General features: G+C 38.3%; 1 protein-coding gene and 4 pseudogenes across 1 annotated transcript; 2 read left to right on the forward strand and 3 right to left on the reverse strand.

Annotated features, from left to right (window-relative positions):
• Positions 1-24,217: 24,217 nt before the first annotated feature.
• LOC110216201 (taste receptor type 2 member 41-like) lies at positions 24,218-25,146 on the reverse strand (annotated as a pseudogene).
• A 1,751-nt stretch (positions 25,147-26,897) lies between these two features.
• Positions 26,898-28,511, forward strand: LOC110216200 (perilipin-3-like; annotated as a pseudogene).
• Positions 28,512-29,821: 1,310 nt separating this feature from the next.
• LOC110216199 (olfactory receptor-like protein OLF3) lies at positions 29,822-32,246 on the forward strand (annotated as a pseudogene).
• An 8,462-nt stretch (positions 32,247-40,708) lies between these two features.
• On the reverse strand, positions 40,709-41,709 carry LOC110216198 (taste receptor type 2 member 41-like; annotated as a pseudogene).
• Positions 41,710-69,864: 28,155 nt separating this feature from the next.
• LOC110216287 (taste receptor type 2 member 134-like) lies at positions 69,865-70,773 on the reverse strand. Its single transcript, XM_020998099.1, has one exon. The coding sequence runs from the start codon at positions 70,771-70,773 to the stop codon at positions 69,865-69,867; it is 909 nt and encodes a 302-aa protein (XP_020853758.1).
• Between the last annotated feature and the right edge of the window lie 1,316 nt (positions 70,774-72,089).

The raw sequence follows: 72,089 nt of genomic DNA on the forward strand, positions 1-72,089 counted from the left end.
ACTTCCAAAACTTTTGGTTTTTGTGTTGTTCAGTCATGTCCAACTCTTCCTGACCCCATGGACCATACCATGCCAGTGCTGTCAGTGAAGTTTTCTTGGCAAAGAGAGTGGAGTAGTTTGCCATTTCCTTCTCCAGGGGAGTAAAACAAACAGAGGTTAAATAACTTGCCGAGTCACACAGACGGTAAGTGTATGAAACCAGATTTGAACTTAGGTCTTTCTGACTCCAGGCCTAGCACTTTATCCACTGAGCCACCTAGTTGCCTCCTCCTAACATTTAGAGCTGTCCAAAAGTGGAACAGACCACCAGATGAGGTGGCAAGATCCCCTTCACTGGAAGTATACAAACTCTAGATGACCATTTGTCAGTTAAGTTGTAGGAGGGTTTCTTGTGGAAGGATAGATTGGACTAGATTGCCTCTGAGGTCTCTTCCAACTCTCAGATTCTGGGATTCTAGGCCAGTCTTCCAGAGGAACCCCTGGCTAGATAAGCAATAGAAACAGCTTTGTCTGTTCTCCTGGTTTTCCACTGGGATATACCCATGCTTACATGTAAAATACCTGCAGACCAATTGGTTAGAGTTAAGTGTTATGAATTGAAAGGGCTCTATAAATGTTATCATTGTTGTTATTATAGCATTCAGAGCCCCAAGAGTTAAGTATTATAAATATGTTCCCTCCCTTTTCCCACAACCACCAGCAGTTCTATGGTTATTGTACATGAGTATGACCATAAGAACTTCCTTCAAGGCCTTGTCTTACAGAGGACAACCCAGCCATAGAGATACAGTCTTCATTTTTGCTCCACCAAGAGCTGCCATCACCCACTCCCAGGTGGAGTAATAGGGATAACAAGTTTCTGTTTCTCTAATGCTCAAAGGGCTTCTAGAGGAGTAGGGGGAAGGCAGACACGGAGAAGTGTTTGTTGGGCCAAGAAGCTGGAGCACAATTAAAAGTTTAGATAAAATGTTTTCAAACTGTTTATTCCAAAGGGAATTTAGAGGAGGGGAAGCTGTGGGTGGAGAGAAGTAACTGTTTGAGAAAAATGGGGGAAGAAAAAAGGAAGAAGACAGTAGAATAGAATAATTGCCCTCAAGGGATTCTTAACCCTGGAGAAGTTACCTGCCATGAAAACACACATACACACACACCCTCACACACACACACACACACACACACACACACACACACACACACACGCTTCAGGAGCTGAAGGAGAAGACATTTGTGTAAAATCTGCTTTGGATAAAGTGCTGCCCCTCCTTTGAGAGCCTGTCTGCTGCACAAGGTGAGTCACTGAGATCAGGTGAGTTACTGAGTGAAAGGGAAAAGTGGGTGGAAGTAAGGAGAGGATGGGATACCAATCTACCTAGGAGCAGCAGGAGCTGCCATTTCTCACTGCCCATAAGGGACATAAATATATGACATAAATCACTGCTTGGGTACAATTTCTCTTCAGGTTTCTCCTTTGAACCAGATTAGACCAATCAGTCAACAGTACATAAGGTGTGCAGAGTACTCTAGAAAATACCAGGAAAGACCATTACAGAAAATAAGAGCCCTGTCCCGAAGACACTTAGAGTCTAACAAAGATACCTGGTAAGGATGGGGCCTGGCTAAAGTGTGCCACTTCTCCCTGTCAGCTACAGAATGAAGAGGACCCCACAATTCAATTCAACTCAATTCAATTCAACAAGCATTCAGTAGGCATTTCAGTACCTCAACCTCAACCTTGGGCATCTAGGTGGCACAGTAGAGTAATTGGCCTGGAGTCACAGAGACTCCTCTTCCTGAATTCAAATCCAGCCTCAGACACTTACTAATTATGTGACCCTGGGCAAGTCACTTAACTCTATTTGTCTCAGTTTCCTCATCAGGAACATGAGCTGAAGAAGGAAATGGCAAACCACTCCAGGTCCTTGCCAAGAAAATCCCAAGAGGACTTAAGAAGAGTCAGGCATGACTGAAAAATGACTAAACAACAATAAAAATAACACCTCAAAGTCAATTCCACCAGCTTTGAGCCAAAGAGAAGAACCTCAGGATCCAGGCACTTTGAACAGAGAACCCCAAAGAGCTTTATTTCTATGGATATGATGTCTTCTAACCCAACATATTGCTGATGTGATTAAATTCAATTCTAAAACATGGGCACATGTAGCAAAAATCCATTGCTTGGCACCAAACTCCACAACTTCATGTTTCAGGAATGAGCTCTTCAATGAGCAGAGACCAAAGGAATATTTGTCTCTTTTTCTATCTTTTTCACAACTATGAAATATCTGGAACAAAATATGTGGGTATGTCCTAGGATCATAGAGCTGAAACATCACTAGTCCAAATCCTTTATTTTTCAAATGAGGCATAGTAAGGCAATGTGCCTTGCCCAAGACCACACAGGTAAGTGATAAAAGTTACTTCCTCTGCCCACAAATTCAGTGTTCTTTCCACTATAAAATGTTGCTTCTTATCACTGACTACTACATTGCTATAATTATAAACCTAGAATGGTCTTTAGATGTCATCTAATCCAAACCTTTCATTTTATAAATGTAGAAACTGAAATGCAAAGAGATAATATGATTCTTTATAAGCAACACAATTGATTACTATAATTTTCATATAATATACTTATAATAATAGCTAGCATTTATATAGCACCTACCATGTTCCAGGTACTGTGCTAAGTGTTTTTAGAAATATGACCACATTTGGTCCTAGGAGGTAAGTACTATTATTCCCATTTTACCGATGAGGATAATGAGGCAGACAGAGCTTAAGTGACTTGTCCAAGATCCAACAGCTAGTAAATGTCTGAAGCTAGATTTGAATTCATCTTCCTGAATCCAGGCCCAGCACTCACTCTATTCACTGGATTACCTGACTTCCTAACCTTAACTCATGTTTGTTGAATTTAATAGAATAATTACAGAAACAGCAATACAACCCAGATCTTTTCACTCCAAATCAAAAGCGCATTCTCCCCTACTACACCAGTTTTTTAAGGGTAAGCTTATTCCAGATTAAGAGAAGTCATTTGCCATCTTTGAATCCATCTTGGTTCTTATTATTCTCCCAAGTTCCAAACTTTTTTCTGAAACCTTCCATTTCCCATAAAAACTCATCCATTCTTTGTCCTGTTCATTCAGGACTTTTCTTTTTATTTGGTGATGCTAGCAAAATTGTGTAAGCATGCTGATTGGTCTTGATGGGTAAAATGTTTGCATTTATCTATGGGCTGCTGAATACAGATTTAATAGGAAAGAATTAATCCAGTGATACAAACTTCACTTGCTATGGCTGAATTTTCAAGTGATCAATAAGGTGTTTGGGGACAAGGCAGATTTTGGTAACCTCAAAATCATACCCCATAAATAACTAACTACTCTACTGATGGATAATGTAGACTCTTCTAACAAGGAAAGAGATGTTAAAATCCCAACCACCAGGGACTTAACTTTGGCTCTTACAAACAGTGCCTCTTTCCCAGTCACTAAAAGTAAACTTCTATTCTCAGACATTTTCACATATCATGGACACTTCAAGGATGAAATGTTTAAGACATAAATGTTATCTTGGGCTATATTAATAGTATCATGAAATTTAGAACTAGAATGTGCTTACAAGATAGACCATCTGGTCCAACTCTTTTATATTCTAGATAAGAAAATTTAGACAGAAAAGTGAGCTTTCACTTTGGTGAGTGGGAAAGCTGTAATTTGACTTCAAGTTTTCCATTTTCAGGTCTTACTTAAATCTCTATACTATACAGCCTAGAGAAAATATAGCATTCACAGTGGGATGGTGATCATTCTTTGAATTCCTCCTGCTTGTAGCACAACCTAGAGTATCTTGTTCAGTTCTAGGACTCACATTCTAGAAAGAACATTGGCCAGATGTATCACATTCAAAAGAGGACAGTCAAGGTATTGAGTGAACCTGAAACCATTACACATGAATGAAGATTTTTTTTGAAGTAACTTGAGATAGGAAGCCTTAAGAATACATACAAGAGCATGAGAGCAGGCTTCAAGTTTCAAGCAGGGAGACAGTTGGAGTTTGCTAAAAGGAAGAGCTTCCTCACAATTAGAATTATCAATAAGTTACCTGTCAGTTGAGGTGCTGAATCAGGAGGCTGGATAACCACTTGAATATATTGGGATCGATTGGTCAACAGGCATTTATTAAGACCTTACTATGTACCAAATACTATGTGCTAAGCATTGGGAGGGGGGCAAGGGAAGAAAGGTAAATACACAATTTCTACTCTTAAAAAGCTCATGAGTGAGGCATGTAAATATCTAGGTACTTACAAGGTTTACATAGTGTAAATGGAAGGCAGTCTGAGAGGAGAAAGCATTAACAGTTGTGAGAACCAGAAAATTCTTCCTACAGAAGATAAGATATGAGTTGACTCTTGAAGGAAACAAGAAAAGCCAAGAGGCGAAGATGAGGAGGCAGAGCATTTGAGGAATAAGAAATAGCTAGTACAAAGGCATGTAGATGGGAGATGGAATATTATGTTTGACTAGCTGTAAGTAGGCCTTTGTAACTGGATCATAGAGTACGTGGAAGGGAATAAGATGTCAAAAAGCTAGAAAAGTAGAATGGAGCCAGGTTATGAAGAACTATGAACTACTGTATCTGGTAAGACATCCAACTCAAAGATTCTATGATTCCATAGCTCTAGTCAGACAAAAGCAATCAGTCACCTTGGAGAGAGAATAACATTGGAAGAGGAATACAGAAATGCAGGCTGAACCACTTCTTCATTCGGATGAGTAATATAATCTTCAGCTCACTTTTGTTTGCTTTCAGAGAGTTTCATCAGTCAAAGCTGGATATGAAATGGCAGGAAATAGGTAGTGTTGTATAGTGAGGAAAGTAGAAGATTTAAGTTCAAAAATTAACTCCGTAATGTGTTTGACTCTGAATACCAATTCACCTCTCCAACCCTCAGTTTGCTCACTGGAAAAGAAAAATGAGAGGATTGGACTAAATTACCCCCAAGGTACCTTTCAGTTCTAAATCTGTGACCCTATGCCATATGACTAGACAATCTCACAAATCTCTTTCAACTACTGAATTTACACTAGGAAGAAAATGTGTCTAGTGAGTACTACTAGATATGCAAGATAATTTGCTATATGTTGGGAAAAACCACAAAGTTCTTGTGCTCAAAGTGTTCTAATCTATAAGAGGGGGAAAGACATGCTCAAAGATATGTATAACACAGGGTACAATGTGATAGGGGTAAAGGAGAAAGGAAAATTTGAGGAGGGAGAGGACATTTCAAATGAAGGAATTAGGCAGAGGTGATACCTATCCTAATCCTTGAAAAAGAAACAAGGACTTTTAGAGATGAGGAATTTCATTTTAGCCATGGAGAATAGTCACATGTGAATGTAGAGAGGTATAAAAATACAAGACAAGTTAGAGGAAGCATTAGTAAGGCAATTTAACTGAAACATGGTGTACATAAAGGGGAATAATGTAGAATAAGGTTAAAAATGTGAGTTGTGGATATGCCCCAAGAATATTGTGGAAAGTAAATGGAAAGCTAAGGGGGTCATATTTTTGTCCTTCATATAATTGGGAGCCTGATGATATTATGATGCTAATTCTTGCTTATCAACAAAATGTGGGTCTTAGATTAGGTCATTTCTCAGATCCTTTCTATTTCTAGCACTCTATTCTCTGTAATGTCTATAACAACTACCCTTCTCTCTAGGACTGTTTGTTGACTGTCAGGTTCTCTCTCTTTTCTTCCTAGTAGAATTTTAGTATACTTTTTTTATTTAATTAAATGAAATAAAAGAAGCAGAAAAAGGAAAGAAAAAGGAGGATATGACATGTAAATTTTATTTTCTCAAAAAGTCAGAAATTCATTCCTTCATAGAACTCCCTCCTTTCTTCCTCAGAATCCCTAGGTTCCTTTAAGGCATAGCTTAAACTCTACCTCTTACATACCTTATCACTACAGTTTTTAGGATCTTCCCCTCTCTATGATATTGCCTTGTATTTATGTTTCTGGGTATATATTGCTTCCCTCCACTAGACTGTAGACTCCTTGAGAGCAGGGACTGTATTTGTTTTTTGTTTTCTATAATCCAATGCCTATTAACATCTTAGGGTCATAGCAAGCAATTAATAAATACTAATTGAATTTAATAGTAATGTATATGTACAGCCTATATCAGATTGCACACCCTCTTGGGAAGGTAGGCAGGGAGTGAATGGGAGAAAATTTAAAACTGAAAAGCTTATGGAAGCGAATGTTGAAAACTAAAAATAAATTAAGTAAAATAAACAGATATTTATTGAATGAAAAAATAAATGAACTAGCCATTTAACCATTGAAAGAATGAATCATGAATGAATGAGCCTGGCTACTCTCAGGGATTTTTTAGCAGCCAGAGTCTATGAATAAGTTGCTCAGTTCTTGTATGCCTCCTCTCCACCACTACCTTTCTCCTCTGTCTCTGTCTCTCTCTATCTCTGTCTCTTTGTCTCTTTCTCTCTGTCTGTCTCTCTCTCACACACATACACTACACACACCACGCATACATACACACACAATATTATTCAAATTGATTTCTGTTGAATTATTTTTTTATTTCAGTTTGCTTTGATTCTGTGACTTCTATAAATCAGCCATTTTTTCTATTTTCTTTCATACGGTTTCAAAATATGTCCAAAAATATCTCTGATTCAAACTTAAGAAAGCTAGGAGAATACAAAAAGCCAAAATATGAGAGAGCAACTCTCATTCAGTGTATCAGACTGGACAAGATCACTCTGTGACTCTGATTATCTCTACAATTCAATAATCATTGACTAAGCAATTTCTAAGCACAAGTCATTGTACTAGGCCTTAAAATGCTAGGCATATATTTTTTTTAAATGAAACTTAGGCCTGTGATTACATGATTGTGGAAAATTCCTAGTGTGGAAATTCCCTTCAAGGATGCAAATAGGCAATTGGCCTAAAACTTAGAATCTTAGAAAATTAATTACGTGGAGCAATGAAATAATACAAGACTTACCCATAGGCATATATCTAGTGTATATCAGAAGGATTTGAATCTAAGTTTTCCTGACTGAAGGACTGCCCCCTTGTCCATTACACCATAATGCCTCTCAAACATACAAGAAATAATAGTTGGCATTACAATAGTGCTTTAAATTTTATACATGGCTTTCCATGAATTATCTCATTTGATAGCCTCAGCAAACTGGTGAGGTAGGCATAGTGGATAGGTGAGGGAAATGGAATATACAAAAAGTGCCCATAGTCACACAGCTAAAAGGGGTCAAAGATTGGGAAAGAAAGACAAAACAAAATGCAGACCTTGCTTTCAAGGACAATCTGATGGAAGTGAGGATGGGAATGGAAGGATAAGTGCACAAATCACAAATCAAGTCCAAGGATAATGTGAGAAAAGTATTCAAGAAGTATCTGTGCAAAGTGTTATAAAAATTATGAGAAATTATTAATTCCTTTTATCTGAAGGCAAAACAAGATGTCAAGAGAGGCTTCTCTCTGTATGTCTCAGTTTCTTTATAAAATAAGGAGATTTTGACTAATTGATCACTAAGGTCTCATCTAGATGAAAAATTCAGTTATTCTAGTAACTCAATTTACACCAGCTGTTTACACTAAAATACATTTGGGGGAAGGACTACCCTTCTGTAGTGGTCAAGAATAAATGGTCAAGTAAGCTCTGCAATTTGTTTCATTTAAGTCAAGAGATGAATGTTCTCTCTGTATTACACACACACACACACACACACACACACACACACACACACACACCCCTAAAATTAGTAGATTATCCCCAAATGTCCCCTCCTAAATGACAGTGCCAGACTAAATGGTTTCTGATGTCACTTACAGCTCATGATCTCATAAAAGTCCCACCCTTCATTTCCCATCCATCCTCTAAGAATAGAGGCCATTTTCTAACAGTTGCCTCCCTTCCACCCCACCACTAGCTACAAACAAATCCTGTCCAGGTCTTTTGAAACCACAGGTTCCCAAAGTGGGTGATATCACCCCCTGGGGGCACTGTATTGATCCAGGAGGGGCAGTAGTACCACCGGGTGCAATTGAGGGGTGTTGAATAAAAATAAGAGGGCAGTGGAAGCATAAGGAAAGAAGAGAAGAAATTTTTGAAAAACCATTTGTACATGTTTCATCTGTTGTGTAACAGAGTTAAAGTCATAGTGATTACATTATTTTCTAAGTAAACACACAAAATGCAAGTTATAACTTAGTTGACAGGCTCACCTGTCAAGCATTGTCCAGAAGTCCAGCATGAATCAGCAGGAATATTTGCATGTGATGATGTGTTTACAATTATGATACTATACAGTTACATAATGCAATATTATGTCACCAAAATTTTAGTGCAGGAAAAAAAACCCATAAATTTAGAATAAATTATTAAATTTAAGATGCATCATTTTTTAAAAAAAATCATATATATTTTTGAAATAGCAAAAAGAAAAAAAAACTAATAAAGGGTTAAAGAAAGTAGATTTCCAGGTAAAATTAAGCAATTTTTTAAAAAGGCGGTGGTGGCCAAATAAATTTGGGAACTCTGTTCTAGACTATCTTCTTTTTTCTTTTTTGATGTGGTTATAGATAATTTGCTTAAATGTTAGCAAAGCATTTGACAAAGTGTCTCATGCTATTCCTGAGCAAAGGACAGAGATGTGAGCTAGAAAATATCCAGTTAGGTGATCTAGAGCTGATAAAATGGATGGATCCAATGAGTAGTTTTTCACGGTTCAATGTCAGCTTCAAAGGTAATCCTACGTATCCGTTCCACCCAGGGACGTCACAAAGCCTTTAGGACATGCACCTCCCACCTCACTGTGGTTTCCATGTCTTATGGGATGGCCCTACTCACCTATATGCAGCACCGTGCCAGTGCCTCAGCTGAGCAGGACAAAATGATAGTGCTATTCTATACTATGGTAACCCCTATGCTCAACCCCCTAATTTACAGCCTCAGAAACAAGGATACGAAAGCTGCACTGAAAAAAGTGATAGGAAAGAGCTCAGCCTGAAGAAGAGAGAAAGATTATTGCTGTATAAAGGATGGAGGAATTTCCCATGGACAGTAATAGGGCATGGACTCAAGGTGACCTATGGAAGAATGGGAAAGTACTGGGCATCCTCACAGTAGGTACTTAGAGATGGAGGATGGCAATAATGACCTGAGACCCTTTGCTAAGTGGCCTGGCATCAAGGCAAAGAGCCTTCCTTGCCTTGGGGAAATGGTTTACCTGTGTGATCTTGAACAAGCTGCTTTACTTCCCCATGCTTCGGACTCCTCAGCTACAAAGTGAGGGAGTTGGACCAAATGATGTCTGAGGTCCTTCCCAGCTCTGTATCTATGCTCCTATGTCCTGTGATCTGAAGCTATTTTCAGGTCAGTAATAACACATTTATTTACATGCATTATCCTTTTTCTGTGCCCACATAACAGCTATCCTTCACAACCATTTCACCCAGATGATGATGATGCAGTGCCTTGAGACTCATACCTCCCATCTCACTATGGTCTCCATGTCCTATAGGCAGCCTTATGCTATGTAATTATATATATATACACACACACATACACATATGTATATAGAATAGACAAAGCCCATTCTGAAAGGATTCCATGTTCATTTCCTAAAACTATGATTGTTCTCTAAGTTTTCCTAAGACCAGTTTTCCTAGGTCCTTGTCTTGTCTCAGTTGTTTTTTTTTTAATGCTTTATCTGTGTATTTAATTTTATAGTACACTATGGGCTTTCACACATATTATGTTATTTGATCCACATAGCACTTGGAGCCAACTAAAAAAACTGAGATTTAGAGAAATGATGTGAATTGTTCTAGGTCACATAGCTATCATGTGTTAGAATCAATACTTCAACTCTTCTATTTACAAGTCTGATAATAAAACCTAGCATTTTAAGGTTTGAAAACTGCTTTACATATGACACCTCATTTGATACTTAGAACAATCCTGTAAGGTAAGTGCTATTATTATTCCCATTTGACAGAAGAGGAAACTGAGCTGAGACAGGTGAAGTAACCCACCGTGTTGGTAGATATGTGAGTAATGACTTAAATTCCATTTTCCTGACTCTGTCCATTAGGACCCCTAGCTAACAACATATGCTATGTGTGTGTATATTACAGGTATGTAAAAAAGCAGAAAACTAGAGAAAATATAATCGTAAAGAATGAGAGATCTAGAAAATATTTCTTAGATCATCTTCAAGAGAGATGGGAGAAGAGGTGGAAGAGCAGATCAATACCTTGAGGTTCCTTTGAACATTTTTCATAATCTTCAGGACCCAAGTGGTATTGTTCTTATGCTTCTAGAAGGATCACAAATAGATTATTTCATCTCAAAGATATCTTCCTCTACACTCTGAAATTTTACCACTGAAATATTCCACTTGGTTAATGAGCTTTTCTTTTAAAACCTGATAACCCCTGTGGGGGTTTTTTTGGGAGGGAGGTTAATTTTCACTAATTTATACCTCAATATAAATTTGTTTCATTGGATGGCTTCCTTCTTTGATACTTCTCAAATAACCCCTAACATCTGAGGAATCAGGTGTTTTGATAACTGGGCAGAGAGAAAAACAATGTGAGAAAGATTGAAAAGGAGAGGAAATTTTGGAGAGTTGGCACATCAGGAAAAGGATGGGTTTGGGGTCTAATGGTACCATAGTGTGAATGTTGGAGACGACTGAATGTGGGCACTGAATGCCTAGAGAACAAAAGAGGTTAAAAAAAAGAGCCTTGGGGATAAAAGAAATGTGCAGGAAGGATGGCACTAAATCAATTTTGTCTAGTTGGAAATTGTATCCATGACCAATTCAGTCCCATAACACTTCCCTAGAGACAATATGGCAAGTGGCAACTGAGAAAATGTCATTAACCAAGAAATCAAATAACTATATGAAAAAATGTTCTAAATTGTTATTAGAGAAAACAAAACAACTCTGAGGTTCCACCTCACACCCATCAAAATGGCAAAGATAACATAAAAGGAAAATGATAATTGTTGGAGGAACTGTGAAATAAAAAAAATGGTGGATTTTTAGAGGAGCTAGGAAATGGTCAAACTTTGCTGGAAAGCAATTTAGAAATATGCTCAAAAGGTTGTTAAACTATGCATATATTTTGCAATCTATACATTTTACTATATCTATACCCCAAAGAAACCAAAAAGGAAAAAAACTCATTTATATATACATGTATAAGTATATAATTAGATAGATATTTATATACACACATACATTTATGTGTGTATACACATATATACATACACATATATGCATATATGTGCCTGTGTATATAAACATGCAGATCTTTTTGTTGTAGACACATATATACATACACATATATGCATATATGTGCCTGTGTATATAAACATGCAGATCTTTTTGTTGTAGTGAAGAACTGGAATCAAAAGGAGTATCCATCAACTGAGGATGCCCAAACATATATTATTTGAATAGAAAATAATATTATTTCACTGTAAGGAATGATGAAAGAAACAGCTTTAGAGACACATAAGCAGACTTCTATGAACTGTTGTACTACATACACACACACACATATACATAATATTGACAGTGCAGTAAAGAAAAAGGAAAAAAAAAACTTTGACCAACTTAAGCACTCCAAACAGTGAGATAACTAACCACAATTCCAGAGCACTGATGATAAAGCATGACACATCTGAACAGAGGTTACAGACACAAGGTAAGCAATGAAATGGAATTGTGTGGCTTTATTTTGATTGAACACATCTATCTAGAACAAAGCGGGCTTTTTTAAATTTGGGGAAGGAGGATTTGGGGGCTTAGCAATAGTGTCCCCCACCACAAATAAGAAAGGAAACAAAATAGGATCTTAAAAATATGCAGAAGGAAGTTCAGAAACAAAAACAGGACATCTTTTAAAGCATCATGTTAAATTCATTATATATACAGAAACACATGCATATGTATATATGCAATGTTTGTGTTTTTCTCTGAACTTGTGTGCCTTTTTAAGATCCTGACATATATAAGAACGTATTTCTATCTTCGCATATGTAAGTTATGTGTAATATAGAATTACGGTTTCACATGTAATCATTTTTATGTTCTGCTTTGTACACAAAAATTTTCCTTTTGGTATTCATTAAATTCAGAATAAAAAAATAAAAGTTAAAAAAAACTGGATCCAGAGAAAAACAAACCCCTAGTCCCACATAAAGCATCTGATTACTTTGAGAGCCTGATGAGCCTGATTAAGAGAGGGGAGGGGAGCTGATTTGTTTAGCCAGTCAGTCATTTAGATCCAGATGTAATTTCTGAGCTACTGGCACTAATATTAAAGATCATGGAAAATGAAAAAGTAACCACAAGATTGGACCCTTACTTAAAAAAAAGAGAAAAGAATAGAATCTGCAAAACCATGGGTCAGTGAACTTGACCTGGATTCCTCAGAAAATACTTGTTTTATGCTCTGAAACATTTATTGGAATTTTGCAAAAGACAAGAGTGAACATAAACACTAAGCAAACGTACATACAGACATGTCTACACAAATGTCCTAAGGGAGAGGAGCCTATGAGAGAGGAAACGTCTATGCAACTTTCCTAGGAGAGACAAGCCTACAAGAGAGAATGTGTCTACACAACTCTCCTAAGAGAGGGAAACAGTCTAAAACCAGGCCTATCAATACCACACTTTCTCAAGGCCACACACTGGAGTAAAAGGAATTCTGGTTCTGTTTATATATAGTTATATATGATTCTTAAACAGATAATTAAAGAGATGGTTAATGAACACCTAAAAAGGAAAGTGACAGTTGCCATATGATCATAGAATTTAGAGCTAAAAGGAATTTCAATGATCGTCTGGTTCAGAGGTGTCAAACATGCAACCCCATGCAGCCTACAATACTCCTGAGTGCCAACCAAATAGAGTAAAATACAATTTGTAAATGTTTAACAAAACAAATAAAAACACAATAAAATATAGATAATATTAATATGCGATTCTTGCAGTGATCCCTATCTATAGTTTAGTGGCCCCTATTTCTATTTGAGTTTGACACCACTGATCTAATCTAACCAAGAGCCAGCAAAACTTCAAGAGCAAACATTTCCAAACTAAGCTATTTCCTTTTTTGACAGATTTCCAAACTGGTAGATGATAGTGATACTATATATATCTACCTAGATTCTAGAAAAGAATGTGATAAAGTATCTTTACTGTGCTAATGGAAAGCATGGAGAAATTTGGACTAGATAATAGTACAGTTAGATGGATTCAGAAATGATTGATACCCTCATGATGGCTCAATGTCAATGTAACTAGAGATGTTCAGTAGAGCACCCCATGGGCCCATGCTTGGCCCTATTTGTCTGAAATTTTAATCAGTATTGGCATGCTCAGAAAATTTGCAGATAATACCACGTTGGGAGAGATAGCTAACAGGATGGATAAGGGAGTTCATTAGCAAGTCAGTCATTAAATGAACTTTTACTAAACATTTATTTCATGTCAGGCACCCATTAAGCTCTGGGGATACAAATAACATCATATATATATATATATATATATATATATATATATATATATATATATATATATATATATATAATATATATATATATATATATATATATATATGTAAATTCTGCTCCCAAGGAGCTCACTTTCTAATAATTCTAACATGATAAAAACTAGATAAATACAAGATCTATACATATATCCTCAATAAATCTGACTATTCCCTCTAGATATCATCACATTTTTCTCCTCCCTTTTGTGGCTAAACTGCTTGAGAAGACCATCTGCAATAGATGCTTTCATTTGCCTTCTCACTCTCTTCTTAGTTCTCTACCATCTGGCTAGCAGCCTCATCATTCAAACAAAACTACTCTCTCCAAATTTACTAATGATAATTGCCAAATTTAATGGCTTTTTCTCAATCTTCATCCTTTTTTACTTCTCTGAAGCCTATGAAACTATCAATTAGCTTCTTCTCCTTGGTATTCTCTTCTTTCTAGTTTTTTTCCCCCTGATTTCTCTCCTGGTTCCTCTATCTATCTAACCCTCCCTTAGTCTCTTTTGCAGGATCTTCATCCAGGTCATGTCCACTAACTATGAGTATCCCATAGGACCCTGTCCTGGGCACTGTTTTCTATTCTGTCTCTATACTATTTCACTATCATCCTTATTCTGGTGATAATTATACCTCCTTATTCAACCTTAGCTTCTTTCCTGACCATCAGAATCCCATCTCCAATTATCTACTGGACATCTCAAACTGGGTGTGCTATATATATCTTTTCTTTTTTTTAATAATATATTATTTTTTCCCCAGTTACATGTCAAGAAAATTTTAGCATTCATTTTTATAAGATTTTTTTGAGCTCTGAATTTTTCTTCTTCTATATCCTCCCCTCTTTGGAAAATGGTAGGCAGTTTAATAGGGTTTATGCATGTGCTATCATGTAAAAATATTTCCATATTAACCACAGTTGGGAAAGAAGAAACAGATTAAAAGGGAAAAAATGAGAAAGAATAAAGTAAGGGAAAAATATGCTTCGATCTGCTTTCAAAGTCCTTCAGTTCTTTATTTGGATATGGATAGTATTTTTCTTCATGAGTCCTTTGTATTTGTCTTTGACAATTGTGTTGCTGAAAGAGCTGAGTTATTCATAATTGATCATCACACAATGTTGCTGATACTGTATACAATGTTTTACTGGTTCTGCTAATTTCACTTTGCATCAGTTTGTACAAGTCCTTCCATGTTTTTCTGAAGTCTGTCTGTTCATCATTTCTTATTGCACAATAGTATTCTATTACATTCATATACCACAGCTTGTTCAGCCATTCCCCAATTAATGGGCATCCCCTCAATTTCCAATATTTTACCACCATGAAAAGGGCTGCTATAAATATTTTTGCACATGTAGGTCCTTTTTCCTTTTTATGATCTCTTTGGGATACAGACCTAGTAATGACATTGCTGGATCAAAGGGTATGCACAGTTTGGTTGCCCTTTAAGCATACTTCCAAGTTGTTCTCCAGAATGGTTGGATTAGTTCACAACTCTACCAACAATGCATTAATGTCACAATTTTCCCCCTTCCTCTCCAACATTTATCATTTTCATTTTTGATAGGTGTGAGGTGGTACCTCAGAGTTATTTTAATTTGCATTTCTCTAATCAAAAGTGATTTAAAGCACTCTTTAATATGCTAGATAGCTTTGATTTCTTCATCTGTAACTGCCTATTCATATCTTTGACCACTTATCAATTGAGGAATGGTTTATATTCTTATAATTTGACTCAGTTCTCTACATACTTGAAAAATGAGGCCTTCCTTTATCAGAAACACTTGCTGTAAAGATTGTTTCCCATTTTCTCCTTTCCTTTTAATCTTGGATGCATTGGTTTTGTTTGTACAAAAGCTTTTAAATTTAATATAATCAAAATTATATATTTTACATTTTGTAATGTTCTCTATCTCTTGTTTGGTCATGAATTCTTCCCTTCCCAATAAATCTTACAGATAGATTATTCCTTGCTTTTCTAATTTGCTTATGGTGTCACCCTGAATGTCTAAATAATTTCAAAGATGTCATATCTAATTTTTCTAATATTCTATTTACCTTCTTAGTTTCTTTATTGTTTGTTTTTTGGTTGGATTTATCCAGTTCTGAGAGGGGGCAGTTGAGGTCCCCCACTAGTATAGTTTTGCTGCCTATTTCTTCCTGTAAGTCACTTAACATCTCCTTTAAGAATTTGGATGATTGCAAGACACAGTAGTCAATGACTATTGTAATCTACTATTTGATAAACCCAAAGAGTCCGGCTTCTGGGATAAGAATTCACTATTTGACAAAAAGTTCTGGGAAAACTGGAAAACAGTAGGGCAGAAACTAGGCATAGACCAAAATCTCACACTATATACCAAAATAAAGTCAAAATGGGTTCATGATTTAGATATCAAGGCTGATACTGTAAGGAAACTGGGGGAACAAGGAATAGTTTCCCTGTCAGAATTATGGAGAACATAAGAATTCATGACCAAATAGGAGATAGAGAACATTATGAAATGGAAAATGGATAATTGTGATTACATTAAATTGAAAAGGTTTTGCACAAATAAAGCCAATGCAACCAAAATTAGGAGGGAAGCAGAAAACTAGGAAAGAATTTGTACAACCAATGTCTCTGATAGTAGCCTCATTTCTAAAATACGTAGAGAATTGTCAAATTTATAAGAATACAAGTCATTCCACAATTGATAAATGATCAAAGGATATGAACAGGCAGTTCTCAGATGAAGAAATTAAAGCCATCTATAGTCATATGAAAAAATGCTCTAAATAACTATTGATTAGAGAAATGCAAATCAAAACAACTCTAAGGTACCACATCACACCTATCAGATTGGCCAAAATGATAAAACAGGAAAATGATAAATGTTGGAGAAGATGTGGGAAAAATGGAACTCTAATGCATTGTTGATGGAGTTGTGAAATGATCCAATCATTTTGAAGAGCAATTTGGAACTATGCCTAAAGGTCTACAAAAATGTGCATACCCTTTGACCCAGCAATAGCACTTCTAGGGCTGTATCCCAAACAGATCATACAAATGGGAAAAGGACCCACATGTACAAAAAATATTTATAGCAGCTCTTTTTGTGGTGACAAAAAATTGGAAATTGAGAGGATACCCATCAATTGGAGAATGGCTGAACAAGTTGTGGTACATGAATGTAATGGAATACTATTACACTATAATAAATTATGAGCAGGCAGACAGACTTCAGAAAAACCTGGAAAGACTTGTATGGACTGATGCTGAGTGAAGTGAGCAGAACCAGGAGGATGTCGTACACAGTAACAGCCACATTGTGTGATGACTAACTTTAATAGACTTAGTCATTTTCAGCAATGCAAAACATCTCCAAAAGTCTCATGATGGAAAATGCTATCCACATCCAAAGATAGAACTATGGAGTTTGAATGAATATTGAAGCATACTATTTCCTCTTTTTTTCTTCTGTTTTGTTTTGTTTCTCTTTCTTGTGGTTCGCTCTATTGGTTCTAATTCTTCCTTACAACGTGACTAATGTGAAAATACATTTAATAAGAATGTATATGTATAGCCTATATCATATTGCATGCCATCTTGGAGAGGGAGGTGAGGAAGGAAGGAGAGAAAAATTTAAAACTTAAGAGCTTGTGGAAGTGATGGTTGATAAATCAAAATAAATTAATAAAAACAGTGAAGTAAAAAAAATTTGGATGCTATACCACTTGGGGCATGTATGCTTAGTGTTGATATCGCTTCATTGTCTGTAGTATCTTTTAGTAATATGTAGTTTCCCATCTTCTCTCTTTTAATTAGGTCCATTTTTGTTTTTACTTCGTCTGAAATAAGGATTGCTACCCCTGCTTTTTTTTTTTACTTCAGCTGAAGCATAATAGATCCTGCTCTAGCCCCTTGCCTTTACTCTGTGTGTGTCTCTCTGCTTCAAGTGTGTTTCTTGTAAACAATATGTTGTGGGATCCCAGTATCCTATCTGATATCCCTTCTGGTATCCTATCTGCTATCTGCCTCCATTTTATGGGAGAGATGATCCCATTCACATTCACAGCTATGATTATTACCTGTGTATTTCCCTCTATCCTACTCTTCCTCCTTTTTGTCCTCTCTCTCCTTCTACCCTTTTCCTCCTTACCAGCACTTTACTTCTGTCTACCAGCTCCCCTTATCTACCCTCCCGTCTGTCAGACCCCACCCACTCTTTACTTGATCTCCTCACCTCCTACTTCCCTGTTGAGAAAGTTTATATTCAATTCATTGTGTATATGATTCCCTTGTTGAGCTAATGTTGATGAGAATAAGGTTCAAAGCAATGCTCATAGGCCAACCTCCCATCTTCCCCTCCACTGTAATAAGTCTTTCATACTTCTTCCTATGAAAGAATTTACCCCATTCTACCTCTCCCTTCCTTCTGTACCCATTGTACTACTCTTTCTTATCCTTTAATTTTTACATGTCATTCCCTTGAATTCACCTTATGTCTATACCCTCTGTTTATGTGTATTACTTCTAGCTGTACTATTAAGGATACAATTTTTAAGAATTACAAGTATCAACTTCCAATGTAGGAATGTAAATAGTTCAGCTCTATTGAATCCCTTGTTTTCTTTTCCCTTTTTACCTATATATACTTCTCTTGGATCTGGATATTGGAAGTCAAATTTTTGGTTTAGTTCTGGTCTTCTTATGAAAGCTTGAAATCCTTCTATTCCATTGAATAATCATTTTTCCCTTGATGTATTCTGCTCAATTTTTCTGGGTAGGTGATTCTTGGTTGTAGTTCTAGCTCCTTTGCCTTCTGGAATATCATGTTCCACAACCTCTGATCCTTTAAGGTTGCAGCTACCAAGTCCTATGTAATCCTAATTGTGACTCTTTGATATTTGAATTGTTTCTTTCTGGCCACTTGTAGTATTTTTACCTTCTCCTGATAGTTCTGAAATTTGGCTATAAAGAGAATCTCTTTCCTGATGTGATTGGTGGATTCTTTCAACTACCATTTTGCCCTCTGGTTCCAGGACATCAGGGCAGTTTTCCTTGATAATTTTTTAAAAGATGCTTTCCAGGTTCTCCTTTTGATTATGGCTTTCAGGTAGTCCAATGATTCCAATATTGGCTCTTCTGGATCTATTTTCCAGGTCTATTGTTTTTCCCATGAGGTATTTTATATTTTCTTCCTTTTTATTCATTCTTTTGAATTTGTTCAATTGATTCTTGATGTCTCATACAGTGATTAGCTTCCATTTGCCCAATTCTAACTTTTAAGGTGTTGTTTTCCTCAATTAGCTTTTGAACTTTCTCTTCTATTTCATAAATTGTACTCTTTGAGGAGTTGTTTTCTTCAGAGGATTTTTGTATCTCCTTTTTCCATTTGGCAAATTCTATCTTTTAAGCAGTTTTCTAAGCCATTGATTATTTTTCATACTTCCTTTTCCTCATTCTCATTTCTTTTCCACATTTTCTTCTACCTCTCTTATATGATTTTTAAACTCTGTTTTTGAGTTTTTCCATGAATTCTTTCTGGAATTGAGACAACTTTCCATTTTACTTTGGTGTTTTGTCCATAGGTGTTTTTACAATGTTGACATCTTCTGAGTTTGTGTCTTGGTCTTCCCTGTCACCATAGTAACTTTCTATGGTCAGGTACTTTTTTTTCTTGGTTTTTGCTCATCTTTTTTTTTTTTTTTTGCCTTTTTCCTTTCTTTTAAATTTGAGCTCTGCAGCTAGGGTGGAAGGGGCACTACCTCAAGTTTCTTGTGCCAGTGGCTGTAGGACCTGGTTGTTTACCTAGTGCTGCACTGATGTTGCCCTGAGGCCCCCAGGAGACCCTCATATCTGCTGTTGTCCTGAGGGATGGGGAGGGAGGCAGCTGGCACTGCTGGAGGCTTGGTGCTGAGCTGGGGTCTTACAGGTGGTGTCTAGTATGTGTTGAAGTCTGGGAGCATGTTTCTGCATTTCCCTGGGGCTGTATTGAAGCACATGGAAGCTCTCAGAGCTGGAGTCTGCCAGTTCCCCTGTCTATGCCAAGGCATGTGGGCATTTTAGTGTTTGCCTGCTCTACCACACTGGGGCTCAGGATCTCCCACTGATTTGCTGAAGTGGACCTTGCTGCTGGCTTGCTGGGAAGCTTCCTGTCTTGTAATGCACTACTCTTTTGCCCAAATGAGACAGACCTTTCTTTGCTGATCTTCCAAGGTTTTTTGGATGAAAAGATTGTTTCACCCCATCTTTTTGCTGGTTCTGTTGTTCCAGAATTTGTTTTGGAGTGATATTTTATGCTTATTGAGGTGAATATGGGAGAGTTATAGCAGTCTGCTGCTTACTCTGTCATCTTGGCTCCTGAAACATCCTATAAACATCATCAGCTAAACATTTTCAAAAATGTACTTATTTTTTTCCTGCTAATTCGACCTCTCTTCCTAACTTCTCTGTTATTGATGGGGCTACCATCATCCTTCCAGTCACTCAGGTATGCAACTCAAATGTCATCCTTAACTCCTTGATCTTCCTTTTACTCTGCCATAATCAGTTTGTTGCTAACAGCTATTAATTTTACTGTTGTTTACATATTTGTCATATTTCTCATAATTTTCTGCCTTGACGTTGCCACCACCCTGGTGCCATGTCTCATCACCTGATTCTTGGACTATAGCAATAGCCTACCAGTTGGGTGCCTTGCTACAACTTTCTCCCCATGCCAATCCATCATCCACTCATCTGTCAGTCATCTTCCTGAAGCTCAGGCATAACCATGTCACCGCTCCCCCACTCCAAGTCAATAAACTCCAGTGGCTCTCTATCTCCTCCAGGATCAAATATACTCTTCTGGTTGGCATTCAAAGCCCTTTTGAACCTGTCCCCAAATATACAGTTTGCCAAATTTCTTATACCTCACACTTCACTTCATGCTCTGTAATACAGGGACGCTGACCTTCTTGTTAGTGTTCCTTGAATAAGGCAGCCCATATCCAGACTCCAGATATTTCCACTGGTTGACTCCTTTGCCTGAAATTCTTTCACTTCTCATCTCTACCTCCTGGCTTCCTTTAAGTCTAATTAAAATCCAACTTTCTACAGGAAAACTTCACAGATCTCCCTCAATTCTGGGGTCTTTGTTGATTATTTCCAATTTTTCTTATATGTAGCTTGTTTGTATATAGTTGTCTTCATGTTGTCTCTCTCATTAGACTAAGTTCCTTGAGAGCAAGAATGTATTTTGCCTTTCTTTGGGGTGCGTACCACAGTGGCTGACACATAGTGAGCACTTAATAAATGTTTATCAAATAAATTTCTCAATATTTTTTGTTTTAGAAACTATTTCCCTTTTAAAGTTTCATGTTTATTTAGGTTTGTCAAGTAAGTGTTTTTGCATCTGTATCAAGAAAGAAAAACTGTTAGTGGCTGCATGGTGTATTTGTAAGATAGGTGAAAGAAGGTAAAGTATAAAAGAATATACTATTTTATTATCAGTTAACAAGACAGACAAATGGGGAAAATATTTTAACCTAATTCATTTATACTAATGAATTTGAAGGAAAACAAATCAAACTGTGGAATATACACAGACAGAGCAAAATCAACAGCTGAGAAATTTAAGGATGTTGTTTGGCATGTTAAAAAAAAAAGCACAAATATGTCATGGACACACTGCAACATACACAACCATGTTTCAACATTAAAGAGAATGCCACAACTTAAAATGTATTAGATAATGTTTCAAAATAATTAATTTTATAAAATCAAAATTAACTCTTAATTGTTTACCATTTTATGCAGAGAGATGTGCATCAAGCATGATGCACTTCAAACACACACAGATGTTAGATGCTTTCCTTGTGGGGAAGTTTTACTCATCTAATTTGAATATAGAAAAGAGTTAATTGCAATATTTAGCAGACAATGCTTCAAAAACTAATTAACTCAACACACTATTAGAGGGTAAGAATACAAATATGTTCAATGTTCAAGATAGAGTAAAAAGTGTGATTGAGAAACAAAAATTTGGAGACTATTGATTGAGAAACAAAAATTTGGAGACTATACAATTGAGAACAATACTGACTGCTTTGCAACATTCCATAATTTCTTATTAGAAAATGAATTGCCTTTGAATTAGCCTATCAAAAAAAAAAGGTCATTCTTGCCTCATCAGTTTAGTTAATCTAAAGACTTAGTTTCCTATGAGGTCCTCCTTCAACTGTGTTCCATTAAATTCAACCAACATTATAAGTGTCTATCATGTGCAAAGCATTGGGTTAGATGCTGGGGATACAAACAAAACAAAATCCTCAGTTCCTCCCCTGAAGGGACTTACATTTTACTTCCTCTGCTTTTCTTAGTCTCCTGCCCCCAAAGTCCTCACCCCAAGGGAAAATGAATCCAAAATAAATAGAGATGGGGCATTGTCTGGTTTGAGAAAAGAGATACTGCTGAAGAAAACTCTAAGGCTGTGAACTTAAGTATCTGTTGTCATGTTTAAGCTTTGATAGGTTCTTTCAAGCTTGTTTTTTGCTTCCTAGGTTAAATAGTTTTTATTTCTTTTGCAAGAAATTCATGGAAAAACTAACAGCTACTTTGTTTTGTTTCTTACTATGTGTGTGTATATAAATTAACCCTAAGGAGTTAGCATAGTGTTTTTTCCACCTCCATACATAATTCTTAATGTGCACAGAATGTTGTAAATCTGAAAAAAGTAATATGAATAAAAAGACATGAGTCATAATCAGAAATTTAAAAAAACTTTCAATTTTTTCCCCCTGAATATCCGAATGAATTAAATTAGATTGCAACCTATTTGATATATCTTTTATGTCTCTGGCTAATGTGTTGATAATGGACCAAAAGGAAAAATGTATTAATATAACAATGGATTTTAGACCACAATCATTCAAAACTGATTGTCTTATAAACTTTTGGCTAAAAATAAAATAAATTTTCATCATTCAGCTAGAGAGCTTGTAAAATTATCCTACGATTTTTCTACCATGTATTTGTGTGAGCAAGCATTTTATTCTTTATTCTTATTTTAATTTAAAATAAAAAATAAAATCAATGAAGAACCATATTCAAAATTGTGTTTATCTCACACTGAGCCAAATATTGCAAAAAGTTGTTCATTTTTAAAAAAAAAACAATATCCAAATTAAGTTTGTAACTGATTATTACATTATTCTAAACATCTTCAAAGTTGTCACTTATTTATGTTAAAGTATTATTTATATTCAAGAAAATAATAAATTTAACCTGAAGTCTTACAGATGATAGCAAGCATATGAAGTATTACTGAATTACTTCTTTCATTTCTTATACAATATTCCATATAAAATATTTTACCTATTCTACAATTAAAGTTTTATAATGGTATGTTTAGCATTCATAATTAAAGATAAAAATAATTTTTATATTTTAAAATTATAGAATGCATAGTTTAATTTTAAGTTTTTGAGGATTAAAATTATCATTTTGATTATTATAAGTAGTAATAATATTAAATTAACTTGGGGATTCATAATACATCTTTTTGGTTTTTGTTGCAAGAAGGTCAAGAAACAAAAAAGTTAGGAACTGGTCTTGTGGAAACTGCCCACATTTGAACTCAAAAGACCTGAATTCAAATCGCAGCTCTGTAACTCATTGAGTATGTGACTTTGGAGTAATTTCACTTTTCTGGGTTTCATTCTCGTCTTATGTAAAATAAAGAGATTAAACTAGCAAATGATTCCTAAGGTACCTTCTGTTCTAAATCAAAGAAGATTCTAGGAACTTTCTCCCTCCCCCCTCCAAAAAAGAAAACACAAAATAGTTCTTCGAAATTTACTTACAATGGCCTTTCCTGATATCTGGCATCACTTCTATCAACTATAGCTTCTTACAGCCTGCCTTCCATAATTAATGCAGAAACCAAGATTTCCTCACATGGATTTTTGAAAGACCTTCTATCTTAGCTAGAACAAAAGGCTTTAAAATAACATTTAACAGTTTTTTTTAATATAAAAATAAAGTGGTTTCATCATACAGATATTATGATAGAAAAACATCAGTAACATTCTTGAACACTTAGTTTTTGGAGTGACAACTCAGAGGTGACCTTTCCTGAGGGCTGTTTGAGGAAAGTCACTGTGGTTATTTCAAAAAGAAAGAAAATGTCCTGGGAAAGCTGCATGATTTTTGTTCTTTTCCTAGAAGAGCAGGACACAGTGACAAAGGTGAAAGATGACAAGAGGACAACAGAGTATTCCTCTGGCACTCTCCAAATGTCAGGAGGAAGGAAGGCCTCCAATGTGCAGGCTGGAGACTCCTTATGGTGAACTCAAGGGAGGACAAGAGCGAAGCAGGCTGAGCAGGCATAGACAGACATCAACAAGGCCTCACTGGAAGTCAGACACTGCGAAATCCAAAGAGATCACATGATTCATTTGAATATATTAGTATGGGAATAATGAATGAGGAAAATGTTTAATTTCTATCCAGACTTCAATAGGATAAAAACTTTGAGGTCAAAGGGTATGCTCAGCTCCAGTCCTCAGTAAAGTCTTTTCTTTGGTATGGGAGAGAGAGATGTATATCTTAGATAGCAGATGACATCCTCTTGTCATTCCAGAAGGTTTTAGTCAGAAGAAGAAACTTCATGAGTGCCCCACTTAGTTGGGAGTTGCTAAGGATAAGGATGAACAGATGTGGACAGGTAAATCACAATTTGCCATGGCCAATACCAAGTAATCACAGAGCTAGAAAAGTCAGCCTTGATGATAAAAAACATGAAAGAAAGAGAATAAAGAATTAGGAAGGAGACCAGAGACTTCAGAGCTCTGGTGTGAGCCTGAATACTAAGATCCTGGGCACTGTGGGCACTATGTTGCATTCTCCAGGTGTGTCTCTGCAGAGAGGTAATCAGCAGAACAGTTGAGACTACAGACAAAGAAAAGGGGATTGATGAAGTAATGAGCTTGAAAGGGAGAAAATAGTCAATTTCTTGTTTCCCAGTAAAGCCGTAGAAGGTTACATTCCCAGAGAATGTCCCCTGCAAGAATATCTGGTACAAAGCATTGTACCCCACCAAGAACATCGTGGAAATAATGAAAGAGATTAGCAGAGAGATTAGTAGAAACTAGGCTACCAGTGCCTTGACTCTCCACTTCAGCCAAAGGAAAATGGGATGAGTGAAGTTTGCAATCTTCACACAGAAGAGGACACTAAGCCAAGTGGCACACCATATTGTGACCGAATTGACAAAAACAGCAAATACCAAGGTACTGGTAGGTAGGCTCCATGGAGTATTGTAGGTGAGGAAAAGAGCAGTTGTGTATCCTTCCAAGCCACAGCAGGCAAAGGCGGGAGGCACCCAAACTGATCAGGATCATGTCACAGGGAGACAGCCGGTGGTGTCAAACCCACTCTCTTCCCAGGAACACAACAATGAAGCCATTAGTCATGATGCCTAGGAAGCACAACAAGACATAGAGAACCATGGCAAAGATTGTTAATGGTCCCAACATTTCAGTCCCTCCTACAATTATTGCTCTTGCTTAGGTTTCTGCTGGCCTCTGATTCATGGAGCTCCTGCTTTGTTTGATGAGATGTGCAGGGAGAATATTCTACCCTTTCTTTCTAAGCCACAGGATAACTAAAGAATTCTGTAGGGTTGGAGAGAAAAGGTCCACACAGCTCTGTGTGGATGCAAATTTCCACCAGCCTCAGTTACCACTGCTCTTGTCAAATGCATGTGATTTGCATACCTTGCCTGGATCAGTGAAAATAATTTTTTCTGGCCTCCTGTCATGGAAAGTGAGCATGTCTATCATAGATCAAGATCTGGAAGGGTCTTTAGGGACCATCTAGTCTAACACCCAAATTTTGTGAATGAAAAAAATTGAGATCCAGAGATGTTGTGACTTGCCCAAGGTCACACAGGTATTAAGCACCAGAGGTGGGATTTGAACCCATGTCTTTTTATTTGAGAGCTACTGATCCTTTCACACTACCAAGCTGCCCACAACCCTACCCCTTGAAAACAAAACTATTCTTTCAGACAACCTGCCAACACTTGGAGTATAAGGTTTCTAATAAGTAAGTGTAAGAGACAGAAGAATTACTTTTTTGTTACTATATGTACAAAGTGTTCTTTTTCAAAGATGAACACTCCTGCTGTAGCAAGCTTTATCTATGTTAAATGAACAGAGGTGAGAGCACAAATGGTAAACCAGTCAATAATCTCAGCTTTGAAAATGGACTAGGAGTCTAAGATGATCCAGAAAGAAAAAGCATGGAAAGAGAATGTCCGGGAAAGGAGGGCAAGCTTCTAACAGGAAGACAATTGGAGTCTGCCAAAGACCCTTACAGAAAATAACACGGAAAAGCCAGACATCCCTTCCCTAGAGCCCTGGAGGATTGAAGCCAAGAACAGAACCAGCCATAACAACCAGCTAGTAAATTTTCTTTAGGAAAACCAGAATAAAGATGAATGTGTGAAAGGTATTTTAAATATTCCCTATGTCAGAGCCACCAAACATCCAGGAGGTTGAAGGAAATCATAATATACTAATTAGAAGTGGTCTGAAGCCCAGAAGAGGAATAGCCAAAGAACAATTTCTGTGAAAATGGCAGAGTTACTGCAGTGTCCGTGAATGCAAACTCAGTAAGAGTCAATAGATGATGTGACAGCCAAAAGTTTAACTTTAAGCTCCGTTAATAGAAATATGGTGTCCAGAATCAGGGAGATTTATAGTTCCATTGTTTTCTGCCCTAGTAAGAGCACATTTTAAGTGTCATGATCCGTTTTAGGTGTGACGTCTTAGGAAGAATGCTGAAAAGATAGAGGCCATCAGAAGAGGCAGGAAACTATTCCATTTGGGAGTTGGCTCAAGGTCTGGGTTTGTTTACCCTGGAAAAAAGAAAAAGGAATAATGGCTATTCTTAAGTACTTAAATAAGAATTTTAGTTTGATTTTCTCTTTTTACTTGTCCTGAAAGCACAGAATTAGGAGCAATGAATAGAAACTGGAAAGGGACAGATTTTGTTTTGATGGAAAGAAAAATTTCCTGAAAAATAAAGTTACTTCAAAATTAAATGGACTACCTTAACAGGTCATGAGTTCTAAAAAATTGAGAGTCTTAAAATGCAGGCTGGAAGATTACTTGTCAGGTATATTTTAGTGCAGGTTCCTACTCAGGTATAAGTTGTCACGGGCAGTCACTGAGATCCCTTCAAACTCTAAACATCTCTGATTCCATGAATGTTTTAGACCAAAATGGAGAGCACCGTTCTCAAGCTTGGGTGCCCGCACTTGAAACAAAGTCTAGGAAATGAGGGACAGAAAAGCTAAGGAACCTTGAAGCCTGTCTAGTATAATGACTACTGGCTTTGCAAAACAACAACCCAAAAAAAAAACACCTAGGCTTTGCTCTGCTCCTCTGAGGCCACAAATTGGTGACCTGTGCCAATCTGTGTCATTAAAAAGCAACTGGTACCACAATGGAGTGCTGGGCCTGCAGTCAGGAAGACCTGGTTTCAAATTCAGCTTTAGGTACTTAGTAGCTATGAGACCCTGGCCAAGTAACTTAACCTCTGTTTGCTTCAGTTTCCTCAACTGTAACAATGAGGATAATAATAGCACCTGCCTTGCAGAGTTGTTGTAAGGATAAGGTGAGATTGTATTTCTAAAGTATTTAGCAAAGTGCCTGTTATATAGTAGGTGCTATATAAATGCTTTATTTTGGCTCAGATTCTTTAAGAGTATAGCCAAGGGTTTTTCGTAAGGGATTTTTATAATCTAACAAATAGCTCACAAATGTTCAGATACCTTAAGAGTACTTAAGAAGTGGATCTTTAATAAACCTTGCCTTTGGCTGAAATAAATAGTGTTGAGTTGAGCTCCTCAGTATAGCATTATTGCTGTAAATCACCTAACCGGGTTCAAGTGAGTCTATCAGCCAAGAGAGAATGAGTGGACCACAGGTACCACAGAAGAAACCACCTTTATCTAAAGAGATCACACTTGACAAAGCTCAACCATCAAAAGAAACTGATTCATTAATGAATGCTAGTAGTGGTGACTCCAGTAAGGAAGATGCCATAAGTATCAGTGGCATTACTACAAGATCTGAGTCTGATGAAGAGAAAATCTTGTCTGAAATCCAACAGAAGAAATGAACACTAGAAAAATTAAAAGTGACTATGGACAAATACCTCCCAAACTCACAAGATACGGTTAATATCCAAGAATCTTCAGAGGGAGACAGAGATTACTTTAGAAATAAATCTTCAAGAGAAGAAGGCTATTTCATGTCACTAGTTTTCTGCCAAGCAACCTCCAGCCCCAGGCATATAAGCATGCATTGGAAAATATCAGAGGAGCCAAGAACATTAGAAAATTCTTGTATCAGCTCTTTGAAACAATTGAATTAACTTACTAAAGCAAGCAAGGTTCTGAGGATCAGCAGAATTACCATAAGGCCCTATCTGAGCTGTGGATCAAGAGGAATAGGAGCTAGTCTGAAAAGGTGGATGGTTATACACAGCTCCTAGAAATCCTGACTCTGAACATGTTCCACAGCATTGCCCTGAAATTACAGTCAGCCTTCATGGACCTCATACCTAAAGCCCAAGGTCTCCCAAGCAGCCTACAAGACAAGCTCCAATAGGCCTGTTATGACATGCAGGAGCTTCAAACCACCTTTCCCTAAGTAATGGGTTTGAAGATCTAGACAAGCACCATCTGACCCAGAGTCAGTTTAAGCTGACCCAAGCCTAGGGAAGTATGGAAGAATTGTTTTGTTTCTTAGAGGATAGTATTCCTTCTGGTTGGAGTGTAGGACTACTTTACACCACTGAATATCCTTTCACAGGTAATGGCACTCCTTAAAGAAAAAAAAATATCTTGAATTGTGATATGGAATCAGGCTGATACTTTCAGATTCCTAGGAAGCAGTCTAGTGTTAGTTTATAGTTAATAACTGCACTCTGTATACATTTCAGATTATGCAAATAAAGTTACATTGAAAATTTTTTAAAAATGCTTTATTTCCTCTTTTCCTCCCCTTTACCTAATGCCATGGTTTCCCCAGGGTTTAGCTCTAGAGAAATCCTGACTTTTCAATAGGAGAAGTAGGTTAACTATCTTTCAGATTCATTTAGTTCATCACACTCATTAATCTATTTTTGACTGCAGTCTGGGATTTCCCAAAAAGGGGGGAGAAAAAGTGGCACCCAATACATCATGTGAGTTAGGCATAAGACAGTATACTTTATTCCCATACAGAAAGCAGGGACAAAGAGACTTACAGTGTTCATTGATATAATGATTTAAATAGGATTGATAAATTCAATTTTTAGGAACATTGCAATATGCTAGGAGTCTGATAGCAAGCCTCATCAAGATAAAATGCAGCCTAACAATTCTTCTAATTAGACTTTCACATTTTACTTCTGCTGAGCACAGTACAATCAAATGCCAAGCGTGATCCAAGGATATCCTTTTATGGTGGCCTCTCTCTCTCTCTCTCTCTCTCTCTCTCTCTCTCTCTCTCTCTCTCTCTCTCTCTCTCTGATGCTGACTCTTCCCTTGGCACCAGATCACTCCAGCTACTGTTATTACGACTACAATCAACCACTACAATCATCCACCATAGTGGATACTGAACTCACAGCCTCACTAGTCTCTCAGGACCTCAGAACCCTCCGAAACTTACTAGCTTGCCTAGTCACCAGTTGAGCAAAAGATGAACAAGAAAACTGAGGCAGCCCCATCCCAACTACAAATTGGCTAGCCAGTACATGTATGAATGAATATATGAAGGCAGGAAGGGAATAAGCTTTCCAAAATCTCCCCATCCCAACCCCACTCTCCCAGACACAGTTCCAAAATGTCTTCCTTTCAAACCTGGAAAGAAAGAATAATACTGGGGGTCAAGGTCATCCCTTTAGAATATCCCCAAAGTTCTAGCTCTTCAACCAGCTAGGGAACTTAAACTAAAGATGTTTATATAACCAGAAACATGCAAGGGAATGCTCAAGTTTCCTTAAAGTCACCAGGAAGAAAAAGGAAAAACACCCACTACTCATGAATGAAACTTGTCTAGAAACCAAAGAGGTTCACCCAAATGACTCCAGAAACAAAACTTGGAAAAGGGGGCTTATTCAGGATATATAGCAGGCCTGAAGAACATAGCACCCATGGGTCACTTGCAGTCCGACAAATCAGCTAGCAAGTGGTACATTGCACAGGCCTGCCCTAGTCAGTTTCTGCTTCTCCTTCCCTTTTCTCCCAATGCATTCCTCTTTCTCACCTCTGACTTTTTTTTAATATGATCCCCTCAAAGTCAGAAAACACAGTCTACAGGATAGCTAGGTGGCACAATGGAAAGAGCACTGGCCCTGAAGTCAGAAGGACCTGAGTTCAAATCCAGTCTCAGACCAAATACTTGACACTTACTAGCTATGTGACCCTGGGCAAGTCACTTAACTCCAACTGCCTAAAAGAAAGTACACTCTACTTTCTTCTAGGTATAACCCTTCTAACTACTTTAATAGAGATACAGTTCTTAAGAGTTATAAGTCTCATATTCCAATGTAGGAATGAAAAAAGTTTAAAGTTGTTGAATAACTTGTTTTTTTTTTCTTTCCAATTTACCTTTTTATGCTTCTCTTGAATCTTTTGTTTCAAAATTAAGTTTTCTGTTTAGCTCTGGTCTTTTGATCAGAAATGTTTGAAAGTCTCATATTTCATTGAATGAACACTTTTTTTCCCTGTAAGATTGTGCTCAGTTTTGCTGAGTAGTTGATTCTTGGTTATAATCTAAGCTCCTTTGCTTTTCAGAGTATCATATTATAGGCCTTTCAGTCCTTTAATGTAGAAGCTGCTAAATCATGTCTAATCCTATGACTCCTCAATATTTGAATTGGGTTTTTTTTTCTGGCTGTTTACAATATTTTCTCCTTGACCTGAAAATTCTGGAATTTGGCTATAATATTCCTGGAAGTTTTCATTTTGGCATCTCTTTCAAGAGGTGATTGGTGTTTTCCTTGTATGACTATTCTATCCTCTGATTTTAGGATATCAGGGAAGTTTTCCTTGATAATTTCTTGAAAGATGCTGTCCAAGCTATTTTTTTCATCGCGGCTTTCAGGTAATCCAATAATTCTTAAGTTTCTCTCTTGGGTCTATTAATCAGGTCAGTTTACTTTTTCTTCCATTTTTCATTCTTTTGTTTTAGTTTGATTAACTCTTGATGTGTGACAGAGTCATTAGCCTCCACTTGTCTAATTCTAATTTTTAAGTTGTTTTCTTCAGTTAGCTTTTGTAATTGCTTTTCCATTTGGCCAGTTCTGCTTTTTAAGGAGTTGTTTTCTTCAATGGCTTTTTGTACCTTCTTTTCCATTTGGCAAATTCTACTTTTTAAGGAGTGTTTTCTTTTTCCCAGCTGTTGACTCTTTTTTTTCATGATTCTCTTGCACAACTCTCATTTCTTTTTTTCCATTTTTCTTCTACCTTTATTATTTGATTTTTAAAATCATTTTTGAGCTCTTCCATGAGAACTTCTGGAACTTGAAACTGATTGATATTCTTCTTTAATGCTTCACATGTAGGCATTTTGGCATCATAGTTCTCTTCTGAGTTTGTGTTTTGATCTTCCTGTCACCATGATAGCTTTCTATGATCAGGATTTTGTTTTGTTTTGTTTTGTTTTTTGCTTCTTTTTTTGAGCCTACTTCATGGTTTTTAAAGTTGAGCTCTGCTTCTGGAGTACAGGGGACACTGATTCAATTTTCTTGAGCTAGGGGCCAGAGTGCTGGTCACTGGCTTCCTGTGCCAGGACCTCTGGGGCTAGCAGCTGGTGTCAATTAGCCTAGTCTAGCAAACTATACTGTGGCCTCTGGGCCTGCCAGGCCTGACCACTAGCCTGCTACATCTGGAGGCTTTATGGATGGCGCACTAAGCCTCTGGCCTAATGAACCAGGATGTGAGGCCTAGGTTGCTGATCTGTGATGGGGCTAAGAACATCACCTGGCTTTGTTGACCTGGGTCAAAGAGTTCATCCTTTTGGGATTCTCCACTGACCAGGTGACTCAGCTTGGTCTCTTTGTGCTGTTTGCAACCAATTATTTGCTGAATACTGGGCAATGAGCTGATCACCCTTCTGATCTGGCTGGATGCTCAACTGCACTCACCCATGTACTTCTTCCTCTACAACCTCTCAGTCACTGACATCTACTACACAATCAGAGGGGTCCCAAAGATGTTAGCATAGATAGCATCTCATGAAGGTAAAAGCCATCTCCTACCCTCAATATGTATCCCAGCTCTTCTTCTCTTTGGCATTGGACAGAATCAAGTTTCTACTGTTGGCAGCAATGGATTATGACTGTTATGTGACAGTGTATAAACCCTTTCAATATATCATGGTCATGTGCCATGGAATATATGTATGTGGACCTGGGCATAGCCTCCTGGTTTATTCACTTGGTCAATTCAGCGGTCACAATAAAGCTCCCCACATGTGGACAAAATATATTGAGCCAAGTGGCCTGTGAGACCCTGGCCAAGGTGAGGCCACCCATGCAGCCCACAACACTCCTGAGTGCCACCCAAACAGATTAAAATATAATTGGGAAATGTTTAACAAAACAAAAAATATAATAAAATACAATCTTAATATGTGATATTGCAATGATCCCTATGTACAGTTTAGTGGCACCCATTTCTATTTGAGTTTGAACCCACTGATCTAATCCAATCAAGAGCCAGCATAACTTCAAGAACAAACCTTTCCAAACTAAGATATTTCCTTTTTCGACAGATTTACCAAACTGGTAGGTGATAATGATACTATTAATATCTACCTAGATTCTAGAAAAGAATGTGATAAAACATCTTTACTGTGCTTATGGAGAACATGGAAAAATTTGGATTGGACAATAGTATAGTTAGATGGATTGAGAAATGGCTTAATGGCCACATGATAATTTAATGTCACTGTAACCAGGGATGTCCAGTAGAGCACTGTTTGTCTAACATTTTTGTCAGTAATAGCATGCTCAGAAAATTTGCAGATAATACGATATTAGGAGAGATAGCTAGTAGGATGGATAAGGGAGTTCATTAGCAAACCAGTCACTAAATGAACTTTTGTTAAACACTTATTATGTGCCAGGCACCCATTAAGGTCTGGGGATACAAATAATAAAAAACATAGATCCTGTCACCAAAGAGATCGCATTCTAATAATTTTAACATGATAATACTATATAAATACAAGAACTGTACATACATCCTCAAAAAACTCTCAATTAAACCAGCCATTCTCTCTACTTATCATCCTATTTCTCTCCTTTCTTTTGTGGCTGAACTGCTTGAGAAGACCATTTACAATAGGTACCTCCATTTCCTTCTCACCTCTTCTTAACTCTCTACAATCTGGCTTGCAGACTTATCATTCAAACAAAACTATTCTCTCCAAAGTTACTAATGATCTCTTAATTGCCAAAATGCAATGTCCCTTTTGTTTATAAAATTTATTTATTTATTTACTTATAGTTTTCAACATTCACTTTTATAAGATTTTTGAGTTCTAAATTTCCCCCTATTCCCTCACTTCCTCCTCCCCAAGATGATATGCAACCTGATATAGGCTATACATACAATCATACTAAACATTTTTCCACATTACAAATGTTGTAAAGAAGAATCTGAACTAAAGGGGAAAGCCACAAGAAAAGAGAGACAGGCAGACAGAGAGAGAAAGAGATGGGGGTGGGGAGAGAGACAGAAAGAGAGAGAGAGAGAGAGAGAGAGAGAGAGAGAGAGAGAGAGAGAGAGAGACAGAAACAGAGACAGAGAGAGAGACAGAGACAGAGACAAAGACAGAGAGAGAGAGTAGTATGCTTCAATCTGTGTTCAGACTCCACAGTTCTTTTTCTGGATATGGATGGCATTTTCCATCCTCAGTCTTTTGGAATTGTCTTAGATCATTGTATTGTGTATTGCTGAGAAGAGCTAAGTTTATTAAAGTTGGTCATTGCACAATGTTGCAATGTTATTGTGTACAATATTCTCATGGTTCTGCTGATTTCACTCAGCTTGAGTTTATGTAAGTCAAAGATTTTCTGAAATCCATTTGCTCATCATTTCTTGATGGAACAATAGTATTCCATTACATTCATATACCATAACTTGTTCAGATGATGGGCATCCTGTCAATTTCCAATTCTTTGCTACCACAAAAAGATCTGCTATAAATATTTTCATACATGTGGGTCCTTTCCCCATTTTTATGATCTATTTGGGATTCTGACCTAATAGTGGTATTTACTGGATCAAAAGGTATGCACAAGTTTATAGCCTCTTGGGCATGGTCTCAAATTGCTCTCCAGAATGGTTGGGTCATTTCACAACTCCACCTACAATGCATTAGTGTTCCAATTTTCTCACATCTTCTCCAGTTTTGTCATGTTAGCCAATCTGATAGGTGTGGTGTGGTACCTCAGAGTTGTTTTAATTTGCATTTCTCTAACCAATAGTGATGTAGAGCATTTTTTCATATGACTATAGTTAGCTTTAATTTCTTCATCTGAAAACTGTCTGTTCGTATGCTTTGACCATCTATCAATTGGGGAATGACTTGTATTCTTTTAAATTTGACTCAGTTCTCTATGTATTTTAGAAATGAGGCTTTTATCAGAGACACTGACTGCAAAAATTATTTTCCAGCTTTCTGCTTCCCTTCTAATCTTGGGTGCATTGGCTTTCTTTGTGCAAAACCTTTTTTTAATTTAATGTAATCAAAATTGTCCATTATGCATTTCATAATGTTCTTTGTCTTTTGTTTGGTCATAAATTCTTCCTTCCTCCATATATCTGATAAGTAAACTACTCCTTGCTCTCCTAATTTGCTTATAGTATTATCCCTTATGTCTAAACCATATACACATTTTAACCTTATCTTGGTGTACAATGTAAGATGCTGGTCTATGCCAGTATCTGCGATACTTTTTTTTTTCAGTTTTCCCAGAATTTTTGTCAAATAGTGAGTTCTTATCCCAGAAGCTGGAGTGTTTGGGTTTAATAAACAATAGATTACTATAGTCATTGACTACTCTGTCTTGTGTACCTCACCTATTTACAATGGCCTTTTCTTAATCCTCATCCTTTTTGACCTCTCTGCAGCTTATGACATTCAATCAGTCTCTTCCCCTTGATATTCTCTTCTTTCTAGATTTTCTGACACTACTCTCTCTTGGTTCTCCTACCTATATGATCATTCCTTCTTGGTCTCTTTTACTGGATCTTCATCTAAATCATGCCTATTGACTATAGGACTCTGTCCTGGGCACCTTCTTCTCTTATTTCTCTATACTATTTTGTTAGATGATCTCATTAGCTTTCATATTCTCAAATCCCTATAATGGGACTTGGGCTTCTGGGAGCCAAGATGGCAGAGTAAGAGGTGAGTCTCTCTTACTATCTCTTATTAACCCCTGAAAACCCAGAAAATATCACCCCAGTAAAAACCCTGGAATAGCTACATCAGAAGAAAGATGGGGTGCAGCAGTCCAGGGGCCCAGGTAGCTTGAGGGATTAACTGGAAAGACTCCTCTTACCCTGGGGGAAGGGAAGCAGTACAGAATGGGAGGCATCCTAGCAAGCTGGTGGAAAGCCCACCTCAACATACCAGGAGGACATCCTGAAGCCCAGGTGGTAGAGCAGGCAAACACCAACACCTGCACCCCAAGTGCCTTATTGAGGGTGGGAGAACCAGTGGAAACCAGCTCAGAAAACCACCAGGTGCCTTGGCATTCTACAGCAACCAGTTCTCCCAGCACTTCAGCAAAACTAAGGGAAGCAGTGCTCCAGGCAGATAAACGCCCTACAATATCTATCTGAAAAGAGCTGAAGAAAGTAAAAGGAAGGAAAGGCCTGGGTGAGCAGGAATTCTCCAGGAGCCACACTACCCAATCCTACCCCTAGAGTTCCAATATTGTTGTTTCCAGCCCAATACCAGGTAAGCTGCCAGAATCCTACAGCCTCCAACTGCCAACATTGGAGGCCCCAGCACACAAAGCCATCAACCAGGCCCTAGGCTCCCAACACAAGAAGCTCGGGTCAGTGCCCTCTGGTCCCCAGCAGGAGAGCCCAATCTCTTTAAAGGTCAGGAAATAAGCCAACATCATGAGCAAAAAGAAATGTAGAACAGATTCTTATTATGGGAAGAGTGAAGATCAAGGCAGAAATTCTGAAGAGGACAACATTGTCAACAAACCCACATCTGGAACCTCAAAAGGGAATATGAACTGGTCTGCAGCCCAAAAAGCCTTCTTAGAAGAACTCAAGAAGGATTTTAAAAGTCAAATGAGAGAGGTAAAAGAAAAAATGGGAAAAGAAATGAAAGGTATACAAGAGAGAGTCAATAGCTTGGAAAAGGAAGGACAAAAATTAACTGCAGAAAACAAGTCCTTAAAAAATACAATTGTCCAAATGGGGAAGGAGGTACAAAATCTAATAGAAGAAAACAATTTGTTAAAAATTAGAATTGAGGAAATGGAAGCTAATGACTCTACAAGAGAGCAAGAATCAGTCAAACAAAAACAAAAGAATGAAAAAATAGATGAAAATGTAAAATGTCTCATTGGTAAAACAACTGACCTGGAAAATCAATCCAGGAGAGACAATTTGAAAATTATTCTTCTACCTGAAAATCACAATAAAAAAAAAGAGCCTGGAAAGTATCTTTCAGGAAATTATAAAGGAAAACTGCCCTGAGGTCCTAGAACCAGAGTGTAAAATAGCCATACAAACAGTCTACCAATCACTCCTGAAAGAGATCCCAAATTGAAAACCCCAAGAAATGTAGTAGCCAAATTCCAAAATTACCAGGTCAAAGAGAAAATACTGCAAGCAGCCAGAAAGAAACAATTTAAATATCATGGAACCACATTCAGCATTACACAGGACCTTGAAGCTTCTACATTAAAAGACTGAAGGGCATGGAACATGATATTCCGTAAGGCAAAGGAGCTTGGATTACAACCAAGGATCAACTACCCAATGAAAATGAGCATGATCTTTCAGGGGAGGAGATGGATATTCAATGAAATAGGGGACTTCCATATCTTCCTGATAAAAATACCAGAGCTTATCAGAAAATTAGATCTTCAAATACAAGACTCAAAAGAGACATAAAAAGGTAAATGGGACAGCAAGTGACAACATATTATTAATAAGGATAAACTCTTGACATCCCTACAAGGGAAGATGACACTTGTAACTCTTGAGAACTGTGTTGTTATTACACCATGTAAAAGGGTATACATAGAGGGGTGAGTATAAATTAATTTTGATGTAATGATGAAAAAAAATCTAATCAAGTAGGTTAAATGGATCCAAGTAAGTGAATTAATCTGATCTAACTAAGAAAATGTACTGAGAGAAAAGGAAAGGAGGAGTTAGACAAGGGTAAATTTCATTACAGGAAAAGGCACAAAAACTTATATAGCAGAGGGAAAGAAGGGAGGGACATGAGCATTGTTTGAACCTTACTTTCATCAGATTTGGCTTAAGAAGGGAATAACATAATCAAGTATAAAAATCTAACATGCCTTATAGGCAGTAAGAGGGAAAAGGGGAAAGAAAAAGGAGAGGGCTAATAGAAGGGAGGTGGGACTGAGGGAGGTGGTATGCAAAAGCAAAACAGTGAGGATGTAAAAGAAGAAAGGAGAAAGAAAAGCATGAATGGGGGGGAAAGGAGGAAGAGAAAGACACAGATAGTTATCATAGTTGTGAATATGATATACCAATGTAATGGAATATATTGTGCTATAAAAAGTGATGAACAGGCAGACTTCAGATAAACCTGGAAAGACTTGTATGGTTTCACTGAGTGAAGTGAGTAGAACCAGGAGAATGTTGTACACAGTAACAGCCACATTAAGTGATGACTGACTTTGATAGACTTAACCCCTCTCAGCAATACAAGGATCTAAGACACCTCCAAAAGCCTCATGATGGAAAATGCTATCCACATCCAAAGAAAGAACTATGGAGTTTGAATGCAGATCAAAGCATACTATTCGCTATTTTTTTCTTCTGTTGTGTTTTGTTTCCTCTTTCTGGTGGTTTCTCCTATTAATTCTAATTCTTACAACATCATTAATGTGAAAATATGTTTAATAAGAATCTATATGTATAGCCTATATTAGGTTGCACACCATCTTGGGGAGGGAGGTAGGGAGGAAGGGGAGAAAAATTTAAAACTCAAAAGCTTATAGAAGTTATAGTTGATAAATCAAAATAAATTAATAAAAAAGAGAAAAAATCCCTATGATGATAATAATCATATCTTCTTATCCAACTTCTTCCCTGACCTCCAGAATCCCATCTCCAATTATCCACTAATATCTCAAATGGGATATCCTATAGACATCTTTAATTCAACATGTTCAAAACTGAACTTATTTTTCCCACTAATTCTTCCCCTTTTTATAACTTTTTCTATTATTTTGGGGGCTACCACAATTCTTCCAGTCACATAGGCACGTGACTTAGTTGTCATCCGCGATGCCTCAAACTTTCTTTTACTCTCCCATGTCCAACCTAATCTTAAATATAATAATAATATTATTATATAATAATATAACAATCCAGCTAAGGGCTTTTGATTTTACCATTATCACATCCTTCTTAACTGCCTTAGTCTCTGCTTTGACATTGTCATAACCCTGGGGCAGGCCCTCATCACCTTCTGTTTAGATTATAGCAACACTGTGCTGGTTGGACTTCTTGCTACAACTCTCTCCACACACCAGTCCATCATGCATTCATCTATCAAAGTTATCTTCCTGAAGCTCAAGTATGCCCAAGCTCAAATCTCAAACATACACGCACGCATGCACACACACACACACACACACACACACACACACACACACACACACCCTCAATAAATTCCAGTGGCTCTATCACCTACAGGATAAAATACAATTCTCTGTTTGGCATTCAAACTTTATAACCTGTCCCCCACCTAAAACATAATTTACCAAATTTCTTATACCTCACACTTCACTGCATGCTGTGTAATACAGAGACACTGGCCTTCTTCCTAATGTTCCTTGAATAAGACAGTCCATATGTAGACTGCAGGATATTTTCACTGGCTGCTCCACTTGCCTGGAATTCTCTCTCTTCTCATTCTACCTCCTGGCTTTCTTTAAGGTAAAATAAAATCCTACTTTCTTCGGGAAAGCTTTCCAGATCCCCCTCAATTCTACGGTCCTTCCTATGTTGATTATTTCCAGTTTTTCCTGTAAAGAGCTTGTTTGCACATAGTTGTTTTCATGTTGTCTTCTTCATTAGGCTGTGAGTTCCTTGAGAGCAAGGGCTGTCTTTTACTCTTCCTTGTAGTTTGACTGCTTAGCATAGTGCATGACACATAGTGAACACTTAATAAATGTTTATCAACTAAATTTCTCAACGTTTATTTTTTTTGAAAAAATTTCTCTTTTGAACTTCTGTGTTCATTTATGGTTTGTCAAGTAAGTGTTTAGCAACTGTGTCAAGAAAGAGAAACTAGTAGTGGCTACAACGAACTAGACTTGGTGCATTTGTAAGATAGTTGAAAGAAAGTAAAATATAATAGAATACACTGTTTTATCATCAGTTTACAGGACATAAAACTGAGGAAGATAATTTTAACCTAATTTTTTCATAATAGTAAATTTGAAACAAAAAAAATCAAAAGATCCTCTTGTAGAATTTGCACAGATGGTGCAAAATCAATGACTGGAATATGTGAGGATTTTGCCTGACATTTAAAAAAAATTAACATGAACATACCATTGACACATTGCAATATACACAATCACATTTCAACATCAAAGAGAACAGCGTGACCCACAAGTGTGTTAGATAGTGCTTTCAAAATAATTAATTTTATAAAATCAAGACTAACTCTCAATTGTTTACCATCTTATGCAGAGAGATTGCATCAGGCATGTTGCACTTCAGATACACACAGATGCTAGAAGGCTTTCCTGTGGGGCAGTTTTTACTCATCTAATTGAATTGAGAAAAGAATTAGTTGCAATATTTAGCAGACATTGCTTCCAAAACTAATGAACTCAATATGTCATTACAGAGCAAGGATACAAATATGTTCAATGTTAAAGATAAAGTAAAAAATATTTTGAATTCTAACAAGAATAAAGTAAAAATGTTTCCTCACATAAATATGTGATAGAAAATAGTAGGATAATTTTACAAGCTCTGTTGCTGAGTGATGACAATTCATTTTTAGTCAAGCATTTATAAGGCAATCAGTTTTGAATGACTGTCATCTAAAATCTATTGTTATATCAATACAATTTTCTTTTTCATCCATTATCAATTTATTAGCCACAGACATTAGTGCTCAATTTCAAATCAAAACTAACTCTCAGTTGTTTACCATCTCATGCAGAGAGATGTTCATCAGGCATGATGCACTTCAGATACACACAGATGCTAGAAGATAAAGTAAAAGGTATGACTGAGAGACTAAAATTTTGAAGCCACAAAATTAAGACCAATGCTGATTGCTCTGTGACATTACATAATTTCTTATTAGCAAATGAACTGCTTTTGCATCCACCTATCAAAAAAGACATCAGTGGTCATCTGAAATTAAAAACATTCCTGAGTATTCCAATAAATTAAATCGGATTTGCTACCATATGACATGTCTTTTATGTTTCTGACTTTTTTCTTTTCTTAGAAGAATAGGATACAGTGACAAGGGTGAAAGATAACAGAAGGACAATCAGAGTATTCTGTGGTGAACTAAAGGGAGGACAAGAGTGAAGCAGGGTGGGCAGGCATAGACAGACATCAATAAGGCCTCACTAGAAGGCAGACACTCCTAAATCCATGAGATCACAGATTCATTTGAATATATGAATACAGGAATAATGAATGAGGAAACTTTAATTTCTATCCAGACTTTAATAAGATGAACACTTTGAGGTCAAAGGATATGCTGTGCTCCAGGCCTCAATTAAGTCTTTTCTTAAGTATGGGAGAGAAAGGTTCATATCTTAGATAGGAGATGGCATCCTCTTCTCATTCCAGAAATTCTTAGGCAGAAGAAGAAGCTTTATGAATGCCCCTCCTAACTTGGAGTTGCCAAGGATAAGGATGAAGGGATGAACACAAGTGCACAGGTAAAGAGCAATTTGCCATGGCCAGTACCAGGTACTCCTAAAGCCAGAAAAGGCAGCGTCGATGATAAAAGATGTAAAAGAAAGAGGATAAAGGACTAAGAAGGAGACCAGACACTTCAGAGCTCTGGTGTGAGCCTGAGTACTGGGATCCTGGGCACTGTAGGCACTATGTTGCATTCTCCAGGAGTGTCTCCACAAAGAGATAATCAGAAGAACTGTTGACACTACAGACACAGAGCAGGGGATAAACAACGTAATGAACTTCAAAGGGATAAAATAGTGGATTTCTAGTTTCCTAATGAAGCTGTATAAGGTTGTGTTCCCCAGGAATGTCTCCTGCAAAACTGCTTGGTACAAAACATTGTTCCCTGCAAAAAATATCATGGAGATAATGAAAGAGATTATCAGAGAGACTAGTAGGAACCAGGGTACCAGTCCCTTGACTCTCCACTTCAGCTAAAGGAAAATGGGGTGAGTGAAGTTTGCAATCTTCATGCAGAAGAAGACACTAAGCCAAGTGGCAAACCAGAATGTGGCAGTATTCAGCAAATCCCAGTAAATCCCAAAGTACTGGTGGGCAGGTCTCTGGTAATATTGTAGGTGGTGATGAAAGTAGTAAAAGCTGTGTGTCATTGCAAGCCACAGCAGGCAGAAGCGGGAGGCCCCAAACTGATCAGGATCATGTCACAGGGAGACAGCCAGTGTCATTGAACCCACTGCATTCCCAGTACCACAACAATGAAGCCCTTAGCCATGATGCCCAGGAAGCACAAGAGAACATAGAGAGCCATGGAGAAGATTGTGAATGGTCCCAACATTTCAGTCACTCCTACAATGATAGCTCTTGCCTGGGTCTCCACTGGCCTCTGATTCATAGACCTCCTGCTTTGTTTGATGAGATGTGCAGGGAGAATGTTCTACTCTTTCTCCCCAAGCCACAGTATAATTAGAGAATACTGTGAGGTTGGCAAAAACAGGTCCATGCAGCTCTTGGTGGATGCAAATCTCCACCGGTCTCAGTTACAGCTGCTCTTGTCAAATACATGTGATTTGCATTCCTTGACTGGATCAGTGCAAATAATTTTTCTGGGCTCCTGTCTTGGAAACAGCATTTTGGTCATAATATCACAGATGAAAATCTAGAATAGTCTTCAGGGGCCATCTGGTCTCATTCCAAATTTTGTGAATGAAAAAATTGAGGACCAGTGACATTGGTGACACAGGTATTAAGCATCAAAGTTGGGATTTTAACCCATGTCCTTGAATTTGAGAGCTAGTACTCTTTTCACTATACCAAGCTACCTCCAACTCTACTCCCTGAACACACAACTATTCCTCCAGATGACCTGCCAATATTTTGCATATAAGGCTTGTGATAGGTAAGGGCAAGAGAGAGAATTATCTTTTTGGGACTATGTGTTCATCTTTTTCAAAGATGAACATTCCTCCAGAGACGACCCTTATCTAATGATAGACAAACAGGGAAGAGAGTACAAATGGTAAACTGGTCAATCATCTCAGTTTTGAAAATGAACTAGGAATCCAAGTTGACTCAGAAAGAAGAAACATGGAAAGACAGTGCCTTGGAATGGAGGGCAAGCTTCTGGCAGGAAGACAATTGGAGTTTGCCAGAGAACCTTACAGAGAATAATATGGAGAAGCGAGGAATCTCTTTACTGGGGCCCTGGAGGATTGAAGCTAAGAACAGAACCAGCCATAATGAATAGCTAGTAGATTGACTTCAGGAAACCCAAAATAGAGATAAATGTGTGAAAGATATTTTAAATATTTCAGGTATCAGGGCCACCAAACATACAGGAGGATGAAGTAATAATATATTAAGTAGAGGTGACCTGAAACCCAGAGGAGGAGTGACCAGAGAACAATTTATATAAAAAATGCAAGGTGTGTGTGGTGTTAGTGGATGCTAATTCAACATGAGTCAATAGGGGTTGTGGCAGCCAAAAGAGCTAATATGACCTTAAGGTGCATTAATAGGAACAAGTTATCCAGAATCAGGAAGATTTATAGTTACATTGTTCCCTGCTCTAGTCAGAGCATGTTTTATCATGATCACTTTTAGTAGCTATATATTACAAAGAATGCTGAAAACAGAAAGGCCATCAGGATGGTGAAGAGGCAGGAGAAATTCCATTTGGGAGTGGGCTCAAGGAAGTGGGTTTATTTAGCCTGGAAAAAAGAAAAGGGAATAATAGCAGTTCTTAAATATTTGAAGATGTATTTATTTTGCTTTGCTTTTCACTTGTCCTGAAAGGGCAGAATCATGAGCAAATGAAGAAACTGAAAAGGGACAGATTTTGGTTTGATGTAAAGAAAACATTCTTAAAAACTAAAGGTACCTCAAAATGAAATGGACTACCCTAGGAGGTCATGAGTCCTAATTAACTGAAGGTCTTAAAATGCAGGCTGGAGATCACTTGTCAGGTATATTTTAGTGGGGGTTCTTACTCAGGTAGAAGTTGTCTTGGGCAGTTACTGAGATCCCTTCAAACTCCAAACAGCTATGATTCTATGAACCTTTGGGATCAGAATAGGAAGCACTTGTCTCAAGCTTTGGTGCCAACACTTGGAACTAAGGCTAGGAAATAAGGGACAGAAAAGCTAATAAACCTTGAAGCCTGGCTAGTACAATGACAAGCTAGGCTTTGCTCTGCTTCTCTGAGGCCAAAGGAACTGGTGATCTGTTCCAACCTCTATCCTTGAGAGGCAGCTGGTAGCACAAAGTAGTACTGAGTCTGCAGTAAGGAAAACCTGAATTCAAATTCATCTTTAGACACTTACTAGCTGTGTGGCCCTGGGCAAGTCACTTAACCTCTGTTTGCCTTAGTTTCCTCAACTGTAAAAATGTGAATAATCATAGCACCTGCTTTGCAGAGTTGTGAGGATGAAATGAGATTATGTTGGTAGAAGTACTTAGCATAGTACCTGGAGTATAGTAGGTGCTATATGCTCGTTTCCTCCTTTCCTCCCCTTTACCTAATGTCATGTTTTGGCCTGGTTTTAGCTCTGGAGAAACTCTGACTTCTCAATGGGAGAAGCAGGCTCCTCATTTCTTACCTTCATTTGGTTCATCATACCCACAAATCTGTTTTTGGCTCTAGTCTAGGATTTCCCAAAAAGAGTGTGTGGGAGGGGAGTTAAAAGTGATACCCAATGCATCATGTGAACAGAATATGACAGGGCATTTTATTCCCATATAAAACAAAGATAAAGAGTCTCATGGTGTTCATTGACAGAATGTTTTAAAAAGGATGCTGAAATTCAATTTTAAAGACATTACAATATGCTGGGAGTCTGATAGCAAGCTTCATCAAGACAAAATGCAGCCTGACAATTTTGCTAATCAGATTTTCACATTTTACTTCTACTGAGCACAGCTGAATCAAACCAAGTGTGATCCAAGAATATTCCTCTCTTCTGGTGACTCTCTTCCTCTCTCTCTCTCTCTCTCTCTCTCTCTCTCTCTCTCTCTCTCTCTCTCTCTCTCTCTCTCTCTCTGATGCTGGTGCTTCCCTTGGCACCAGATCACTCCACATTATTACCACAATCAACAACCACAATCACCCACTACAGTGGATACTGAACTCACTGGTCTCTCAGGACATCAGGACCTTCTGAAACTCACTAGGTTGCCTAGACTTATTCATCTCAAGGTTACTGCTTAGTCACCTAATTGGGAAAAGGAAGAACAAGACAACTGAGGCAGCCATATCTCAAGCACAAATTTGTTATCTAGCACATGTATGAATAAATATGTGGGGCCAAGAGGGGACTAAGGCTTCAAAAAGTCTTCCCTTCAAACTTGGAAAGAAAGAATAACACTGGAGGCCAAGGTCATCCCTTTAACATGTCCTTAAAATTCTAGCTCCTCAACCAGCTAGGGAACTCAAACCAGTCATGAGTCATACATAGCCAGAAGCAGGCAGGGTATGCTCAATTTTCCATAAGGTTATCAGAAAGAAAAATGAACACCCACTACTCATGAATGAAATTTATTAGAAACCAAAGAGGTTGGCCCAACTGACTCCAGAAATAAAACTTAGACAAAGAGTGTATATAGAGAGAGTATTGGGAGAGGGAGAGGGTGGTAGAGAAGACAGCTAAGCAATATGGGAGCCTATCTTTCTCTAATTTTTATGGAAAACTAACAGTAAATTACAAAGATCTAAGTAATTTGTAACATTTCTATATTACTAATATAATGAGAAGACTGGTTGATGAGGTTCCAGTCCTATGTCCTTAGAGAATATGTAATATATTCTGCCTCTTAGCAATCCATATAAAAGCTTTGGTGAGGCTGTTTCTGGAAATCAGTGATACGGGGCCTTTTCTTACCCATAAACACTTCAGGGCCTGCATGGACTTCTTTAGTGCTGACAAAAAAGCCTTTTGATTGGCTAGCAAGCCAGAACCTCATATGCATACAAAAGGCTTGAATTGACAAAATGTCTTTCTCTTCTTTCTCAATTTTTACATGAGGAAGAAGAAATTTATGGCTGCCAGGTGGTGAGAAGAGAGGTAGCCCTGATTATTGTCCCTAGATGCCTTATCTTGCCACCTGGTCATCATGTGGTTTTGATTACATCACGCCTCTGTTTTGTTTTGTTTTTTTGTTGTGTTGTTTTTTTTTTTTTGGTCTCTTCATATTTCTTCTTTCCCGATCTTAAAGGAATTGACCTTACAAGCTTCAAAATCTGGATACTTATCACATCTTTTCTTTGAATCAGGCTGTCCTAAAAGGATGATAGAGACATTTTTCTTGCTTACATTAGAGGCCTCAATGGTTCCAGACCTTTAGAATTTGCCCTTGGGCCCCTATGTGAAAAAAGAGGTTGTTTCCATCATGGCCCCAAAGGACGCCCCAAAGAGTCATCAACTACAGAGCTATGGATCTCACTGAGAAGAGATTTAGACTAAGATAGAAAAGAAGCAGAAATTGTTTAAAAGGACACTTACCCTCTCTGCACACCTTTCTCCCTTGGCACAGGCCCCAGTTTCTAAAGGAGTTGGGCCTTCCCTTTCCTCTCACATGAGTTCTTAACTTGAGTTCTCTTAAAAGTATGTTGTGGTTTTTTTTAATAATTGTATTTCAACATAAGTGGCTTCCTTTGTAATTGGGTGTATTTCATTTTGTACATTTAAAACACTATCCTGCAGCATGGAATATAGAATTAATTGGACAGCCAATGAGCTCTGTGATCTGAAAAAAATCTCTGATTTAGCAGTTAATTTTAACAGCTTCTTGATGGAGGATTGCAAGAAAGGACCTCAGGTAACTTTCATGTTCCAGCCTGGTTGCCACAGAGGGGTCATAGGAATATACAATTAGAAAGGAGTTCATAAACCGTCTATTTTAACCTTCTTTGGGTCCTGGTTGCCTTTGAGGTCTTGCGAAGTTTATGGACATCTTCTCAGAATAATGTTTTAAATGAATAATATAAAATACATAGAATTACAAAGGAAATGGCATATTGAAATACTAATCAAAAATATATACATATTTTTTTAAGTTCATAGACTTCAAGTTAAGAACCCCAGACCTAGTCAAACCCATAGGAAAAACTGAGGCCTGGAAAAGTTAAACGATTCATCCAAGGGCACATAGGTAATAGACATCAGGGGAAAGATTTGAACTCAGGTCATCTGACTCCAGAATCAGTGTTCTTTCCATTGCCTCTCTTTTTTATAGAATATAGAAAGGCAATTGGAGAAAGAAAGGGAGGATCCCTCTAAATTTCAAGAATTAACTGGGAAATGCTGACAGAAACAAGAAACATAATAGTTAAATGCTGGTAAAAGGAGAGAAATGGATCTTATTAGAATGAAATTGCATTCCCAGAGTACACACCCATTGACAATAGGAAGAGGGAAGTTCATGGAGTGGCAGGTAGAAGCAGGCTAAAAATATAATTATACTAAAAAAAAAGAAGCAGAGATTATGAAAGAAGCTTCATGTAAGCTTGCCCAGTCTGGAAAGGAGGTCTTTCATTGTGTGCTGTTGATACTTTCTAATACTTGCCAAGTAGCAGTGTTGCCCTTCCAAGGACAGGCAGCCATCCCTCTGAGTTCATGTTACCTACATTCCTGTACAATCCCCCATTCTGAGGATTGAAGTTCATTGATATTGAGATGGGGTTCCATCCTGCTGTTTATCTAGAGTGACCAAGTCTTATATCTGTACTAGGGATATTTCCTAGTTCATTAACAAGGCCTGCATTCTTCCTCACTGAGCTCACCACTGAGTCACTATAGTCTCACCCACAAGATGTAGTCTGAAAGCAATGTCTTTATCCAACCTATCCAGAGTGACTCTCCATTCACCTAGCTCTGAAGATTACTTTGTTTTATGGAATACTTATCTTATTATCTCTGTGTCTTTCTAAACAATAGAGTGCAGAATTATGGCCTCTTCTCTTTCTAATAGACAGAGGCCTCTGTCCTCTTAGGTGAGACCTCATACTCTTCCGCCCAGGTCAGGATTCTGGGCCTTGATCTAGGTAAGAATAAGTAGAAAGGAAAAACAAGACCTTCCAGGCAAGCAGGCAGATGCTCCTGAAAGATTCAGTTAGTTTAATGATCAGCAAAATAATGGACGTAGTTGTCCAAGCAAGAGGCATCTAGAAACATTACTCCCACTACCACTTATAGGGCCTCTAGAAAAAATGGATACTACCATTCAACTGTAAATCCACTCAAACTCCTCTGATATTTTACTATGGATTCCACATCATCCTTTTCGGTCTACTTTACCGAGCAAATAAGGTTGGGTTGTTAAGTGTTTGAAATAGCTATTTCCTGATTCCTTTAAGTAGTCAGTTAAACCCAGAAAGAATTCATGGAAATAAATTCTAGGGCCATAGTTGAAAATAAGGATGAGTTTTAAATAACTGAACAATAGAAATATGAGGCATATGGAGAACAATGTAAAGGGGACTTAAATGAGAGAAATAAGAAAAAAAGCAAGGCATCTACAGAAGTGCAGGGGTGGATGGATTCGGAGCATAAGCAGAAGAGCATTTCAACTCATTCTAACTTTCTGACATTCAACATTCTAACTTAAAAATTAGTCAAATGCAATGTAAATCAAAGGGATGCAAAGGGAACAACTGTAATTGAGCCCGTGGGAGATTTGCATCCATTTCTTTCAAGAGGAATTGTCCTTGGATTGTAATCATATATCTCCCTGTCTAGTTCTACTACAGTTCTGAATCGCCAAAGAACCCAGAAAGAGGGCCTAGAAGAGGAGAGGGTCCCCTAGAAATCTATATATATCAACATCCATACCCCATTATTTGGTGGTTGGTTGTTCCCCTTTGTTCTTGACAAGGAACAAAAGGAAAACACTATGTTGGAGTCAAGGTACAGTATGTCTGATTGTGGCCTATAAGATCACAAATATGAGCGCTGGAAGGCTCTACTATAGGTCTGGCACAAATAGCCCACAGGAACATTTGGAGTGGAGATTTCTCTGAATTTGTGCATCTCATGTTTCTTTTGAGCTACTGAAATTCTGCTTTGCTCACGGAGCACAACACATTTTTTGATGCAGGCATACCATGCTGAGTAGTATTTTACCCATGCCTCTCATATCACACACTCAATTCCAAAGTTCTTCAGTAAGACCTGGAGAATGCCTTTGCATTGCTTCTCCTGACCTCCATTTAAGCACTTGCTTTGAGTGAGTTCTCTCCAAAATAGTCTTTTAAGCAAACTAATGTTTGCCATGCAAATAACATGGCCAGCCCTTTAGAGTGCACTCCATTATCGCAGAGTGGGGAAGAATTTTTTTATAAACCAAATGGGAGGCAGTGGTACAATTGAAAAGTTGATGGACCTTGGTTCAAATTCTGACTCTGCCATGTGCTGTCTGTGTGTGATCTGGTGCACACTCTAACAACAATGTAGGGGAAAACAGGGATAAAATTTTCAGAGGACAAGAAAGCTTGAGAGATTTAAATATACATTGGTGGAGGAATGATCCATATTAAGTCAAATCAACAGGACTTTATTGAATGCTTACAATATGCCAAACACTATGCTTAGCATTGGGAATACAACCAGAAGGAGAAAGAAAGACCAACCCTCCTCTCAAGGAGTTTATACTCTAGCTCAGGGGTGGGGAACCTGTGGCCTTGAGGCCACACGTGGCCTTCTAGATCCTTGAATCGAAATTTAACAGAACAAATCCTGTGGCTTCAGGATTTATTCTATAAAATTTGGATTCAGTCAAAAGGCCATTATCCTGTGACCCTCAGGATTTGTTCTGTAAAATTTGGATTCAGTCAAAAGGGCACACTTAAGGATCTAGAAGACCACATGTGGCCTCAAGGCCACAGGTTCCCCACCTTGCTCTTGCTTATATTCTAATAGGGGAAGACATATAAAAGGAACCTGAAGGTGGGGTGGGATTCTAGACAAACTCCAAGACAGTCAGAGGTGCATTCTTGGAAAGGAATGAAGATGTGGCTGGCCTGGGCCTCCTCCTTAAAATAGAGGTATTGGAAGGAAAACTAATCAGAGATAGAGTGCACAATGGCAGAAGGTATCTCCAATGTGTGAATTCTAGGATGAAGATGTTTCTGGAGCATTTTAGTAAAGTCCTGGAGAGTTAGGAGTGCAGACTAGAGACAATAAAATCTATATTGCTAAGACATCAAGGTACCAGTGCCTACAACAATATTTTGCATGTAGAAGGCATGTAGTTAATATGGGTTGATTAAATGAAAAAATGAGGTAAGAATCTAGTATCTTGGTTTCATGACAACATCATGATAGAAAATAACTGGTCCTTACTAACTCTATAGATAGCACAAAGAAGATGATGAAGAGAATGCATAGTATCATCATTTTCCATGTGACCCCAAAACAGAGTAGTTAATAAGGTTGCTCCCTTTTCAGATGTCTCCATATGTACATAAGGAAAACTGTGTTCATTATCTGCAGATCTAAGTGGAGGATAGTAGATGAAAAGAGGTGAGTCATTTAACTATCCCTTCATTTAGAGATACAAATGCATCTTAGATAGAGATCCTATAGCTGCCTTCTCTAATCTCATTCACCTAGCTAGCATTTGCATCATCCTTACTGGAGCTATGAGAAGTGGATCTCCAGAATGTGGAGCACCAGAACATAAAAAAATACTATGAGCCTACTACAAGTTGTCCCTTTTGGGGTTGTTCACATGTCCAGAAAGCAGAGTTGATGGACACCAAAATTCCTCAATACCTGCCTCCTCATTAGAGAAGGGGTATTTCCTGGGCAGTCTAATTCCAGAGTTTAACCTACTAGGCAAAAATGGAGATGTCTTGAGCAGTTCCAGCCTTGAAGATTGCTTCTCAGGACTATGACATATCCTGAGAAGAGAAGAGAAGAGAAACATCCTAAGCAGTGTACCTCTTGAAGAGAGAACAGGATTATCCATGTGTCCTCTTCCACCAGATGGAGGAGCCATAAGAGGCTAAAGCCAAGACATGGGGTGAACAACAAATGTTGGCATGACTTGGACAGTCCGAGTAGGTGTAGTAGGAAAGGGATTATCTGTCCATACCATGTTCCAGGGAAATAAAAATCATGGCATAGTAATACAACTTTGTAGACATCTATATAGGACTCTCAGACAGAGGAGTAACTAGAATGTCATGGTGTTGCCCTGATGGTAACTCCAAGTTCACTTTACCTTGTAGGGAAATCTAAACCACAGGGTAGTGATGAGTCAGTCTACAGCACTATGCAGAAAAATGGAACCCCATGGAGAGTGAAGAGAATTGTGTATATTGTTGATGAGTCATTGAGAATGCCTTTGTGATTTCTGCATTTAAATTCCTTCCAGTTCCCTGCAGCTTCTGCATTTTTAGTAGGGTGAAATGTAAGCAGTCTTGTTCTCAAAACTAGATGTTGCCTTGAGCTAGTTACCGAGAGATAGTTTTATCAACATTTAGAGAAACCTAGACATAAACTATACTTGGAAATTTCCGGTAGTAAATCTTACATGGAAATATTAGTTAATGAAATAGTAATTTTGGAGTTCAAGATCAATCTCACTCTGACCTAGTGTCAGGAGCCTCTGGGCAATAGTTTATACTATAATTATACACATCCTGACTCTTGAGTGGGAAGGAGAGACATCTGAATAATCTAAGTCTGACTTACAAGGATAACATACAGTCAGCCTCTTGCCCTCCATTTTTGCTTGGGTAAAAATGTTGGCTTTTCCTCTTTCCCCTAATTCTACTCTATATTTAGTCACAGCTCTGATATTCCTCATATTCTGAACTCTGGTGTGGTTGCTATCATCCATCATTATCACTATTCAGCAGCATTCAACAAGCATTGGGTAAGCATTTAATTTGGGCAAAGCTGAATGATAGTTACTGAGGATACAAAAATAGATTCAACACAGAGTCTTCTTGTCAATCACCATCATCAAGTATTTTTCTAAGTATCTGCTTTTGGGAGGGCATTACATCAGGTCCAAAGGACTCAAAACAGGCTTCCTTTATGTCCTCTTCCTTCAAGGTGCCTACAGTCTTATCTGAGATACAAACATATACTTGCAAAAATAATTAACAACATAAGACAGAACGTTTTAAATGGCAAGTGAATGGTGTAGGCAATAAGTCCTACAGAAGTTCCCAATAGGGGGCAATCACCAGAACCTAGAGAAGTCAGAAAAGTTTTCATGGAGAAGATGGGACTTAAAGCTTTACTTTGAAGGAAATGCAGGACTTAGATAAGTTGAAAGAAGAGAGAAGGGCATGCCAGGCAGAAAGGACAACTGGAGGCAGGCCACCATGTTCAAGGAACAAAGAGTAGGACATTTTGGCTACTATTTTAGGGAATAATTTATGGAAGGAGAAATAAGGTTGAAGAGTTTGGGAGATACCAAATTATGGAGGGCCTTGAGTGCTTGAAATCTAAGGAGTTTAGATTTTATCCTATAGGAAATTGGAGCTATCAGTGGTTAACTGGCACGGAATGAAGAAGACTTTATCCCAGTATGCTAATACCCAGTGGGACATTCTACCTCCTGAGAACAGAATTCCTCTCCTTCACCCTACCCATCCCACAAATCACGTTAAAATCCTCCACTGTTCCAGTGGGGGCTATCTCTACTCTCAGACCACCACTATCACTGTTCTATTACCATGGCTCACTTTTCCCCAGGTCCATTTTCCCTCCCAACTTCTGCTAGGCTATGCCAGGCTGTCTGGAAAACTCTCTTCCCTGTCTCCTTGCACAACTACTTCCATGACTGGACTGTCCTTGGCACAACTTCCTCCCCCTTCCCTGTGACTGTTTTTGCCCACGGTGAGGGGTGGGGGTTGGAGGAGGAAACCTAGTTATGGCACTAGAAACATTAAGTTTTTGAGCCTAACAGACCCACAAATTGTAAAGAGGGTACTAAGAAAACAATAACTTGTGATCAAACTTTTCAGTGAGCCTGGTAGGCATAAGAATCATGCTGATTATGGCAGGCCACCATGTTTAAGGAACAAAGAGTAGGACATTTTGGCTACTATTTTAGGGAATAATTTGTGGAAGGAGAAATAAGGTTAAAGAGTTTGGGTGATACCAAATTGTATAGGGCCTTGAATGCTAAGCTAAGTTCAGATTTTATCTTCTAGGAAATTGAAAGCCATCAGAGATTAACTGTTTAATCCCCATATGCCAACATCCAGTGGGGCATTCTACCTCCTAAAGACAGAGTTCTTCCCCTTCACCCTCCCTATCCCACAATTCACCTTGAAGTCCTCCACTGTTCCATGCTGCTGGGGCTATTGCCACTCTCAGGCCACCGCTATCACTGTTCTATTACCATGGCTCACTTTTCCCCAGGCCCACTTTCCCTCCCAACTTCTGCTAGGCTATGCCAGACTCTCTGGAAAACAGGCTTCCCCCAATTCTCTGAGTCACCCAACCAGCACATGTCTTGATAAGATTTGAACCCAGGTCTTCCTGACAAAGAGCCTGGGTCCTTATCTGCAAGTCCATTGTTGTAGGGGCACAAAGACACACCTGTGCCTTCAAGTATGTCATATCGTACAGGGAAAAGAAAGTGTGTTTCCAACTCAGTTTTGAGAGGAAGGGTAAAGCAAAAGGGAAAAAAAGTCAGGCCACAACTGAAAAAGTCTCTCAAGGATAATCATCTGAGGTGAATCCAATGAGAACAGTCTAGTGTCTATCAATAGAGACAGAGTTGTGGTCAGCTGAACCCCATGATGCATTTCAGTTGGACTTTGAGAGGAAATTGGCAGCCACTATAGGTTTCTGAAGAGGGTTGAGATGGAATAGCAAGAAATCTCTATCACTCTGATATTGACAGTGTAGTTTGCTCTGGGTAAGCTCCTGAAGTAGATAGAGAAAATATGATTATCTCTATTGCTTGTGTATGTGTATATATAACATATATGTATGTGTGAGTGTATGTATATGTATGTATATATGTATGTGTGCAAGCACATATACATATACACATTGCATATATTTATAATGTATACGTTGCACACACACACATACATGCACACACATAAAAACATTTCACTTTTTTTTGTAGATAAAGAAAGCAAGCTTTAGAGAGCTAAGTGACTTGCCCATATTTCCCCTTGCCAGTAATTAAAGTGGATCTAACAGTTCTTTGCAGGATAGACACAGAGGACAGTAAAAAGTATTGTACTGGGGGTGGAGCCAAAATGGCAGAGTGAAAGCAGTGACTTGCTTGACCTCTCCCCCAAACCCCTCCAAATACCTGTAAAAAATGGCTCTAAACAAATTCTAAAGCAGCAGAACCCACAAAAAGACAGAGTGAAACAAATTTACAGCCCACAACAACCTGGATGGTTGATTGGAAAGGTATATCGCACTTGGCTGGGAGAGGAGCCCAGTTCAGTATGGGCGCATAGGACACAGCGAACCTGGAGCAGGCCTCAGAGGACTGAATCATGGGCAGCTGTGGTGGTTTCCAGAATTCTCAACCCATGAACACCAAAGACAACTTAGAAGGCCAGTGGGAAAAATCTGTTTCTGAGGGGAGAGAGAAGCTAGGTCTCAGCCCCAATCCCCAAACTCAGTCTGGGGTGGTGACTGCCTCCTGAGCTTCTGGCCCACAGACTGAGGGGGAATCAGGTTGCTGATCAGAGGGGGATTGCAGGGATCTCTTTGCCAGGGCTGAGGCAGGAATCTCTTACTGTGCCCGTGCTTGGATCTAGGTCACAGTTCTGGGGTGAGGAGGAGCACTGGCATGGTGGAGCTTGTAGAGGGTGTGAAGGGGAAATCTTCCTCACAGTTCCAAGACAGAAAAGAGTGCTTGTGATCACTCATAGACCAGAGCACAGGCCAGGAAAGGAGTAAACACCATCATGCTCTTTATCATACCACCTTGGAAAAACTGAAAATTTACAGGTCCCTAGAAGTATCTCTGAAAACAGCTGTACAAACCCCCGAAGGTTAGGACAGTACATTCTCCACATTAGAAGCAGACCTCTACCTCAGTAAACAGTTTATAACTCAAGTAACTGGCTGGGATCATGAGCAAACCTCGCAAGAAGTGTCAGATCATAGAATCTTTTTTGGTAGCAAAGAAGATTAAAACATACAACCAGAAGAAGACAACAAAGTCAAATCTCCCACATCCAAAGCCTCCAAGAAAAATATGAATCAGTCCCAGGCCTTGGAAGAACTCAAAAAGGATTCTGAGAAGCAAGTAAGAGAAGTAGAGGAAAAACTGGGGAAAGAAATGAGAGTGACGCAAGAAAATCAAGTCAACAGCTTTGTAAAGGAGAACCAAAAAAATACTGAAGAAAATAACATCTCAAAAAATAGCCTAACCCAAATGGCAAAAGAGGTCCAAAAAGCCAATGAGGAGAAGAATGCCCTAAAAAGCAAAATTGGCCAAATGGAAAAGGAAGTCCAAAAGATTACTGAAGAAAATACTTCCTTAAAAATTAGAATAGAGCAATTGGAAGCTAGTGACTTTATGAGAAATCAAGACACTGTAAAACAAATCCAAAAGAATGAAAAATTAGAAACCAATGTGAAACATTTCATTGGAAAAACAACTGACCTGGAAAATAAATCCAGGAGAGAGAATTTAAAAATTATTGGACTATCTGAAAGCCATGATCAATAAAAGAGCCTAGACATCATCTTTCAAGGAAAACTGCCCAGATATTTTAGAACCAGAGGGCAAAATAGAAATTGAAAGAATCCACCAATCTTCTCCAAAGAGATCCCTAAAGGAAAACTCCTAGGAATATTGTAGCCAAATTCCAGAGTTCCCAGGTCAAGGAGAAAATATTACAAGCAGCCAGAAAGAAACAATTCAAGTATTGTGGAAACACAATCAGGATAACACAAGATTTAGCAGCTTCTACATTAAGGGACTGCAGGGCATGGAATATAATATTCTGGAGGGCAAAGGAGATAGGATTACAACCAAGAATCACCTACCCAGCAAAACTGAGTATAATCCTTCAGGGGAAAAATGGTCATTCAGTGAAATAGAGGACTTTCAAGCATTCTTGATGAAAAGACCAGAGCTGAATAGAAAATTTGACTTTCAAATACAAGACTCAAGTGGAACATGAAGAGGTAAACAGGAAAGAGAAATCATGAGAGACATTGAGGTTGAACTGCTTACATTTCTGCATGGAAAGATGATATTTAAAACTCATGAGACCTTTGTCAGTATTAGGGTAGTTGGAGGGAAAAAATTATTTGTATGTATGTAGATAGATAGATAGATAGATAGATAGATAGATAGATAGATAGATAGATAGACAGGTAGATAGATAGATGGCACAGGGTGAGTTGAAGATGAAGGGGTGATATCTGGAAAATAAAATTAAGGGTGAGAGAGCATTATACTGGAGAAGAAGAAAGGGAGAATTAGAATAAGGTAAATTATCTCATAAAAAACAGAAAAGAAAAGGCTCTTACAGTGGACGGGAAACAGGGGAAGATGAGAGGGAATGAGTGAATCTTAGTCTCATAAGATTTGGCTTAAGGAAGGAATAACACACACACTCAATTGGGTATGGAAATCTGTCTTACCCTACAGAAAAATAGGGGGAGAAGTCAACAAGAGAGCAAGGGAATGATAGAGAGGAGGGCAGATTGGGAAAGGGGATAATCAGAAGCAAACACTTCTGAGGAGGGACAGGGTCAAAAGAAAGAATAGAATAAATGGGGGGGAATAGGATTAAGGGAAATAGAGTTATTTTTCCACAACATGACTACTCTGCAAGTGTTTTGCATAACTGCACAAGTATATTAATGAGGATGGGTGGGAAGGGAGGAAGGGAGAAAATTTGGAACCCAAAGTTTCAAAAACACATGTTTTTTAAAAAAAGTTTTCATATGCAACTGGGAAATAAGAAATACAGGAAATGGGGTACAGAAATCTATCCTGCACTACAGGAAAGTAGAAGGGGAAGGGGAAGAGAAGGGGGGAGACATAGAAAGGAGGGCAGACTAGGGGAAGGGATATTCAGAATGCATGCCATCTTGGGGTAGGGGGAAGGGCGAGATGGCGTGAAAATTTGAAACTCAAAATCTTGTGGAAGTAAATGTTGAAAACTAAAAGTAAATAATTTTTTTTGAAAAAATGTATTGTATTATCATGTGGGTACAAGAAGTTTAGAGCCCAAGACATAGGCTGTTGTTGTGGCTGTGAGTGTGAGTGATGAGAACAAAAGACACGAAAAGTAAAATTGTAGTGAAGGGAAGTGAATGCTGGACTTGGAATTGAGAAGAGCTATGTTCAAATTCTGCCTCAGACACTTAGCAGTTGTTTGACCCTTGACAAGTCATTTGATCTCTCAAGGCCTTAATACCACATTTGTAAAGTGAGGAAATCGGCCTCCAAAATGCCTTTCAATTAGCTATGAAATATTACAGAAAAAATTGACAAGTTTCAGGGATGAATGAACTAGGTAGTGGGTGAAAAGAGAATGGAGAAGATGAAAAGTCAGTGCCTAAGTGATTGTATTGTTATCTACAGTACTTATTACAGTGCCAAAATATAACAAGGACATAATTAAATCCCTTCTTCCTTCTTTTCTTCTTTCCTTCACTCCTTTTTTTCTTCATTCCTTTCTATGTCATATATATCTATGTCACAAACAACAATATTGATAATGCTCAAATATTTACCACTGACATTGATCACTTCAGAGCTGAATTCCTTTTATGCGGCCCCTGGGTCATGAAGCATCTTCTTCAGAGCCTTTCTCAGTTTTGAGCTGTTCAGGATGAAGAAGGCAGGATGGATGGAGATGCCAGCATAGGTCTCTACCTCCCATACCCAAAACTGAGAGCTGTAAACTGATATAGGTGCTATGAGGGTGATGATTACAGGCAGCATATATAATGTACTGAGGATGAGAAACAAGAAAAGTGACTTCAGGTTTGTAATGTGGACCTGCATACTCAGATCCTGAGGACAAGCACTGTGGTGGTGCATGTGCCCCAAATATTAGCACAAAGAAAAAATGAGCAAGATGGGGGAGACCAGGAAGAAGAATAAAGGAATTAACAAAATTCCCCTACTTTGTTTTACCTAGGGCCAACTCTGCCCTATAAGGAAAATGAGAAGCAACACAACACAATGGAAAGCATACTGGATGTGAAATCAGAACTGGATTCAAATCCTTGATCTGCCTATAACTACACTTCTCAACATCGCTAGACCTGTTTTCTCACCTGTACAATGAGGGAGTTGGACTCTCTGATCTCTGAGGGCCCTTCCAACTTTAAATCAATGGTTCTGTTGCATTAGGGTTCTATGATAATAGTTCAAATCAGCCAATTCAGAAAGTAGTAGAAGGGATGGATGGGCCAAAGGAAAGCCTGGTATAATAAGAGTAATGAGAGGACATTAAGAGAACTACATGGAAGAGGGTCTGTCAGTACAAACAGCCCACTCCATGTAAGCCAATGAAAGAGAGTTAAGGGAGGATGAAAGACAAATTAAAAAATTATAAAAGGCATAAAGAGTAACTAAGAAGAAGGAGACAAATAGGAGTACTTGTATCTCTACTCACATATGTAAGTCCTGACAGCTGAGCCTGGTTCTTGGCACATTGTGGGTCAGTATCCAGTAAAAATCACATTTCATGAAATTACCAATCAACCAGAGGTTACAGTTCTCCCAAGCAAAGGGAGGTCTTCCCTTTCCTTTTCCCTTCACATGGGTTCTTAACCTGAGTTCTCTTAAAAATATGTAGGATTTTGTTTTTTATAATTGTATTTCAACATAAATGGCCTATGTTGTAATCATCTGTATTACATTTTGTGAATTTAAAAATATTATTCTGAGAAAAGGAATATAGACTTAACTGGATAGCCCATGAGGTCTGTGACCCTAAAAAGGTTAAGAACCCCTGCTTTAGCATTTAATTTTAATTGCTTCTTGATTGTAAGAAACAGCCTAGGGTAATTTTATGTTCCAGCCCAGCTGGCACAGTGGGGTTATAGAAATATACAGCTAGTAAGGTTTAGAAACCATCTTTTTTAGCCTTCTTTGTGTCCCAAGGCCCTTCACAGTCTGGTAAAGCCAGTGGACCTCTTCTCAGAATAATATTTTAATAGAATAAAATAAAATAGATGGAATTACAAAGGAATCCACTTATATTGAAGTAGATCTCACAAATACATATATATTTTTAAGTTCATAGACCCCCAAGTTCAGAAACCCTGACCTAGTCAAACCCATTCTCTTTAAAGAAAGACTGAGACTTGGAAAGGTTAAGTGATTCATCCAGGGTCACATAGGTAATAGACATCAGGGGAATGATTTGAACCCAGGTCATCTGACTCCAGAACCAGTGTACTTTCCTTTGCCTCTCGCTTTCATAGCACTTGGAAAAAGAAAGGGATGATCCTTCTAAATTTCAAGAATTAACTGGGAAGTGCTGACAGAAACAAGAAACATAGAACCTAAATGGTGGGAAAAGGAGATAAATGGTTCTTATGAAAATGGAATTTCATTCCCAGAATACACACCCATTGACAGTGGGAAGGGAGAAGTGCATGGAGTGGCAGGCTGAACTGTACTAAAAAGAAGCAGGGATTGTGAAATAAGCTCTGTGTAACCCTGCCCACCTTGGAAAGGAGGCCTTTCATTGTGTGCTGTTAACACTTTCTAATACCTGCCAAGTAATAGTGTTGCCCTTCCAAAGACAGGCAGCCATCCTCCCTCTGGGTTTATATCACCTGGCTTTCTGCACAATCCCCCATTCTGGGTATTGAGGCCCATTGATATTGAGGTGGGGTTCTATCCTGCTATTTATCTAGACTGATAAAAATTCTTATATCCATACTAGGGATATTTCCTAATTTGTTAACAAGGCCTACATTCTTCCTCACTGAGTTCCCCACTGAGTCACTATAGTCTCACCCACAAGATTTAGTCCTAAAGTAATGTCTTCATCCAATCTATCCAGAGCGACTCTCCTTGCATTTAGCTCTAAAAATTACTTTGTTGTATGGAATACTTACCGTATTATCACTGTGTCTTTCTAAAGAAAGGAGTGCAAAATTATGGCCTCTTCTCCATCCATGAGACAGAGGCCTTTTTCATCTTAGGTGGGGCATCACACTGTCCAATCCAGGCCAGGATTCAGGCCTTGATCTGGGTTAGAATAAGTAGATAGGAAGAAGTGAGGCATTTCAGGCAGGCAGATAGATGCTCCTGAAAGATTCAGTTGGTTCAACTACCAACAAAATAATGGACATAGTTAACCAAGCAAGAGGCATCTAAAACATTAGTCCCACCATCATTTATAGGGCCTCTAGAAAAATAGGGTGACTACCGTTCAATATATGTATTGTACATATGTAAACCCAATCAAACTCTTGAGATTTTACCATGGCTTCCACAGCATCTTTTTTTTGGTTCACTTAATTTTGGACTAAGATTAATTTTAAGTATTTGAAAAAAAAAGCTATCTCTAGATTCCTTTAAATAATCAGTTAATTCCTGAATGAATTTATGAAAGTAAATTCTAGGACCATAGTTGAAGGCAATAAAGATTTTTAACTTAATGAACAATAGATATCTGAGGCATATGGAGAACAATGTGAAGGGGAGTTAGAAAAATCAGAAAAATAAAAACAGAGCATATACAAAAGTAGAGGAGTATATGGATTCAGAACATAGGCAGAAGAGCATTTCAACTCATTCTAACATTGTTTAAAATTAGTCAAATGCAATGTAAATCAAAGGGATGCAAAAGGAACAACTGTAATTGAGCCTATGGGAGATTTGCCTCTGTTTCTTTCAAGATGATTTGTTTATGGCTTGCAATCATGTATTTTCCTGTGTAGTTCTAGTAGGGCTCTGAATCACCAAAGAAGAACTCAGAAAGAGAACCTAAAAGAGGAGAGGTCCTCTAGAAACTTGAATATATCAATATCTATTGTCCATTATTGGTTGGTTGGTTCATTCATTCATTGGTTGGTTCATTGGTTTTTCTCCTTTGTTCTTGAAGAAGACCAAAATGACATCACTATGTCAGAGTCACACTGAGTACAGTATGTCCGACTGTAGCCTATCAAACCAATACAACCTCTGGAAAGCTCCACTACAGGCCAGGCACAAATAGCCCACAGGAACATTTGAAATGGAGATGTCTCGAAGTTTGTGCATCTTAGGTCTCTTTTGAGCTATTACAATTCTTCTTGGTTCACAGAGCACAACATCTTCTTTGGTACAGGCATATCATGACAAGCAGTCCATTGCCAGTCTCTCATGTCACACAATGGATTCCAAAATTCTTCAGTGAAACTTGAGAGTATCCTTGTATCACGTCTTCTGACCTCCATGTGAGCACTTGCCTTGTGTGAGTTCTCTGTAAAATAGTTTTTAAGCAAACATACATTTGGCACTCAAATAACATGGCTAGCCCATTAGAGTTGGATTCCATTATTACAGGGTGGGAAATAATTCTTTTATAAATCAAATAGGAGACAATATGTTACAATTGAAATATTGATAGACTTGGGTTCAAATTCTGGTTCTGTTTTGTGCTATCTGTGTGTGATCTGCTACATACTCTAAAATATGATGTGTGAGAAAACAGGGATAAAATCTGCAAAAGACAAGAGATTGAAGAGATTTAAATGTACATTGGTGGAGGAGGATCCATGTTAAGTCAAATCAATAAGCTTTTATTAAATACTTACAGTATGAAAAGCACTATGCTGAGCATTGAGAATGCAAATAAAAGCAGAAAGAAAGAGACCCTCCCCTCAAGGAACTTATATTCTAATAGGGTAAGACATATAAAAGAGAGCTGAAGGTGTGGTGAGATTGTACACAAAGTCCAGGAGAGTCCGGGCATAGTGTGGAAAAAAATGAAGATGTGGCTGGCCTGAGCTTCTTCCTTAAAAGAGAGGTTCCGAGAGGTACTAGCCAAGGAGATAGGGTCCACATAGGCAGAAGGTATTTTCATTGTGTGGATTCTAGGATGAAGATGTTTCTGGGGCATTTTAGTGAAAGTCCTGGAGAGTCAGGAGTGTAGACTAGACACAATGAAAGGTAAATCACTAAGACATAAAAGTACCAGTACAGTGGCTAGAGCAATATTTTGCACTTAGTAGGCATATAATTAATGAGGGTTGATGAAATGAGAAAATGAGGGAAGAATCTGGCGGCCTCTTCTTGAAAATCATGATGGAAAAAAAACTGGTCCCTATTAACTCCACAAATAGCACAAAGAAGATGAGGAAGATAATACATAGTTTCATCATCATCCATGTCACGCTAAAACGGAATAGTTAATACGGTTGCTCCCTTTATAGATGTCTCCATATTTACATAAGAAAAAATGTTCTTTATCTGCATATCCAGGCAAAAGAGCGTAGAAGAGGAGAGTCATTTAACTCTCCCTTCATTTGGACCTGTAAATGTCCCTTGGATAAAATTTCCGTAGCTCCCTTCTCCAGTCCTTGTTCAACTAGCTAGCATTTTCCTAATCTTTACTGAAGCTATGGGCAGTGGATCTCTAGAATGTAAAGCACCAGAAGATAAAAAATATTATCAGTCTACTACAAATGGTCCCATGTTCACATGGCCTGAAAGCAGAGTTGATGGACATTGGGGGCATATTTCCTGGGCAGTACACTTCCAGAGTTTAACCTTCTAGTCAAAGAATGGAGATGTCTTGAGTAGTGCAACAAATGATGGGTTGACTTGGACAATTCAAATAGGTATAGTAAGAAAGGGATTATTTGTCCATACCATGCTTCACTTCCAAAGAAATAGAAATCATGAGGTAGCAATTCAACTTTGCAAGAGTTTATATAGGACTGTCAGGGAGAGGAGTCACTAGAATGTCAGTGTGTTGCCTGGTGGTAACTCCAAGTTCAGTTTATTTTGTAGGGAAATCCAAACCATATGGTAGTGCTGAGTCAGCCTACAGCATCCTGTGGAAAAGTCATAAGACAGCAATACAACTTTGTGGGAGTCCATATAGGACTCTCAGGGAGAGAAGTCACTAGAATGTCAGGGTGTTGCCCTGATGGTAACCCCAAGTTCAGTTTACCTTGTAGAGAAATTCAAAACATAGAGTAATGTTGAGTCAGTCTATAGCACCCTGTGGAAAAGGGGAACCACCTAGAGAATGAAGAAAATTGTGTACATGGTTGACAAGTCATGGAGAATCCCTTTGTGATTTCTACATTCGAATTCCTTCCAGTCCCCTGAAGCTTCTGCACTTTCAGTAGGATAAAATATAGGCAGTCTTGTACTCAAAACTACATGTAACCTTTAGTAGTTACACAAGAGCTAGTTTTATCGACATTTGTAGAAACCAAAATTATACTTAGATATTTCCTTTAGTAAATCCTATGTGGAAATATTAGTTAATTAAATAATAACTTTGGAGTTCAAGACCAATATCACTCTATTTGACCTAGTCTCAGGGGCCTCTGGGCAACAGTTTATACTATAATTATGCATTCCTGACTCCTGAGTGATAAGGAGAGCCAATCTGAGCAACTTAAGTCTGACTTACAAGGATAACATACAGGCAGCCTCTTGCCCTCCATTTTTGCCTGGGTAAAAGGGATGTGGCTGCTCCTCTTTCCCCAGCCACAGCTCTAATGTTCCTCATATTCTGAACTCTAGTATGGTTGCTGTCATCCATCATTATCACTATTCAACATCATTCTACAAGCATTTATTAAGAATTTACTTTCCATAAAGTCCAATGCTGGTTACTGAGGATACAAAAACAGATTCAATATAGACTCTGCTTCTCAATTACCATAGAGAAAAGTGTATTACACCAGGTCCAAAGCACTAAAAAGAGGCTTCCTTTATGTCCTCTTCCTTCAAGGTGCCTACAGTCTTACCTGAGACATGAACATATACTTAAAAAATAATTAACAATATAAGACAGAACATTTAAAATGGCAATTAAATGGTATAGTTAATAAGTCCTACAGTAGTTCCCAGAAGGGAGCAATCACTGGAATCTAGTGAAGTCAGGAAAGTTTCCATAGAGAAGACAAGACTTAAAGTTTGTCTTTGAAGAAAATGTAGGACTTAGGTAAGTTGAAAGAAGAGAGAAGGGCATGCCAGGCAGAGGGAACAACTGGAGGCAGGCCACCATGTTCAAGGAACAAAGACTAGGACATTTTGGCTACTATTTTAGAGAATAATTTGTGGAAGGAGAGATAAGGTTAAGGAGTTTGAGAGGGACCAAATTATGGAGGGCCTTGAATGCTTGAAATCTAAGGAGTTTCGATTTTTATCCTATAGGAAATTGGAGCTATCAGTGGTTAACTGGCATGGAATGAAGAAGACTTTATCCCAGTATGCCAACATCCAGTGGGGCATGCTACCTCCTGAGAACAAAGTTCTTCCACTTCACACTCCCCATCCCACAAATTACCTTGAAGTCCTCTGCTGTTCCATGATGCTGGGGCCACCCCCAGACCACCACTATCACTATTACCATGACTCACTTTTCCCCAGGTCCATTTTCCCTCCCAACTTCTGCTAGGCTATGCCAGACTCTCTGGAAAACTCTCTTCCCCCTCTCCTTGCACAACTGCTTCCATGACTGGACTGTCCTTGGAACAACTTCCTCCCACTTCCCTGTGACTGTATTTGCCCAGGGTGAGGGGTGGGTGGGGTGGGGGAGGAAGCCTAGTTATGGCACTAGAAGCATTAAGTTTTTGAGCCTAGCAGACCCACAAATCATAAAGAGAGTAGTATGAAAACAAGAACTTATCAAACTTTGCATGGAGCCTAGTAGGCAAAAGACATGGTGATTATGGCTAATTCAAAAATGTACTTTTTATATACCAGTGGCTGGACTCTGTGCATTTCTTTCTCTTCCTTTTTGCTTATGAGTAACTGGAGGAAAAAAAATGTGCCTGGTGATCAGTGGAATTGGTAACTTGGAGAGAAAAAGAAGGACCTTCAGGGAGAAAAAAAAAGGACTCAAGAAGTTTCTTCATTTTGCCCTCTATTTGTTTTAGGCAAATGGTATAGAAAGACCAGAGACTTCTATGGAAACATATTCTAGCCTGGCCCAACAATGTGGATAATGGTCTTTGCTATAGAATCATGGAAAATTTGGTAAGAAGGAGTAATATGCACACCTTTTGCTTGTAGATATATAGAGATTAGAGACAGAGATGGAAATGGTGATGGAAATGGATATAAATAAAGATAGCTATGGCTACAGGTATTGGTATATATACAAATATTGGTATACATACAGGAATAGGTTTAGATAAAGATATAGATACAGGCTTAGTACAGGTATAGTGGGAAAGAGAGGAAAGGAGGGAGGGAGGTACATAAAGGAAGTGTGTGTGTGTGTGTGTGTGTGTGTGTGTGTGTGTGTGTGTGTTTGTGTGTGAGAGGTGGGGGAGAGAGAGAAAGAGAGAGAGAGAGAGAGAGAGAGAGAGAGAGAGAGAGAGACAGAGAGAGAGAGAGAGAAGAGCTGTCTTTGAAACAAATAGTGATTCATCCTAAGATTTTTATTATTTTCTTCTTTACCAAAATAATAATAACAACAAAAAGAATAATAATAATGTAATACCATGAACTGGATGCTTTTAAGTGAATGTTTAGTCTCTAGGTAATTGGGGTTATAATGTATACATTTTTTGCAGCTATCCTGAATAGGGACTCTGAGCTAGGAGAGTCAGAAAAATACCCAAAATATACTTTATGTTAAAGGTGACAGTCACCATGATCATCAGCATCCTCAACAAAGTATACATACATACATACATACATACATACATACATACATACATACATACATAAGTTGCCATATAGACAAAAGATAGCTTCTGTCTTCTAGTTGCTTGCAATCCAATGGGAAGAGAAAATTTCCACACATGTGTAAGGCAAAAAAAAAAAAGCCCAGCTCCTCTATTTCCTGGTCCCTGCCTGTAGTGAGTCATTAGGCTGGGCTCATGCACATTTAGAGTAGTCTTCTTGACTGAATCAGGGATACTTCATTATAAACAATGATTAACTAGAATATAGACACCAACCCGAAAATGAGAGCTCATATTTTTATATGAATATATTTTTGTGTGTCTGTGTGTATACCTATATATAACCTATCTGTTGTGTATATATGGAAAATAACTCCCCAGAAATATCTTTCTCTTCAAATACATTTCATTCTTTTTAATCATCACTTCTCTCTTTATTTTCACCATATTCAGCATTAAGTAAAATACCAATTCTGAAAGGCAGATATGGAATGGGGAAACTGTGTATAAAACAATCAATAAACATTTATTTATCAAGTATCAGCCATAGGCCAAGCACTGTACTAAGTTCTGAACTCAGACCACTATGATAAATAAACATAGATTGAGAGGAGAGACTATTTACACATTAGATAGCTCAGGTGTGTAGAACACATTTGTGCTTAGCTAAGGAAGAATTTTCTCTTCAGCTGTCCAAGGATGATCCCTGCTCTCACTTCAGTCCTCTCCTCTAAGTGTCTCAAGGGTCTTTTCTTTCTACTTTTCAAATTGCAGGTGTTGTCTCCTTTCTGTTACTCTTCTCGACTCTTTCCTCTTTTCCTCTGTGCCACACCTACTACTAACTGAATAACTGTGTTATTTTGGGCAAGTCATTTAGCCCTGTAAGTCTACATTTCCCCAAGTGGTAATACTAAATGATGCCTGCATTCCTCCTACATTGATCTCTATATTTTTCTATTTCATATTTTCTATTTCATATTTTTTGTTTCTATTTTTACTATTTCAAATATTGGATTCCCTCATGCCATAGTGATAAACTGAACTTTAGCAATATCTTCTAAGTAATAAACTGATTTTTTTTCACAAAAGGAGGAAGGTGGGGGCAATGGAAAAAGGAACATTTCCTTTCTATCTCTATCTCTTATTTGTCCAAACCTAAGGGAAATATTTTCCTCTTCTATAAGGCATCTTTGTTTCATGGGTTTCCCATGAAAGGAAAGAGTCATCCTTCCAATACTGACATATTACCAGTGTTTTTATAGGGCACGGGAGCACCATTGCTCTGAAGAACTACAAATGAGTATAATGCAGTGGACAATGGAGAAGTACATGGTGAGTGTGAGCAGGCTTCAACACAGAGCCAAAGAGAAATTGCAAAAAAGAACAAGAGTGAAGGTTATGGTCAAGGAATTGCATGTCAAGAAGAGAAGATAGGCTGGTCATGGGTTTAGCAGACATAGCTCTAAAGACAGTACCTTCTTGTACCTCTTGGTGCAAGTTAAGTATTAAGACTACATGAGGCACTCTTAAGTCAATAGACATTTAATAAAGGAGGAAGTTTGCCTCACACTAAAAGAGCAAGAACATACAAAATTGATATTGCTTCTCTGGACATGGTCCTTCTCTTCTCCATCTGGAAACTTCATCTGGTCAATAAGTCATATGGGTATGGCAAATTACATGGTCACAAGCACCCACTAATGCTCTGGTTCCACTGGGCTGTGACCTTTATATGCCAGAAAGCCATGTCAGGGAATCTAGGACCAATCAGGTTTCCAAGGGAAGAGAGAAATCATAGAAGTTAAGTAATTAAAATTCCAGTCCTATCATGACATGGCAAGAGAAAAGTATAACATATAAACAGGCAGAGTACTCTATATTACCTTTAACATGTTGGGAAAAGGTAAAGAAGGTCTTCCTTCATCACATTGGACATACGCCCTATAAAGAACTTAGGAGAGTACATTGACAAGATCACAGGAGATATGATAGCATGTGTAAAATGTGACCTGCAAATGGGTAAGATCACAGAACTATTTGAGTATTTATAAGCAGACATTATTATATTTAAGGAACAACAGCAGATAAATGCTCAGTAACTAATATGACACCAAGTTTGGCACTGTGTCCAGTGCCTTAGAATGCTTGTTAGTAAGGTCCATGCTATATTTGGTACATTTCCCCACGTGTCATATGAAACACCCAACAGAAGAGGGTGTCCAGAGTCATCCTACCTCCTTGGGCATCTCTCAGGACTTTAGGGAGCCAGTTACCACCCTCCTCTGGATGCCATCCCTTTGTGGGAGCTATCCCAGACTCATATTAGTTTATGATTTGTCATATGGATTATCCAATTGGATAAATAGCAGGAAGTTCTGTTACCATTAGATTCCCCTTCTCAAGGCATAGTGGTATACTGATGACTCTAACCTGACTATTAGAAATGAATTAAACAAACAGTGATATACCCAGCAAGAATGTTCTTGAGCTGCCCCACCCCCAGGTAGGCCAAAAGTCAGAAGTTCAGTTCAATTGAGTCACTCCCCACCTAGGACAAAGACATTTGTCCTAGGTTTTCACTCACAGTAATGTCTCATGAGGATCAGTTTTCAGACCACTAGAACCTTCTCCTCTCTCAATGAATGGGGGTGAGAGGGAGGTATTGTGCAGAAACAAATGATGTCCACTTTGGGTCTCATCTCCATACAGCTACTGCTCCATGTCCCAGTTATTGGTTCCACTGAGCTCAATTTATTTATGTCTCTGATCCTCTCAAACCAAGCAAATAAGAGGAGGAATTTCCTTCCATGAGCCGGGCATCAAAATTCTATCCAGAATTTTGATATCTCTACCAGCAAGGTTTCTTCTCTCTCTCTTTTCATATTCTCAAGGCTGGTTTTCTCTGTCATGTCACAGAAATGGACAAGGTCCTTCCACCATTCTCACCCTTTAACTTTGTTCCTGTCAGGGAGGGCACCCAAGGAAGATACAACCAGGGTAGGCTATCACTAGTGTGATTGGGGTAAACAGTTATCAGAGGTGGAGAACTTACAGCCTTTAGGCCACATGTGGCCCTCTAGATCCTTAAGTGTGGCCTTTTGACTGAATCCAAATTTTAAAGAATTTTGGGTTTATTCTGTAAAACAGGGATGTTAATAATAGCTCCTACCATCCAGCATTAATATGAGGATAAAATAAGATGTTTATGTTAAGCACTCTGCACACTTTAAGGTACTCTATACATACTAGTGGTTCTTGGCACATAATAGAGGCTTAATAAATGTTTATTGATTGAAGGCATTGTTTTGGATGATAGAATTTTGTTTCTTTTTTATTGGTGGGGGAAGCAAGAAGAGTGGACTTGCAATTTCATTAGTATAGGGAAATCCCAGTGCAGATCAGCACCTGCTTAGCAGCCTATAATCTTAAAGGACTGTCATGGGCCCTGAGAGCTTAAGTCAATTCTCTGAGTCACCAAACCAGTATATGTTTTGGGTAAGGCTCGAACCCAGATCTTCCTGACAAGGAGGCTGAATTCTTATCTGCTATGCCATTCTTCTAGGGGTATAAAGACACAAATTAGTGCCTTCAAGAAACTGACATTGTACTGGGAATAGAAGGTATGTTTCCAGCTGAGTTTTGAAAGGAATGGAAAAGAAAAAAAAAGTCACACCATGACTAAAAAAGCCTTTCAAGTATAATCATCTGAGGTGAATCCAATGAGAACAATCTAGTGTCTGTCAGTGGGGATAGAGCTGTGGTCAGCTGGAGCCCATGATGCATTTCAGCTGGAATGTGACAGGCAATTGGCAGCCACTCTAGGTTTCTGAAGACAGTGAAGATGAAATAACAAGAAATCTTGTTTCTCTACCACTTTGAGATTGACAAAGGGCTTTGCTCTGGGTAGCCTTCTATGGTAAAGAAAATACTATTATCCCCATTGTGTGCATATGTGTGAATACAGGTATGTATATGTATGTATTTATATGTATGTATATGTGTGCATACATGTATATGAATATATGTACACCTTACAAAGTATTTATAAAGAATACAATGCATATACACACACACACACACACACACACAGATACATTGCACATTTTTTTTCCCAGATGAAGAAAGCAAGGCTTAGAGAGCTAAGTGACTTGCCTATAGTCACCCTTACCAGTAATTAAGGTAGACCTTATTATCATTTGCAGGATAGACACAGAAGCAAATAAAAATTATTTCATCACCATGTGAAGACAAGGAATTTAGAGCCCAGGACAGAGTCTATTCCCTTGGCTATGGGTGTGCATATGAGAACAAAAGAAAAGTAAAAGTAAAATCATAGTGAAGTGAATTAAATGCTAGACTTGGAATCAGGAAGAGCTTGGTTCAAATATTGCCTCAAACACCAGTTGTTTGACACTGGAAAAGTCACTTGATCTCTCATATCCTTAGCAGCCCTACTGTTAAATGAGGAAGCTGGCCTCCAAAATAGCTTTCAATTAACTATGAAATATTGCAGAGGAACAATTAACAGGGCTTAGGGATGAATGAACTAGGTAGTGGGGGAAGAGAGAATGAAGAAGATGCAAATCAGTACTAAGTGATTGTATTTGTATCCCCAGTGCTTATTAGAGTGTCAAAATATCACAAGGAAATAATTAAATATCTTTTTCCCTCCTTCATACCATCTTATGTGTCTATGTCACAAATGGCAGTATTGGTTATGCTTAATATTGATTACTGACATTGATCACTTCAGAGCTGAATTCCCCTTACGCAGCCTCTGGGTTATGAAGCATCTTCTTCAGAGCCCTTCTCAGTTTTGAGTTGTTCAGGATCAGGAAGGCAGGATGAATGGAGAGGCTAGCATAGGTCAATACCTCCCATACCCAAAACCGAGAGCTACAAACTGAAAAAGGGTAAACTGTTATGAGGGTAATGATAAGAGGCAGAACATATGATGTACAGAGGATGAGAAAGAAGAAAAATGACTTCACGGTTGTAATATGGACCTGCATACTCTGATCCTGAGGACAAGCACTGTGGTGTTGCATGTTCCCCAAGTGTCGGTACAGGGAGGAAATGAGCAAGATAATGGAGACCAGGAAGAAGAGGAAAGGTATTAACAAAATAAACATTTGGAGAGGCAAGAAAAAATGCATATGTAATTTGCGTCTCATATCTTCCAAAGTGGTCTTTTCTGAGTAATTCCCAGTGACTGGTGGTTGTAAAATAGGATATGTCTTTACAAAATATGAGATGATTATCAAAGTAGATATCAGTAGGGACCACAACAGTAGCTGGGGGACACATCGGGAAATTCTCCATTTCAGCCAGAGGAAGATTGGGTGAGTGAAGGATGAAATTTTCACACAGTAGAAAACAGCAAGCCAAGTGGTGAGCCAGAATGTGGTCGTGTTGGTAAAATTCCAGAAAATGTCAAGGTATAGACTTCCATCACTTGGGGAGAAATATGTGAAGAAATCATTAAGAACTGCTGCCCACTGTAGAAAGAAGCGGGAGATGCTCAGGCTGGCCAGGATCATGTCACCATGGGGCAGAGTCGAACATCGCATCCACTCCCTGCTCAGCACTACGATAATGAAACCATTTTCTACAATTGCCACTGTAGACTCCAGGAGAAAGAAGATCATGAAGAAGAGAATGAGTAGACTGGGCATTCTTTCTCTACTGAGTATCTCCTGGGACTCAGAGGCTCCAGGACACCTTACCCAGTAGAGAGCCTACAGTAGGCCAGACTCTCCAGGGATTCAGCAGCTCTCTTTGCTTTATGCAGGAGCCCAGCTGGAAGAGAAAGTGGAGCAGCAGGAAGCCTCTATGTGTGCCTAATGTAGATTAGAAAAGAATCCTACCACGTCCATGGATGCAAATCTGACATAGATCATTCACTGAACCCAGTTTCTATTTGTTTATCTTATCCGTTTGTCTCAGACCACAGCCAGGGCCAAGGAAATATCAGGACATAGGCTATTGATCCCAGAAACTTTCAAGAATCCCTCTCCAAAATGTACACTTGTTCCCTGCCCTGCTTCCCTTCCTTAAGACTAGCTATAAGGCTCCCCCAGATCTTTCCCCTTTCCTATTCTTGTAGTGATCCTCTTACCTACTGCCTTTCTCCCCGACCCACTATTAAATGTCCTCCTTTCTGTAAAATGCACTTAGTTGTCCATTTATGCCCTGGATTCACACATCTGTTTTGCTCTCTATGAGTGGTGTATCAAGCCCCACTTTGTACATGACAGATTGACATTGAACCACTCATTACATCTGTTTGGACCCTGCCATTCAACCAGTTCTGAATTGCTCTAATTTCACAATCATTCAACCCACATCTTTCCATCTTTTCCACAAGAATAGAATTAATTAACTCCTTGGCATTAATTTGTCCCTAATTCCAGTCAATAGCAGGGCCCTGAGGGAATGTAAAACAGGATAGGTGAGTTTCTATGAAAGGAAAAGGAAAGAGATAGGATAGGTTACTACTCAGAGAAAAAGTATCCCATGAGTTCAAGTACAAGAGTAGGGACGGGAGGTACTCTGAGAAGTTGGGGATAAGGAATTGTGAAGGTTTTGAGTAACTGAAATGGAGGAGGCGGAAACTATGTCTCTTGAATCTTTTAATCATCAAAGTTATAGCAACCATATGAAGGAATACTTGAGGTAAAGAGACAAATCTGACTTGAGGTCTTCCAGGAAGCACTTAGCAGGTGAAACTTTGTTACCTAGGAAAAGAACCTTTCCTGAAAAATTGTAAGTTGAGATTTTGACTCTCTCTTCAACCTGAAACTTCTGATCCTAACCTTTGACCATCTCTGCGTAAGCATAATGTAGCTATATGTCTAAGTGTTTCAACTGCAGCTTTTCTGAATTTTCACCCTCAAGGAGCGGTCTCCTTGGCATAGGTATGGAGACATATTGGTTGCTATTGTGCTCACAGATTTTTGGAGAGCCACCTGGGAGGTCTGAATACACTGCG

The sequence above is a fragment of the Phascolarctos cinereus genome, unplaced genomic scaffold (assembly GCF_003287225.1).
Source record: "Phascolarctos cinereus isolate Bilbo 61053 unplaced genomic scaffold, phaCin_HiC Scaffold_1;HRSCAF=81, whole genome shotgun sequence".
Classification (NCBI taxonomy): domain Eukaryota; kingdom Metazoa; phylum Chordata; class Mammalia; order Diprotodontia; family Phascolarctidae; genus Phascolarctos; species Phascolarctos cinereus.

Excerpts from the sequence above, each read along its gene's own strand:
- LOC110216287 (XM_020998099.1), bottom strand. The coding sequence starts at position 70,773 with ATGCCCAGTCTACTCATTCTCTTCTTCATGATCTTCTTTCTCCTGGAG.